A 71901-nucleotide genomic window follows, 5' to 3' on the forward strand; every position below is an offset into this window, starting at 1 on the left:
CAACTGAAATTTTAATAAGCGAGCGACATCGAATACAATTAAACTGTGATTCGGCACGTTAGTCGTGAATGAGATATCGAAAAATTGCTTGATGCATCAAACGCTAAGGTCTCCAAAATTTCACTTCTTTGAATAAATCAGAAAAGTGTTGATCTCTAGAACTAGAAATTCCAAGCAATAAGAAATATGAAATATATACAAAATAGTGCTTCGATCAATACATAAATTATGGCAGTGTTTTTTTTAAAATTTAAACTGGCGCAAAGAAAAGAAAAGATTATCGTTATGTACACACTATTGGAAGGATATTTCTTTCCCATAGAACTAGAAATCCCAAGCAATAGGAAAAAAGAGGAAAATATTTACAAAATAGTGCTACACAATACATACATAAGTTATGGTTATAATTTTTCCCACAAATAAAAAAGTTTTTTTGTGTTTTTTTGATAATTCGAATTTTCGTTAATTTTTACATGAACAAGTAGAATTCTTGCGGAATTCTCAGGAACTCAGAGCAAATCACACAACAGTGTACATACTTTCGCGTCCCGCTCCCTGTAGTATGAATCCCTCCAATATGTCGAATTTTAATCATTCTGAAATAAATTACGCACGGAATTATGAACTCAGCACATTCTACAACTAAGTTAAAAATCAACATTGCAAGAAATGCCGGTTTCTCTCACTTTATGTACCTATCGTCTAACTTAAACACTGTTATAATGACAAGGAGCTGTTTTTTTCTGGATTTTTGTATGTATTACACAACTTGCAGAAATTATACAGTTTTTCTCTGTTTTTCTTTTCACATTTATTCTTTCACGTTGTTTAGCATCGTTTTTTTCGGTGGATTTTTTTCGATGGAATCCTCAGCTACGTAGGACGCCTTTTTCTTTTTTCTCAAAAGAAAAGCTTTTTTCCCCGTGCAATCATGTGCCAATTTTTTTTCTTGCATTTTCCCGGAATATGTAGTTTCCATTACAGAAACTGGTTTTTGATGTTAATTGAGTTAGACACGGTACGCAAAATGACAGAATGAGTCATATGTATTTATACTTTCCTGTGCCCGAGTGAGGTACATTCCGGAGTTCTCGTGGATGAATTTTATGTCTAAAAAGGAGCTGCCATTCGAAATGTAATATTATAAGTGTCAACTCTGTGATTTTTATGCCAAGGAAACTTTTTTCTTATCGCTTCATCTTCTTTGTCCTCATTTTTACCTTTTCGTATACTTTTACTTATCCTCTACTACAAGGAAGGATACTTTCATGTGAAATTTACGGCATCATCGCTTGACTGACTGATATCAGCTCAGTTTCTTCCACGTAATGCAGTAGCAGCAGAGAAGGCTTAGATTATCCTCAAAAAGAAATCCCATACCAATTTTACTGCAAAACAAATATTGTTCCAAAGAAATTGGTCAAGTCAAAACAACAGTAGTCAGCTGCGGGCTATGTACTGGACGAAAACAAATTGCTTGCATTTGATGTCCACGCATATATTTTTACTACTACCCCAGAGAATTATTTAAATTTTGACGATATCAAATGTAACGTCAAATTGATCAGCAAGGAATCAGCTAAGGCCCTTTGGTGTTTCAAAACACAACAAACAAACAAAAATAAAAGAAAAACACCAAAGCTTTTATGATGCATAAGAGTGAACTTCGGAAAAAAAGAATAGCATTATTTAATTATTAATATATATTATTTAATTTATTTAATTCAACCCTCGTCGAACGTATTCTGCTGTGAATAGCGCAGAAAACTTTCGTTAGAATCCATAACAATTCAGATCGAGTAAACTCGCCATCGCAGCAAAGTCACCAGAATGCCCTTTTGGTTCCTTTAATCAATATTCACTGCATATTCATGAATATGGCGAAAATTTGCAAGAATAGTTAAGGATTCATGTTTTTAAATGTTATCTTTTGCCATAATATTTTTCTCACTTGTTTTTTTCTAGCTGTTTATTTGACAAAATTGCCCATTTTTACAGGAGCATTTTCAAACAAAATTTCATGATATTACTGAATCCTTCTCCTACGGCGACACGGTTCTGTCAATATCGATGGGTAAAAATTTTTACGGATGCTGTAAACGCACCTCCACCTCCCACAACGTCAAGAAGCAGTTTTAATTTTTGAATTTCGAATTTTATACGCTAGCACTGGAAAAATACAGGAATTTTGTTGATCAAATAGAAAGGAGAATAAGTCGTTGTTTTTTTTAAAGTGCGATTGTGCCTGATTCAAAGGAGAAGACGGAGAATAAATAATTAAATAAACAAATAAATAAATGCATAGAATCTACGTATTTGACAGCACTATTTTATTTGATAATATTTGATAGTTTTATTTTATTTGATAGTCCTTGTGTATGCCATAATACCTTCTTGAGCGGGCGGAATCTCTGCAAATTCCGTCCTGCACTCCTTTCCACTCCTCGTTCTGCTTGTAGTCGTTTTTTTCTGGAGGTTCGAGGTGGCTGGGCATGTCTGTTCCCTCGCTGTCAACGTACATCTTGACCCCGCCCACCAAACGCCCGCACTGCCATTGATTTCGGCCGTTGTGGGGCTTCATCTTCGAACTACGCTTCGTTCCAGGCTTCCACAACCACTCCTAGCATTCGAATCGTCGTATATTCCTGAATTATGGCACCTCTAAAGGTCTTCATTGCTAGCATTACCGCGAATCCCGAGGTAAGCCACTTTCAGTCATGTTTTTTTTTCTCTTTTGATTTTATACTTTAAAGTGTTTTTTCTTGCTAAACTTTAATTTTGACTTTCCTCTCTCGAAATTTACATCGTAGCGATTTTCTGTTCGTTTTCCTGGACTTCCTGGCGGTTGGCGGTTGTGGCCCGCTGCCGTCCACTCAACTAATCTCCTCACTGAGCTATTACAGCAAATGTTTCCTACAAACAAAGCAAAATCTAACGCAAAAAGCGAAAACGGACAACCTAACTTTGCCCTCTTTCTGTTTGCGAACTCCTATTTGAACATTCGCTCTTTTTTTGGTCAGATCATTATGGTTTTCTTTTTTTTGGATATTTTTAATCCTATAAATACCTCAGTGTACTCTTGGAATATTTTCCTCGTCAATTTTCTTTTTTTTTTGTGTAACGGTAACGTATGGTGATGCTAGTATCGATAGGTGGCACGTTTCCGGATAGCTGTAGCTAAGTTCCGTCAACTTCAAGTTGTTCGCCGTCCAAAAATGTAGGTGCGATGTGATTCGTAGACGAGTTTGTGTTGTTTACTCTCGTGCGCAGGGCACGGAATTATCCGACACCCCGATTAGTTGCGTTCCATTGTTGCCACAGGTTCACCATCGCGCTATAACCGTCGTAACGCTGTTCGAGAACTGGTTTCGTTGTGTGTCGACTCGGTTTTGACTAATAGGAAACGCGGCAATCTAGTAAGAATCCAGTAGATGTGATTGATACCGAATTAGGGGAGGAATCACATCTCTCTTCAGTATAATTTGCAGAATGTCTCGTACTTGACGTTCAAAGAGGGGGAGGGGGCGAGAAAAGGGCACTGAAAACATTTCCTCCTGTCATGTAACGCTGTCAAGCACATCATTCCTAGCTCATCCAGAAAAAGCAGAAGAAGTCTGATTATGAATTCCCCGAAGGCCTCAGAGCGCTAGCAGGCTATTTGCACTTGGAATTCTCTCGATATTTTGTTCAGGAAAAAAAAAACATCATTCGATGACTTTCACACAGATATTCGCACTTTCTAGCGAGACACATGGAACTCGTTCATTCTTTCGAACTGCATAAAACGATGCAGTTAATTGCACCTACAGCAGTCCAGTTTCCAGAATGTTCCTGTAATGACAACATTCACGTGGATTGTACACAAAAGTAATTGTTAGTCTTACCGCAGCAGTCGTGTTCCATTCGTAGTCGCGCTCTGCAGGTCTGCAGCGCTCGATGCGTAACAATCGCATGCAGGCTGATAAACAACCATTGAGAGGAATGAAAACGATGATTTCACGTATCGATCTCAACAAAAAAAAACCGCTTGCGGGAAATTTGACTTTGAGGCATAAAAGTGTGTCCGAAAGAAAAGAAGCAAAGTGAAAAGAAGAGAGCACGAAGCTGTTTCGCTGTGGTGTTCCCCACCTTCTCGAATCTTCCCGAATCCCGAACAAATCTTTGGTACCGCGTTCATGCGAGAATTGTATGAGGCACCTATTACGACGTAATCGTTGATTCGTATTGTATGTTGTTATGTTTGCGCACTTGGTGTTGAGTCAAGCTTGCGCCATGCCAAAGTGTCGTTGACACAGCGTTAGTCGCCGCATAACGTACGCGTGCGAATATGCCACTGCGGGTCGCCGCAATGTCGCGTTCCTCATGGAATTATAATCGGACCTCCGTTCACGAATTTTTGCATAAAATTCGCCAAAAAAGTCGATATTCCCGTTCCTCTACCTGGCTCTATGGTGACAGGTACAGGTGCGGACAGTCAGGTGACTCATTTCTAGTTCAGTTCTTAGGAGGAAAAGATTGTCAATAGTACTGTAAAAGGAGGAGGGGATAATAGATTGCAATTTAAGGATATGCACATTGTGCTCTACACAGAATCCATTAAATATGTGGACATTCTCAAGTCAACGAAAAATATTGTAGACATTCTCTGCACGTGCACTCTTTTTTTTTCTGAGCAAGACCAAGATTGTTATCGGTCTTTATTCTGGCTATTATTTCCCTGTCATCGCCTTCTTCAGAGCTTGAGAATTCTTTATACAAGTATGATGTACATAGAAAAAGAGATCTAGGAATTATCCACCGTTTGCAGTTTCCTCAAAAATGAAGAGGATTTGATATTCAGTGCTGGAAATGTTCGCCTCTCTCATTTGGAATTTTATGACTGGATTACCGTTACATTCCACCATTGCGGCAATGCAGTTAGTCCAAAAGTTTGATGACCATATAACCCATTCTTTGGTCCTGTTTCGAGAAGTAGCTTTTTCTGTAAATATTTGACGTATCGCTAATTTTTACTTTGAATTAAAATGAATAAAATTGAAGAAATAAATAAAACAAAATAATAAAATAATACATAAATAATACAAAATTTGGAGGGGAGGGAGGGTTGAGAGAACGATCGTAATAATCACAAAACCCATTCAAAGTCCAATTCGAGGAGTAACCCAGTTCTATTCGGATAAGATTCGTTGCGGACGTCTTTAGACATACGTTCACGAGGTGACAGCTTGTGCAATTTTAATCCTAGCGCCAAGAACAATTTCGTCACTTTACACTTCTCTCGGCATAGGCACACTCCGAGTGCTCGCTACGCGCTCCAGGCAGCCGTCGGCACTTGAAAGCACATCCTGTTTATTTCGTTTAAATATTCGATCATTCACGAATGAGCTAATTGCTAACGCCTCTCCATTTGAGGTTCATCGATGTTTGAATCCCGATTGCAAAATGACAACAGGTTCTTTCGCCTACTTAATATTTTTGTACCAGTACGTACTAAAAAAGTGCCACTCCATATGAAGACCTTTCAGGGAACAGGGAAAAGCGAGGGAGAATTTTATCTTTCCTGTAACTCTATTCAACCAGCTTCTAAATCTCGTTACATTGATATCACCGACGCAAAAATTCGGACATAAGCAAGAACAGACGCTATTCGAGGAACCGGCTGCAGCGGCCTCCAGACTGTGCGAGATAACGCTTTAGATTTGTGATGTGGAGAGAAAGAGCCAGAGGTGAAGAATCCTGATGGCGCAGCAGCTTTCCAGCTGTTTTCCTGAGGCTGAGGAAAATCACCGCAAAATTACCGCATGAATGGTCGCATAAAAGTATTTCCCTTGAAAATGGATATGCAGAGTCGGGAAAATTCCCAAACTGCGAATTCACAAAACTTCCTAAACCATTTATCCGGTCCAGTCGTTTCTAAGGAAAGAATGATGTTTTGTTTGGAAACATACAGGCCAGAGAGGAATAGAGTTTTTTTTAATCGTTCTGATGTCGCTCTTTCGCTGGAACTCCAGATTTTGCTCCTGTTGAGGGAGTGTTTTGGACTGAACTGAATATTGAGTTTTCAATTGAGTAACCACTTCATAGAGTGAAATTTTATACGAGTAACCCCGCACGACTGCACGAAGTTCTGGAAATGCAACCTTTTTACAGTAGTAAGAAGCACGTTTCCTTGTTTTAAGCTGATCCTAGCTATGTAAATACGCTGGACTGAAACGAAAAAAAAAAACTATCGAGGTGAGCACGTTTCAAATCACCTTTTTAGGCATTCTCATTCCTTTTGTAGGAATGAGAATGCCTAAAAAGGACGGTTGCAGAAGTTCTCGTCCTTCTAATACTTTGAAAATACACAGACCTAAATGCCATTTTTTTTCGCTGGTAACGAAATTTGTATTTTAAAAAATCTATTAATCTGTTGCTTTGAAGTTAGTTAGAGTCAAAGTAGTTTGCAGGAAAGCTAAAAGTTTTTTGCACCAACTCTCCAGTTTTTTCGGATTACCTTGTTTATCCGGAGGTGGAATGGTCACGGAACTTTTGTCCTCAGGCACATTTAGCCATTGTTGATGCTGACCTCAGCACTCATTTTTATACCAACTCATTGAATTAGTGTGGAATCAAAATTACCGCCCGTTTTAGATAGAAATCGAATAGAAAACAGGGCTACATAGTCATTGCATTCAACCACCAATTATCCTAAGAGGATTTTTTAAAACATTTTTTCTTGCAGTTGCCCCTAAATTTTTTTAATTGGGCTTTGTTACGGTAGTACTCTCTCTGTCTCTCTGTCTCTCTCTCTCTCTCTTTCTCTGATATCTACTTTTTATAGTCACCTTAGGTTTTTAACTGTGAAAGGAAAGAACAATTCAATCAAAGTATCTCATCTTACATTCCGGTGTATTTATTCAAAGATTTTGTTCCCACATTTTGACGCGTTTATTATGAGAAAATTCCACATGACTGCTTCCCATCAAGGAATCATGGGCAATTTTGCGATAAATACTGACGTTGATGACGTCGTCATGGGAAAAACAATCTCCTGGAGATTCGTGCCAAACAAAGACAATCCGCGAAATGTCTTTGTGTGTGTGGACGCAAAGAAGTGGTTCGTTCCACTACACATCACGCATTATTCCCGTTCAATACTTGTCGAAGGCTGATTATGGACGCATGGCGCCGTAACGGTCATGATACATGAAGCGTAAGCTAAACGTAGCGGTCGTTTTTGCTAGAAATCAATACTAACAAGGCTGTCCTTTCCTAGATTCCATTGAATCTTTGTTCCTCAAGTTTAGGACGGTTGTGGCAGCTTTGTTTTGCTGTATTAATTCGTTGCGAAATAACTCAAAAAGAGGGCGGGTGTAGCGCAGTCGGTAAGAGGTTCCGCTGTGTCTGCACGATCGATAGATGATTCGAAGCCGCCCTAGTGCCAACCAAACCCTTTATCCCTTCTGTCGGGTACGATGCTTGTCTTTGAGAATAAAAACACTGAGTTGAAGCATTGGATCGCCTCCGCCCGTCATTTTATACTCTTGTATACGGGTTCGTAATCTTCTTCGGAGTTGCCTAAGCCAAACACACAAAAACTTTATAACTCAATAAATAAGGGGAAATATAGACTGCACAGAAATTTCTCCCCTAGAATAATTTACCTCCTTTACACCTCCAACGATTGTCGCATTGCTGATGCAGCATTTTTGTCCTACTGATTTGTAAGTTCTATCGGCTGACTCATTAAAAAATGACCTTAAAAAAATTACTGAGACCTTAAAAAAGAAGAGACACAGTCCACATCGAACGCAGCACGTCTACGCGACGCATGCGCTGCGGAAACGAAAACAGCTACTCCAAGGAGTGAAAATGCGACATCGACCGGCAAGTTCATCAAAGCGCTGAAGCGCTCGGTGCCAGGCGCGAACTCGAACGTGCTGCAGGCGTCGCATCACACCGGTTGAACGAGTTTGGCGGTGACTCTAAGCAGACACAAAATCAGCTGAAAAACTGAGCTGTCGGTTGCATGGGAAGATTATGGATAAACTGTTCCGCCACTGGATTTTGTCAGAGACCATTCGTACTCTCCTGCAAGGAACAGTAAATTTAAATTTAAATTACTTAAGATATAGTGCATTCTTGTGACCATTCCACTTTAAATTTAACTTAGCGCCTCTTTCTTTGTATGAATGGTATGCTGTTTCCTTACCGCTCATCCGTTCCTAATGTTTGAAGCATTTGAATTTAAAAAAAGAACCAAATGATAACGATAACAAAAGGAAAAAAAAACACTCCTACAAGTGCAAATTGCAATCAGAAACGAAGAGCATTACGGAGAAAGCCAGGGGAAAGAACTGTCTGCTTAGGGTTCTGAGCTTCGCTTATTGGGTTATGCTTTTTTATTAGAACCTATGAGCGGTTTGTATGGATTAGCCCTTGAAGGTGCGGCAGCGTTGTCCGGGCCTTGTAGCACAAAAGAAGCCCTTATATGGTTTAGTAGGAAAATTCTTAGTCGCTCTCTCTCTCGCTAACACAAAAATAAAGGAGATGATCTTAGATGTTCGCTGAAACCCCAAACCCATCATTCAGCTCAACTCACTTTGATCGAACTTTATACGCATAACAAGTTTACTTAATGTGAGCTAAACTTCCCCCAGAAACGAACTTTTCTGCGACTCCTGGATGTTTTTTCTGCAGCAGTTGGATGTTAGCCGGTTTTTATTTTCATTCGCATTAAGTATGAAAGCAGAGCCCATCTCTTTTTTCTATTTTTCGCTCAGTTTTGGGAACGAATGAAACTAGCTTTCGCCTAGGTGAAACTGGTATTGAAAGTTTTTTTTTGCAAAGTATTTGCAGTTTTTGCCGAAACACTTTTCGAAAGGGCACTTTTTCCTTGCTAGATAATTCACTAATCTCTTCTGTGAATTATAATTGTGAATTATAATTATTGACGGATTCCTTGTAGATCTAAAAGAACGTCCGCATAGACTTCATTTCTTTTCGGAATCTCGTGAATTTCCGATAATTTCCGCCTCGATTCCGCATAAATCACGCACCTTCGAGATGTCTAAGGGTATAACGGAGAAGTCCAGACAGAGTACGCCTATTTTACCACGTCTGACAGACTTTTATTAGATGAATTAGCGATGCTTCACGGATTTTGGCAGTGAATAATAGAAATTTGAACTCGAATGAATCTAATCTAGTTAGTGCAGCTGCAGTAGATTAATCGCTTTTGAACACGTTGAGCGATGCGGCCGGAATTCGATGTTCGGTTAGATATCAGAGTTTTTTTAGGTCTTTATTGAGCGTTTCTAAATTGATAAAAGCAGCAGATACATGAAATGAAAATTTTTCTTTTATTTGAAGAGGAAGTAAAAACTGTAAATCACAGATGTTCCACGCGAATTTTATTACGACTCAATTGGGGCCAATGCGAGCTTGAAAAAAGAAATTATGAGAGTTTCAGTATCCACGTGAATACCAATTTTGTCTGACTGCACTCGACGAAAAATCGTCAAAGTTATGCCACAATTCATTTGCAATTTTGGTAGATAACTAAGTATGATTAAAAGAAAACCTCGATCCCAATTCTCAAAGAAATTTTCGTGCAATGATATTATAAATCTACCTTAAAGGCTGCGTTCTTGGAAATTTGTTTGTTGTCCTGGATTTTGTCCTTCTCATCCATAGATAGATTTCGAAGTGTAGTTTTTTAGGAATTGCAACTAAAAGACAAAAATTCCCTACAGTTTCATGTACATACAAACATTTAAACTGCCCTCATTCCATCAGGAGATCTTTCATTGAAATAGTATCTTTGCTCTTGCGAGAGGAAATCGGATATTACCCGATTTTTTTCAAGTTATGGGACATTATCCATTATTCTTCAAGTTATGGGGCCTGCCAAGTTAGCAGTGTTGTCAACGTTTACATCTTCGACAATTAGCTGCAGATGTTTTCCGAGCCAGACAGATGAATTTCAAAAAAAAAATCATAGACTAATCCACCCAGCTGGAATGGATTTCGTTTTCGACTTGGACTTCGAAAATATCAAGTGGATATGCTTTTTCAGGAGGATTAGTTCTATTGAATCCTAAAAATACTCTAATAATTATAAGGCTAATATGAAACAATTATATATTTGCAAATAACAAATCTAACAGGGCAAAATATCTGTTTTCTCAAAAATTTTCTAGTGAAAACCCTCTCTAACAGCGGTTCACATTTCGCCAAATTATACAGTTAAAGGACAGCAGGGTTTCAATGTAATTTTTTCTTGTGGTTCGTTGAATCTGCTTTCGTCTCATAGTCATTTGCTGTAATCCTCCAAGCGATATGCTCAGGACACTCGTGATCGAAACGCAAGCGTTTATTTGTTAGGGATTTGCAGTAGTCACTGACGATATTATTATCTTGATTGGGGTTATTTTGCAGTTTAAGGGGACATTTTCCGAACGAGAGCGCCAATTAGGATTTTTCAAGTGCCTTTTGCACTAAAACATTGAATAAATGTTTATTTTATCGTACTAATGAGTGAAGAGAAAAGCCTCGCAAATTGTTCGTTCAGTTTTAGTCGGTCCCATTCAGCGTATAGACTTTGAAGTTAATCTCTGAGTTCACCATTTATCGTAATTCAGCCTTCTTTCCAGAATGTTCCGAAAACAGATAGATCTCCTTTCAGATCCGAAAACGAGTACAGCGAACGCTGATGATCCTGGATGGTTTGAGCATTCCTTTCGATGCAATAGATATCACGAAACCGGGTACGTTGTTGTTTGCACATCTTCAGATAGATTCGCGAGGCTTCGTTTACCATGCATAGCTTCGCTCATCCGTACAACGGCAATCTTTGATCGTTGTTCATCTAGTTTTTGGAAAACGTATGCGTCACACATGAGAGGAAGGTCGATTCTAGGCGATGACTGCGATATTCTGCCCTTACAGAATCGAAGTCATCGAAGCAGATTCAAAAAAAAAAATTGCGGAGCTATCGCGATGACGAGAACACTTCTTTATTTGATCTAAAAAGTCTCGGACCAAGCCGTTTAAGGGTAGCGCCCATCCCTCGTTTCCTATGCACAGTTTTTTCCCATTATATATTTTAAGACAATCAGATAAAAAAATGATAAATTCACTGACGTATCAATCCACTTGGGATGCGCTAAAGCGTTTTACTGGAATTTGTAATCGTTGGGGTTTTGGAACGGGTGTTGGCCTATATAATCACCAATACAATGGTTTCGAACCCGAACAGCGATGAATTTTTGTCCTGTAGTAATAATCGTGTAATTATGAACTTCAAATTCAACAGATTTTATTTCAAGAGTCCTTTTGAATTTTAAATGGGAATATCGCATTCTGAAGTCATGGAATGTGTACAAAGTCGTGATGCATCATGCGTTAAATTATTCTGAACCCGATAGTGAAAGGACATCAGAAGTTCACGAATTCTTCTATTTGACTACGAGATGCATCCAGAGACACTTGTGATTTCTGACACTGCTCTTCTTTTTGCAGAAGAAATTCGCATTGGTTACTCATTGGTTACTCGTTGAGAACGGGAAGGAAATAAAAGTCACTCTTCTGAAATTTGTTTTATTACACAAATCGGTGAAAAAGTGCGCTGAGGTGTCTCTGCAGCAAGCCTACCATTCCCCTCCCGAGTCTGCTTTCTTTTTGCTTTTTTATAGCTGTTCACTATTATTTTCGTATAGTATTGCACATTGTTCACTATTGTTCACTATTATTTTCGTATAGTATGGATAGGACTACGGAGCCCTTAGTGAAACCCTAGTCGATTAGTTATACCGTTTATTTTGCTCCCTGTGCGACTCTAAGGTCTTAGTCCGTAGGGATTTACTTTCTGTCCCACTTTTGTTTAGTTGTGCATGACTAGCTTTTGCACGACTTTCAGCCTTCTCACTCTTAATACCAGAAAGGCCTTTTTTCGCTAGTTTAGTAGTTTCTGTTGATTCCAGCGCATCTCGTCAAAGGCGTCAGATCGCGATGATTGGATTTCTGCCTCCCTTTTTCTGTTATGCATAGCTGGCCTTCTTCTAGAACGGACTGGGACCAAAACAAAGTGTAAAACGAATGGAAAATGTCTAGTCTTTGTAGTCCTATTTGTGTACTCTCCTGCAGAAAAGAAGTGAAAGACCACGAAGCATAAAAAGGATACAGATCCGTGGAGTTTTCTGCATACTGTAGAGGGAGATCAGTGTACAACTTCACTGAAGACGCGTCTCCTCCTCGTATTACAATACATTTTCGCCGACTGTATATTTGGATATAGTCACCGAAGAACGGGTTCAACTGATGTGATGCATCCGCGAAGGCGCCGGGTATATGGTGATCTGGGTAGCTCGGCAGGGGCTAAAGAACAGCAGAATCGTCCCGAAGGGTGTCACAAATACAGGACATCCCCCCCCCCAGCCTTCGACGCAAAAGCGTAAGCTCGGTCGAGCATGTTCGGCGGTCGTATATTTCTAGGGGAAAGGTTTAGGGCAGAGGAAGTTAGTGAAACGGAAGAGATCCACGGTGTAACGTAAGAACACGCAATTGTACTTCTCAGTACTCAGGTTAGATTCTTCATATGATAGAAAAAAACTCAAGAAAGTAGCTCCTTTTTATCAAGTTAAGGAATATGGAAGATTGTGCGGGATCTTATCCTATCCTTTGCGTCAGCTTCCTAGAACTCCTAGAAATTCGCTAAGATTAATTCTTTCGAAAAACAAAAAGAGGAACTAGCAAGAGAAAGAGTTTCTTATCTCGACAGCCACCATAAACAAAGTTTCCTGGAAGGAACAACTAAAAAATAACCGTAATGAAAAGACCAAAGAGAATGTTTTACATGACTCGGTTAGGTCCAGGATCTCACACCTATCAGAAATGCAAAGCTTCACACATGCGACCGACTGAACATACACAACCTACGACATTTGATATAAATTCTACCGTAAAATCTTTTCGAGTACAGTAGTAACCGCGAGTTTTAGATTAACAGCGATCGCGACGCTAAAAACTCTATCCTTTTCCTTATTAGAATTTGTGTAATATTTCGAAACTTAAATAGGACGTTAGGCGGGTTCAAATTTTTACTGGAGACCTCCAAACTTGCACCTTCAAGCATTTTCATGCTTTATTTTGCTCAACCGCATTCATACTCACTCGCCGCGCACCGCGTCGCAACGCGATAACACAGGCGACACAACGCTGGAAAGCAATTGGCAGTTACAGCAGCAGTGGCGACAGCTCTGCTCTTCCCCCTGGCTCAGACCCTGTTTATGACAGCCGTCCGGATAAGAGAGGCGATGCGGTGTCAAAAAAAAGTCAAAATCTGATTACATTTCATATCTTCAACACTCTTCGAGGTTTCATCATCTTGACGAATTTTTACTATTTAGCCTACCCCATGATTTTTGGATTGAAAGCGATTTGTGATGAGACGATTAGTTTTGACTCCGTCAACTGACGACTCATCAGCATTTGCATCTTTATGCGGTTGAGAAATGAGCATGGCATAAACGATCGAAGCCATTTCGCCAACTGCTGGCGCCGAACCTAAAATCAGCACCCAAATGTGCCTATAGGAAATGTACAGCTTTCAGGCAACGAAGAACAACGTATGTTCATGCGGGAACACGCCGTTAAAGACGATGTGAAATGCACACCGCTACCGCCACAGTTCTTCTACAACGAGGAGTACCTTGGAGTAAGTTTTGAATGTGGAATAGCAGCGAAGCACTGATTTCAAGAGTTCTGCGATAGTTCTTTTCCATTTTCTTTTCTTAAATCCTGATTTTACTCCTGACCAATCAGTTCAAATACTCATGCTGATACCAGCTAGAAATACGAAATTTGCTATTTCCACCAGAGAATTAGGAACACTTTATGTTGAACACAACTTTAAATTCAAAACTTCTTCTCGCTTCGATTTCGCCTTGTGAAACGTTAGGTGTTTTGGAAAATCTAGACGAGGTACCCATAAAAGATGCTATTCACAACGAATGTCAAAGAAACACTTTAAAAAATAAAAGAAATGGGTGTACAGGTCCCATGTATGATGTTCCAGTGCAGCTGTAAAGTGTTTCAAGGCATAAAGTTCCTTTCTTTTCCAGAACTTCGTTGATTTCGAGGAAGCTGTTGAAGATGACCGTATAGCTGAATTCCTTCGACTCATACCTGAGGTACATTTTGCATTTTTTGTGTTTACTATGCACTGTTTTTTTCAATACTATTTTGCGTGATTATCCCCTTGAAGCAATAATCCTCTCTGATTGAGAATAATTCTACTTACACTAATATCCAGAGTGCATCTGCATGATCTAAGAAATCGATTTCAGTGAAAGTGAAGAGAAAACTTGTCAGGTGCTTGTCAAGTTCTATAACTACTAAGAAAAGTGCGCAAAAATGGGACACAGGGTCGGGGTACTGTAGATTCAATCATCAGTATCAACAACTAGCAGAGTAACTTTTTAAATGCGTATTCAAACAAGACTTCCTAGTACTAAGTGCGGCAAAATCAACTCTCACATTCCATTCTGCCTATGTTTTTTAGCCGATGTTTTTTAGATCTGTTTTTTTTTTTTCTTAGCCGATGCTTTTTTAGATCGCTCATAAGAAAACGCACAATTTCAGATATCCAGCATAAACTTATAGCAAATACATATATTATTTGACATCAGCAACTCATTTACATTCCAATGGTATTTTCAAAATTTAATTTTGCCCACTTCCAAGAATTCTGACGGTTTGCGACGGATTAATTCGTCGGCGACGGATTTTGGGACCCAAGTTAGTAGCAGTGTTGTATGGATTAAATGAAGACTTGGTTAACTCTACAAAAATCTGACAGGAAGAGTTAAGAATAGAAAATGAATCCAAGAACATCTGTCGGACTCGAGATGAGAGGAAAGAAAAAAGATTAGAACCTTACACCTGCTGTTCTACTTTCGTGAATAATTCTTGGGTTCATTCAAAATTTGAAAAAACGTCCCATATACTTATTGAGAACATCTGTTTTATGCACACAATTACAAATTTATTAGACATCACGAAAAGACAGTTCAATACAGTGCAAATCGAAGCAGCACGTCGAAGACAAGGAGAATCGCGTGGATAACGGTGATTTGTCGTTGTTAGCTCATTTAGTAGTTATAGTTGTGTCTTGTCTTTGCATGTAAACAAAGTTTGTGCTAACCATTCATCTGTGGTGTAAGGTTAAGGAAGGTATCGTGCATGTTGCTTGTGTTTTAGCTACTCCTAAAGGCAGCGTATAATGAAACTGACAATTTTAGGATCTCTCCACTAGAACCGAAAGAGGGCAGGGGTGTAATTCACAAATGCAGCCTCAATTCTGCCTGGGCGAAGAAAAAAGTGAGAAACAGCCTTGCTTGCACCGGTACTCCCTACGACGCAACTTTTTATGAAATGGGAAGCGAAAAATCCCGTTCTCGCTCCATATCTGCCATCAAACTAATGTAACTCGAACCTCCCGAACCTCCATATTCTCAGACGCTATGAGGCTTGTCACCGTCCCACTATCCATAATAAATTGCTAGTCTTTTTCTGGATTATTAGAGGGACTTGAAGATGTTAACAATTATATCCAGGAACTACATCTCTATCCCTCTTCTAATCATGGTAAATTCGCAACATTGTCAGTTTTATAGTACGCTGCCTTCAACAGCACTATCATGCTAATATTTTCCTTCATGTTTGTCAAAAATAAGAAAAAGAGGTTCGTCAAGGCATATTCCCTTTTCAACAATGGTTTCTTCTTTCTTCTACTAGTTGGAGAGGAAAAGACGTCGTTTATAGAAAACAAGCTAAAGACAGGATGCTCGCTGCTAATGTTTCAACTTCTAGAAGATAGATGTCGAAAATTTATACTCAGCTTTCGGAAAAATATTTAATGTTGTTTTCTGCTCAGTGGAATATGTCTATAAGAGGTACAGGAATTTCTTTTTTACGCATGCCATTTTCGACTTTTGTGATCAAAAACCATCTTTATTCCATACATTCGAGAGTCTGCTTAAAGGTCTGCCCATTAGGAGGGGATATTGCTTTAATCCCACTAGAAAATGACGTTACTTTTTGGCAGAACCAATACTTCAACTTGGAAGTCGCTTGAGGTTTACAGAGGCGAGTATAGCGCACTTGAAAAGGAATTCTGCTGCGTATGCACGGTCCGCCTGTGGATGGAGACCGTCCTGGTGTCAACCAACCCTTTCAACTATACGTGGTCGATAAATTGGTACCAGACTTATCCGGGAGGATAGAAACACTGACTTGATTCATTGGCTAGCCCTCGCAAGTCATTGTGCGCATCACAGGCTAGACACGCGTCCGCAACCTCAAACGATTCCGAGTTGAAGTCGGACGCGTAGACGAATCCCCACGGGGATTTATCAACGTCATACACTTTATCCTTATTTTTTTTAATCCCATTACTTCATAGGAAGAAGAAGAAATACAGAAAGAAACTGCATAACTACAGGAATCAGAGAGCAAAAAAGACTCACACACATCAGATTATTCGAATATTCCATTTTCGGTTAATATCATGTTCAAAAAAGTGAAAATACCAAAATAAATAAAACGTGATTCTTCACCAACAGTAGCATATGATAAAGTTAATGATCCCTTGGGCAATCAATTTCCGATAAGTTCACTTCAGCAGAGTTCGAAAGTTTCGCTCATGAACCAACTGTTGATTTCTGCAGCGGAAGAACTTCACGGAGGCAGAGTGAGATTTTGTCATAAATAGTTAGCGTTCATCCCTTGGTTCTACTCTATTGGTTCTACTCCAAAGTTAAGTCACAGTATGCCTTGAGGAGCCTCTTTGCAAAGAATTGTGCGTGGAAGTAGGCTATATATATATATATATATATCACTACTGTATCACTACTGGTACACTGCACCACTAGCGGCGATTTTTGAGCTTTTTTTAATTCTGATTTTTTCAGGGATCAGGGCAGGCGGCGAGCAATAGGGATGAGGAAGATGTAAGTTCACTTCACGTTTGAGCAGATTTTTTTCTTACCAACTACGGGCGACCAAAGACATGAGAGATGTCCTAATAGTGTTTTGCCACAATAGTACTCGAAACTTTTCTACTGCCGTTCAAACTACTCCTGAAAGCGTTTACGAAAATTATTGTTGTTGAACCCTTCCCATTACGGTTACAGTTTGAAGGCGAAGGCTGGAATTTTCTGACAGTCGCAACTCTGTAGAGGATTACTTGACGGAACAGAAAATGAAAAATTTCCAATGTTGAGTCTAGTCGTCAAAAGGGTTCGCAAAGTACGAGCCTGCTCGTGGCACAGTGAAATATATATGTGTGTATATTTGTTTATTTACACCACCTGTTTAAATATTTGTTACATACTGCAAATCATAGCAATACATTTTATTTTTATTTTTTTATTTACTTTTTTATCCCCAGCTTTAAATTCCATTAAAATCTGACTAATCCTCCTTTTTTTTTTTTATAAAATTTGCTGTTTTTGCCTCCCTCCCCCTTAGAGCAGCATTACAAATCCAAGATGTACGCGAAACGTTCGGAACGACCAAGCACCACATGTGCTATTACACTGGATGGAGGGTCACTCTGTTGCCAATAGGATTATAATGAACGCAGGGAAGAGCAAGAAAAGAGAGACGAACTGTTTAGTGACTCAATGAATATTCCAGGACAAATCGGACAAGGAGAACGAAAATGGGGTAGCGGGTACACACGACGACGACGACGAAGGCGGGGGAGAAGAAGACGAAGAGGAAGATGAGGGTGAGGATGAGGGAGAGGAAGAAGACGAAGGAGAAGACGAAGATGAAGAGGGCGATGAAGAGGAGGATGAAGCTGAAGATGGAGAAGACGCTGCAGAAAATAAAGATTCGCTGTCGAACAATACACAAGAAAAGGACGAGAAGAAAGCTGGTAAAGCTGAGGTAGGGACAATCAATCCATCCTTAGTAGTGCTCTTTTAAGGAGATTGAGCGTTACAAAATGATCTGTTTTTAATTCGTTCAAATCCAAGTTCTAAGCCTGATCAGAGTTCGCATCACGTAGTCGTTTCTTTCTCCAAAAACCACTCATACTTCATAAACAATTTTTGCGAAACTTTTTCTTGATAGCATATGGAAAGGTAAAATTTTAAGCCCGGTATCCAAGGCATGTAATGCATCTCTGATACCAACTCGAAATGAATTCCCTAATTTAGGTCGAAGAGACAGCAACAATACGACTAGGTGATGCAGCGAAGAAACAAGAAACGAAAGGTGAAGAAGATGAAGAAGGTGAAGAGGATGAAGAGGAAGGCGAAGACGAAGAGGAAGGTGAAGATGAGGAAGAGGGTGAAGATGAGGATGAGGAATACGAGGAAGAGGAGGAAGCTGAGTGAACTGGAATTCCAGGACTTCTAGGATCAGCTGTAGGAACGAGTAGAGTTGCACAAGCGTTCGTCGGGTACTCTGGGGTTGTCAAAATATTGCATTTCGTAATTACATTTGTTTTTCTATTGTTGTGCTATTTTCCATAGATATGTGCGCTTTCAAAACCACTTCTTCTTGTACCGATTTGTCACTTTGTCCACTTGATTGCCATGTTTAAAGGAATGCTGTAAATACTTTAATAATGAAACAAACAGTGAATTAATTCAGATATTATTGGCACTGACACGCAGAAGAAATCCATTTATTCGCGAAGATAACAAAATAGCTGAGTGAAAAAGCAACAATACAAAAAAAAACTAATGATGAATCTGTTCTGATATAGACTACCGAAGAGTGAAGAAATGGTACTAGATCATTAAATACACTATATATCACTTTAGGAAAGACGACATACAATGTTAATGAGAAACATGTTGGGGTAGGAAACAAGTTGTGAGCGTTTTTTTTTCCAAATTTTGAAACGAACACGTAAATAAAAGAGAACAGCGAAATCCATTACGATTTTTCAAAGAAATTCTTCTCCTTTGCGAGAAAAAAGGTTTCAGTTTTTTGATTTTATAAACTTTTGTATAAGAATTAGACATGGGCAATGCAGAGCATTTTCAACACGATCTGCTTCATTGCCTTTAATGGAAATATTAAAGTCGCCCAAGCTGCTAGTGAGATTTGTGTTGTGCATATACAGCATCAAATGAAGCATGAAAAACTTCAACAAGAGGCTTAGAAAAAACTGGAGAAAAAACCTATTCGTCATCGAAAAATGAAGGGAATTAGTTCGAAACGAGGAGGAGAACAATGACGAAGTAACTAATTTGTTGGGGCTTTTTTTTTGAAAAAAAGAAAAGTTCTCTTCCTTTTCAAGTTTTTGAATTTTCTTTCTTTCTCATGACAGTTGGTGGCCGAGCTAAGGTCCGTGTTTGAGCCCAAAATTTCCGATTTTGAGCCGAGAAGTGCAACAATAGGTGGTACTTTCAAGCATTGCTCATTCTCCACAGAGCAGAAACCTCAGCAGTCTTGCCATCCCGATTAATTGCAAAATGCAGGGGTGCCAAAAATGCTCTCCTTTACCCTCTTGACATTCCATTTTAATGTTTAGTTCAAAAGTAAAATACAAAAACAATAAAACGAAAAGATCTTACGGAGAAGAAATTCTCATTCAAATGGCACTGAAGATTTTACCAATGCTTCTAATTTCTATATTCATTTTTTGTTTAAAAAAGTCTCATTTGTATTCGTGTTCCTCAACCCAATGTTTTCATGGCATGCATCAAATGCTCTTTCAGAGCAACACGTACTGCTTTTCAAGCCAGTTTTAGTTAAACCAAGGAATAGGCCAAGAAATCCTCCAACGGAATGCTCCACTCATAACCATATTTATATGTTCGAATGAGACAACGAATCTAATCGGTTCCAAAGTACTTCATGGCAAAGCTGTACGGCACTCCCGTCGTGACATCCGAAGTGATCACTATCACACGAGGAAACTTGCTGCAGATGCTTTTCACACCTTAGAAAAAAAATAACAAGAATGAATCTTCGTGATAAATTTGGAAAAAACAATAGTAAACAGTGAAAGATATCGTCAAGTGCAATTGTGAAAGCGTTAAGATCCACCAGGTACTGAAACCGCAACAACGTAAACGGCATGCTTCATATCTATTTAGGGTTTACTTAAAGGCATCACACCACGAATCTGAGGTGGTGCAGATTTCAGGTGGAGTTTCCTTATAATGGATAGTTGATTATGTAGAGGAGGGTGATTTCGTCCATTTCTTCCTAATTGCCATTTAAAAAAACGGTCCGGAAGATTCGGCGCCGCACAAGGCTGGCGCGCTCCAGTCGAACTCCTTGTGGAAAATAGTGCGCCAGAACGCCCGAAGCCGTATCTTCCGGGCCGTTTTTACGGCAATTAGGAAGAAATGGACGGAATCACCCTCTCTCCATAATCTACTATCCCGTATACGAATACTCCACCTAAAATCTGCACCACCTCAGATTCGTGGAGTGATGCCTTTAAGCAGACAGTATAGGCACATAGAAAGTCACGAAGAACCACTAAAGGAAAGATTTATTTCGATTTAAGAAGAGGTATTCGGATCTTTGTGAGTTCATGCGTCGTTCATAATGCTTATTAACGACGCACGTTCGGAGTAAGACGTGTTGTAACATGTTTGTACAACGCGCAAACTCTACAGTAACACAAAACTCCCAAGACCTCTCTTTTTTTTCTCTTGCATAATAATATGTGGTCTTGACAAAGTCCTTTCCTATTAATTTTACAGTTTTTTGGTCCCCTGCTGTCTCTGAGATCTTAGTTCGTAGGGGTTCAATTTTTATACCATTTTTCCTGGGTAATTGTGTTGATTTGCGTTTGCGGCGACCGAAGTCGTAAAAATTCCTGCAAATCTAAGCCTGTGAGCAGATGTCATAGATTCAAAAGGAACTACTAAACTAGCGAAAACCGAGTTTTTTCTTTGGTATTACGGCTGTGAACATAGGTGCGATAGGGAGGAGAAGGCGAAGGGGGTCTAGTTCATAGGGTGCAGCTCAACTGATGAAGATCCTTTCGCCAACCGCCCAAAAATGAAGGGGACCGGAGCACGGGCTCTGACTTCGCATCTGTGGCTGTGAAAACTGAAGGTGGAAAGTGGAAACAGTCACGCACAATTACACAAAAAAGACAGAAATTCCTACGAACTAAAATTTTAGAGACACTCTAGGAGCACGGCAAACAATAAAACTAATGGAAAATAGTTCACTATTTGTGTTCAAGAACAATTCAACGACCCATCTGAGGTCAGTGAGAGAACTGAAGTTTTTGCTTCAGGGAATGCTTAAAGGGCCTCAAAAAGTGGTAGTCTGATGGGGTGAGATCTGAGTAATGTAGTGGATTTGGGGGTCGTTTCCAAAACCATGATCTCAAGTTCGCAAAAAGTGGCCGAATCGACATAATATAATGTGTATTATATATAATACACATATATAATAGCGGCAAAAGGATGAATGAGTACGTGTCATGCCAAAGAAAGCGTTCTTTGCAGCAATGTCGAGCGCTCAGCAGTAATCCTGGCAGTCACTATTTTTTTAAGTAAAAAAAGGCGACTAATAATAAAATAAACACAAATTAAGGCCGTACTTTGTGGGGTTATGAACAAAGTCGTCAAGTAGATGTTCTCCTCTTCAACTTTGGAGTCCATGAGAGCACTTATTGCTTTCAGCACTGTCGTCCCTGTGCTGAAAAGATGAACAGAATTAAGACATCCAAGTGAGTGGTACAGTTTCCCCGAATGATGGTCGAGAGAAGTCACTACGTATACGAATTAGTGTGCTCCCAGACAAGTTTGGTACTCATTCATCGACCCCGGAGGGACAAAAGCTTGGTTAGTACTAGTGCGAAACATCGATCGATAATGCAGACACAACGGACCCTCTTACTGACTGCACTACATCCGCCCCATCCTCTACAGGTAAATTTTATAAAACACTTGTACTTATAAACTCTTTTTAAAAACCTTAAGCCAAACAAAAGACAAAGTCATGTTGAGGACAGAAAACCTGAAGCAAAAAGCACTAAATAGACACTTTCGTTCAAAAACTTAGTAATAATGTACTGGCTCGTGAGGTACTGCATTTACCACTCAAACAAACGTGTTTCAGAAAGTGGCGAATTCTCCCTACTTTTGCCAACTACAGTTTTCAAAAAGGAGTTGAGAAATTTCATGGAGAAAATTCACCGGAGAAGTTCATGATGAGATGACGCACCTTACGACTGGATAGAGTAACAGAACGCGCCGATGAGACATATCTGGTATCAAACGAGCATACAATACACGCTGCTCGTCACCTGGAAAAGAATTTTGCATAAGATTTACGATAAGATGTATGAGCACTCAAAAAAATTTATAATAGCTTCTATGGTACTGAAATACCCTCGTTAAACCGTACCAATCAACATTTTGCATATGCGGATCGATCGACAACACTGCCTCAGTGCAAACTCCATCGCTTCGCCGCTGCGGCACAAACTAACACCGCAATTTCCTCGCATAAATTGAATACCTGAAGAAAACCTCAGAAGGGATTCTCTTCCAATTCCATACAAAAAACAGTAGTGTAAGTTTTGCTATCGAACATTATCTAACAGCTGTATAATGCTCAAAATTTGAAAGAGAAAAAAAAAACAACAAAATTTACCTTTGTATTGACAATGAGTGGGAGTGGTGACTGTAACCTCAGTGTACGGTAATTTATTGAGAGCTTCTTCAATGACTAGACGCATTAGGCGATCAGCGTAGAACACAAAGTCCGAATGTTCAGTATTCCTGCATAGAAGTATCTAATAAATACAGTAGGAATGTGCGGTTGAAAACATTACAAAACACCAAAGCCGTCCTACTTGGGATAGGCTGAACTGGAAGAAGCCCAGAACAAATATTCCCAATATCAAGATAGCTAGTCATTAGCATTGATACACTTCAGAAGCATACAATTCAAAAAGTGTCGGAAGTGTGCGCTGGTCTAACACATGAAAATGTACAGCAATAGGCAAACCACCTTTTCTTCTACCGATCTCTATAGCTAACTAACATAGCTGAGAAGAGGGCGCATATGAATTAACCTTGGGTAAAATTTAGTTGGTGGGAGCCCTCTGCGGCGCTGTTTTTTTTTTCTTTTTTGAAGTAAATAATTGAATCAACCGGAACCCCACGATCTAAGTGTTACTCTTAGAGGATCTATGATTTGAAAGCTAAAGTTACTAAGAGAAAAAAGTAAGGGCGTCGAGAAATAAGAGCGCCACCGAGTGCCCACCTCCCCTCAACTACATCTTCTCCGTAATCTTTTTTCACTACAGTTGAGAAGATTGAAGACAACACCAAAAATGTGAAAATTCAAAAACGAGGATTGTGTTAAAACGGCAGTACTCTATAACGATTTTTACTTACTAGATTATCATCAGGTTTTACCCTTAAAGCATAGCATGGCATTTCAAAGTGTTTCACATGTAGAAGAAGAAGAGGTCAATAGCGTAACTACTCTCGTTGATAGATAAAGGTTAAGGGGAACTTCAAAAAGAAAACTTACGACTAGCGCTTCAAAAACGCACTTATCCTTAAGAATCGTCTGCAGCTCAAGTATTTGATCGCTTTCGCTAAGCAACGTTAGGGTCCCAATCTCTTTGAAATGCTCAATTTCTTCATCTTTTTCCTTCTCCACGATTCCATTCATTCTGCAATACAAAATATGTTTAAGAAGCTTACCTCATTCAGAAGACCAACGAAGGGGATTGGAAGGAAATCAAAGCGTGAGTAACATGTCCAAACAGAAAAATACGACAAAGAATATATAAATGGATATAACAAACAAAAACCGATTGGAAGAAAGTTTCAAAATTCAGCGAGGTTTGCGCAGTTGCAGAGTAATTGCCTCATTTTACGCCTTTTCTCGGAAGAGCTGGTTTGATTAGAAACGAAGGAAAGCCATTAGAAGTGAATTGTCGGGAAACCGCTTTTAAAAAAGTTAAAAGAGGGAATTGGGATCGCACACAGTCGAGTCAAATGTGCAGTTTTGCGTGGCTCATAGTGCAATTCGCATCCTTTTGGAATCGCGATGTGATTCTCGCTTCTTCCAATCGCGCAGTCTTCGGATCTTCGAGGATTCAAATACTTAAGTTCCATTCGCTTTTATGAAGAACAGGAAATAATCAACAGAAAATTTTATCTTATTTCATCGGTACCACATGTGCGTAGTTGTCGCCGAATGCGTTTCACCAGCTCCGTGCAATCCGGAGGTAGGCACTGGCGCCCCGCCTCCTACGCATCTGCAGATCAACAGCGATTCAAGGTAATGGGCAGGCCTCTTCTGCATGCGCAATTGTTCGTCTCTTCCGTTCGCTAAGCGTCACAACAGTTGAACGCGCTCGGCGGCGACTTCGTGATGCTGAGGTATGGCCGGGTCAAAAGGACATGTAGCGCGGTGCAATTGTGTATTCGTCTGCGCTCCAAGCGAGGCGGTCGAGACAGGAGAATTGATAGCGTGTTGATCCACTAAGATAAAGAGGGAGTGAATATTATCAAGATACTATTCTGAAGCAATATGTTTCACTCACTAGAGGGATGACAACCAGTTTGTGCAGGGAAGGCGGTTCGGAGTCGGCTCCAATAAATAGAGTCCTTTTGACCGTTCGGGTAGGATACGACGTTCTCCCAAAAAGGAAAAAAATGAACGTAGCTGTAACGTTTGAATTATATGCATGTTACAGTAATAAGGAGTCATATGACTCTGGAGAAACGCCTGCTGCGGTGGTGCCAGGAAGGACTGGGCTGCAGGAAATATCTGGGCTACAGAAACGGAAAAGGATTAGGATGGCGATCTAGTTATAACGCGCGTACGGTTGCGGAATTGGCCATTGAAGATGTGATGATGCATGCCTGGAGGATTAAGTACGACGATATCGGACCGACCGGGGCGAGACGACGTAACTCAATTAATGCCGCACAGGGAACTGGAGAAGAAGTGTTTTCAGAAACATGCGACAGTAGAGGATTTGGTGGTGTTGATGCGTTCTGCAACACGAATACGGCAGAGAACATTGACCCTTTCAGAGAATCATCCCCTCGCAAATGCTGTCAAAATGCATCTATTCCGGAGAACTTTCATCGTTCTCGAAGCCACTTCTATGCATTCACAGTCGGCGTAAGTAGAGTTGAGGTGATACATCACGACGTAGGTGAAGGCGTCTCCAGAGAGCGTCACAAGCTCCCCAGAGCTGTTTTCTTCTAGTTTTTCATCGTCTATTTTTCCGTTTAATATTGTATGAATGGTACCCTTTTTAACAATGTCCTTTTCTGTAAGTACCACCGTTTATTTTGGTCCAAGGGTACCTCTAAGATCCTAGTTGATAGAGATTTCGTTTCCACTCTATTTCCTAGTAGTGGTGTATAATAAGCTCTTTTTTACAGAATGTAGAGAAATACCCAAACCACTCTCAAGAGAACTCTAACGAAATCGCGTGGGTAGAAATCTGGTTCTTACAGCTGGCTCAGAAAGATCTGAAGCTCGGTGCAGTTGCATAGGCGGCTCTGCTCGAAGCGGAGCAGTGGAGCTGCGATTGTGATTGGGACGGTCATTAGCCTTACTTGGATTGATCCTAGTGATGGAAGTGATGATTGGCCCTAGCGATGGTACCGTATCAAATCCAACCGTTGCGTTCCACCGCGCCGCTTCGATCGCAGCCACCTATGCAACCGCACTGGGTTTCAGGTTGTTTTGCCCCGACTATACGCAAAATACAAACTGCTTACATACAGACAAAATTAGATTTTTGAGGAGATGCCTCGGCATCAGAAGAAAGTATTAAATTAGCGAAGCAAAGGGTTTTCTCAGCATTATGACTGCTAGAGATTCTAATTGTGCACAGTTACAAAGGGAATGGGAATGAAAGTTCCTGAAGATCCTAATTAAATTTTCAATTAATTAAAACTTAAAAGGCGACCTGGCGGAAATGGGTAGCTAGTAGAAAACATCACGTAATCCCCAACAGAAACTGTTACGAAAGTAAAACTATGAAAAAAGAAGAAGAAAAATGTCCGAAGAGTTTGGAGGTTGACCTGTGGAATGGGGCTATTGCTCGCTTTCACCGAAAACGTGATGCGTTACTCCGATATAAGATGTCTCATGGCGATTCCATCAAAAGAAAAGAAACAAAAAGAAAGCAGGGACTACTTGGAGCTAAAGACAAGGAAACCAAGCAACTAAAGGAGAGTGATGAAAGTGCGACTGTGTACGTCAGCTAAAATAAGAGCATCTGTGAAATCTAGGCGAGAAATCTTTTTCTACGAAGGAATGCAAATAAATTGATTTCGTTTCGTTGCTGTCGTTCTGCATTTCTCGCGCTTCTTCAGTCCTCCGCGTATACTCTATGTCTTCACAATTTACTGTCCAAATTATTCCTGCAAACATTAAAAAAACACAGACTATTATTACATTGTTGTAGAATGTTCGTACTAGAACCATGACAACTGCTCTTGAATCGAAAAATTTTTTTGTTTTTTTTTTTTTTTGAAGGTTGTTTTCCCCCCCCCCCCTTTTTGGGAGGATAATAAAAAAATTTTCCCCCCGGGGGGGGGGGTTTTATTTTTAATTATTTAATAAAAAAAAATTTGTGGTTAAAAAAAAATTTAATAATTAATGGTTTTATAAAAAAAAAAAAAACCCCCCCTTTTTTTTTTTTGGGGGGTTTTGGGCCTCATGTCTGTGCCTTCCTAGTGGTGTTATCAAACTTTTTCGTCGTTTTCCGGCCATGTGTTCATTAATCCTCACTCCAAGATTCCTACCGGTCTCCCCAACGTAAGTTGCATTGCATATCAAGCACTCAATCTCATATATTACCCCCATTTTTGCGCAGTCGCCTGTTTTTCCGTAAGGACAAATAACACATCTTTCACAGATGCAGTATCTATCATATAGTCTGTTTCTGACAAGCTGGCTTTTGATGTTTGCATTTGGGATATTTACCAAGATCACGTCATTTTGTAATTGTGCTTGGATAATGCTGCGCTGAACAGCGGCACTGACACTGTCAGAGATAAAAGGAAGACAAAGAGAAATTTTGTTTTCGCGCGGAATATTGCTATTTACAGTGCGGGTTCTTCGGTAATGCGGACGTACTGTATGGCCATTGGCACATGCGATTTTCAAGGCTAGTCTTCGTGATTCGTGTCGTTCTTGGTTGCCAGTGCATACTTCACTAGCGGTTTTGAACATATTACGAATCACTGCGCGTTTTACTGCAGTCGGATGTGCAGATTTGGCGTGCAATATGATGTTCTTGCAACTTTCTTTGCGATACCACTTTACTCTAATAATGCCGTTTGAAGTACTTATTTGTGTGTTGAGGTACGGAAGCCATCCTTCTTTTGGGGTTTCTCGTGTGAGTCTTATATATTGCGATTGTTGGTTGAGTATTCGGAAACACTCGTCCACTTCGGACTGTGTTGATGTTATGATGCAACAGTCGTCAATATATCTGCAATACATTATTGGTCTACGCGAAAGTACTGGTTCTTCGATTCTGCTCATGAAGCAGATCGCCAGTACTGGTGCTAATCGTTGACCCATTGCTAGCCCTCTCAGTTGCGCGAAATAATTTCCTGACCACCTGAAGATATTACAATTCAGACATTCCTTGATAAGCGTTATTATGCGAGATTTACTTAGTCCATATGTTTCCAAGTTGGTACCATATAAATCTATCATCTCAGAGAGAGCTTGCAGCGCCTCATTGTTTTTTACATTCGTGTAGAGTGAGGTTACATCAAAAGACTCTATTACGCAGTTGTCCTCAACTCTCGCATTGCGTAATCGCTCAAGGAAATGGTGCGTGTTCGACAAATGAGATGGTATTTTAGGCAAAATTTGACTCACGATTTTATTAAGGAACCACGAAATGCGATCCGTTGGTCCTCCCACACAACTTATTATTGGTCGGATTTTGAATGTGGCCGCTGATGTTGAGTTGACCTCATCGGGTTTCAGCTTATGCGTTTTGATGAGGCTGTAGAACACAGGGCAGGTCGGTTTGTCAAGCTTTAGGCGGCTAACAAATCGTTCGTCAAGGCCAGCAGATTTTCCCATAGTCATCCAAACATGATTGAAACGTTTGCACTGCACAAGGAATTCTTTCTCTGTTACGCGGCGATAGATCGTTTCATCTTGCAAGTGAAGATTTGTTATTTCCCGATCAAGAGCCTGTGACATGACTACGAATTCCCCACCCTTATCGCTTACTGAAAGGCATATGTCCCCTCTTGTAGTCATTTCGCGGATTTCCTTCAAACCCTGCCATTGCTCGCGCGTAAGATTGTTAAGGGGGAGTCGTCTACCTATCTACCCGTACCTCAACACACAAATAAGTACTTCAAACGGCATTATTAGAGTAAAGTGGTATCGCAAAGAAAGTTGCAAGAACATCATATTGCACGCCAAATCTGCACATCCGACTGCAGTAAAACGCGCAGTGATTCGTAATATGTTCAAAACCGCTAGTGAAGTATGCACTGGCAACCAAGAACGACACGAATCACGAAGACTAGCCTTGAAAATCGCATGTGCCAATGGCCATACAGTACGTCCGCATTACCGAAGAACCCGCACTGTAAATAGCAATATTCCGCGCGAAAACAAAATTTCTCTTTGTCTTCCTTTTATCTCTGACAGTGTCAGTGCCGCTGTTCAGCGCAGCATTATCCAAGCACAATTACAAAATGACGTGATCTTGGTAAATATCCCAAATGCAAACATCAAAAGCCAGCTTGTCAGAAACAGACTATATGATAGATACTGCATCTGTGAAAGATGTGTTATTTGTCCTTACGGAAAAACAGGCGACTGCGCAAAAATGGGGGTAATATATGAGATTGAGTGCTTGATATGCAATGCAACTTACGTTGGGGAGACCGGTAGGAATCTTGGAGTGAGGATTAATGAACACATGGCCGGAAAACGACGAAAAAGTTTGATAACACCACTAGGAAGGCACAGACATGAGGCCCACAACGGGAACGATTACGATGTGAAATGCGTTATACTGGCTCACGAAACAGAAATATCGGCAAGGAAGACGTTGGAGGCGTTTTTTATTCTTAAAAGAAACCCTTCAATGAATAATAGGAATGAATGCTTGTCCATAACGAAGACTATTATTACATTGTTGTAGAATGTTCGTACTAGAACCATGACAACTGCTCTTGAATCGAAAAAAATGGATTCTGCTTTCCATTACATATTCCAGCAGTGACAAAACAGTTTATCTGCCTTTTATCTATTAAAAGTTGTCAATCTCTTATAGGTTTGGGAGCTACACACTTCTAAAACTATATTTGACTGCCACAGAGTGTTCTCGCTCTGAATTTCGCATATGTGTATGTGTTTGTTAAATGAGCAAGCAGTCAGAACTGAACCAAACGGCGGTGGTCATCTTGACACCTATTGTTGTTCGAATTTATAGAGTGGGCGCAGGAATTTCTCATTGTGTTGCAGTTCTGTGTGATGGTCGCGCAGTGGCCTTTCCTGTTGTGAGGAATAAGAAGAAAAAACTTCCCTTTAAAGAGTTTTGTGGAGAAGCCAGACTATCGGGTCAGCTGTCCGACCCACTTTGTTTTACTTTTCTCGGAAAATGCGGAAAGGTCTTTAACCTTCAATCGCTAACGTAGAATAGAGCTTCGAATCCCGTCATTCACTTTTGTGAAGCGGAATACTCCTAGCATCACTCTTTCGATTGTGCGTTCAATGACGCTTACAACATTTTCTTCCTGCTTGCAAAGTGTTCGGGTTTATGAAGTGTAGGTCAATGCAGGAAGTCTATTGTGTTAAAGAAGTGAGCGCAGAGCCAGGTGATCCTGGTCTTCTTCACTTCATCCTCGATGCTCTAATACAATCCCCAAGCCGGTCATTTCCTGCTGCCCATTTCGTGAGTTAAGTCGTTCTTTATTTTCATCTACCAACCTAGATGCGTATAGATGGTGCATTCAGATATGTTCGCTTCACTTAGCATGAACGAGGCATCTGAGACTAATCCGTTTCTCATGAACATCGACTTTAGAAGATAGAACTAGAGACCGACTTTAGCAATTGCTTCGAAGAACTTGCCGTTTTCATTCCGCTCGGCTAGTTCTAGATGACCTTTATGCACTGGATAAGGACGCTTTGATTGTCTAAGGCTTCCATTACCGCTTCAGTCTCAACAGTCTCGCTTCAGTCTCTCTCTCTGATTCGAAGGGTTTTTTTTTAAGATGACGAAGATGGGACACACCGGCATCTTGCACTCTCGCGATACTCCGATGAATCTTACGACGTTGAATGTGGTCGATTGTGCTGATCCCTGTTCGAAATCTTGCTTACCGCACAGAATTTTCATCTAACACTTCCATCTTGGTAAGGATCACTGTTGCAAAGAGCTCATAGATGGCAGATAGTAAGCAGATTGAGCGGTAGTTGCCGATGTCATGCGGATCTCCTTTTTTGTACAAGAAGACGAACTTGCTGGTCGAACCTTACATTCCGACAGGTAACGTGTAAAGAGCCTCGCCAGAGTGTTGGCAAAGACTCTTCAAGTGTTCAGATATTATCTCGTCGCGACTAAATGCCGGAATAGTATATATATATATATATATATATATATATATAATACATATAGAATATATATAGAATGTACTAGTCGGGAGTTGACTAAAAAACTTAATTTTTAACATATTATCATTGTCTTTACGGGATGGGAGACTACGGAGAGGGGGGTGATTCCGTCCATTTTTCTTAATTGCCGTAAAAAACGGCCCGGAAGGTACGGCTTCATTCGTTTGGCGCACCATTTTGTACAAGAGGTTCGATTGGAGCGCGCCAGTCTTGTGCGGCGCCGCATCTTCCGGGCCGTTTTTTACGGCACTTAGGAAGAAGTGGACGGAATCACCCCCTCTCCATAGTCTCCCATCCCGTATACGAATACTCCACCTGAAATCTACCCCACCTCAGATTCGTGGGGTGATGCCTTTAAGGAGGGCTTTTTCGGGTTTCCCCAACTACGCGCTTGACCCTGATGATAACCGCTTAGTTCACACTCATCTAAACATTAGAAACACATTCAATTCTATTGATGGAACTGTTATTGGTCAAATGGAATTAACAAAAAAAAATTACTATTCGAGTTAATAAGTACAGAAATGTATTGATTCTCATAACAGCGCCTAGCAAATTTGCAGTATGCACTACCTTACTAAACATTGGGTGAATAAAGGGTAGGTTCTGGTGAAAGTACATATACATTAACGTGGTCTTAGCTAAGCACGTCTAGGATCGTGGCTCTACTTACACAGACAGGGTTTTCACAGACTAAACAAGTCCTAACTTCTTTACAAACTAGATAGCAAATAATGTAAACAAACAATTGAGCAGACAAAAACAATTGAGCAGAAAACAAATAAAATACGTAAAATGTATAGTTTAGTTAGGCGCAAATAAATTCCTTTCTTCGCGAATAGAAAGAGGAAACCAAGTACCGGGAAATCAAATCTACAAACATATCGATGTCGCTGTAGTGCTACAGCTTTTTCGAAAGTTATGAGAAGGATCGTGCAGGAAGCATACAAAATGTTTGTCTCCAGAGATTTGACGCCATTCCTAAAGCAAAAGCACACTTGAAAATTCTCTTTTCTTGCCATAACTAGTTACACTACCAAATGATAATTGGTTCGAAACAGTGCTAACTAGTCTTACTTGTTTAAATAGATAGTTCTGTTGTTCAGAGTTTGAGTTTTTCTCCAGTTGTGCTTGAGGTATGCACCTTCCGTTGTGAGATGTTGGCGTAGAAAAACAATCTGAATTAGGACGAACAATGTGATATCCTGAATATCTTGAAGCACAAGGTACTGTAAGTATTAGGATGCTGCTCCGCTCCAAATCTTGACGGGTATACTACGCGGCGTAACAAGAAGTTGACTCATAGCGCTACATGCCGTAAGATATAACTAAACGTACCATTTTCGTGTGTAGAACAAGAAAGTGAAACGGGTTTACGACAATAGCTTATACTCTTTTTTTAATACGTACAGTCGGGTCAAAACGAAATGAAGAACGGTGCAGTTGCGCAAGAGGTTGCGCTTGAAGCGGTATTGTGGAGCTTAGCGGATGGGGTCGAGTGGGGACCCCTGCTACCACTGTTCATTACTGCAGTTCATGGCGATCCCACCTCTATTTCGACCACTAATTCCATCGCGCCGCCTCGAGCGCAACCGCTTACGCAGCTGTACAGTGTGATTGATGTCGTTTTGACTCTAATTCAACTATTCCGTCTTATTTATTCGGTGAAACCTTACATGTAATAGAGTAGTCGATTGCACTCGCGGTGGGACCATCGACAACTGCTATTTGGCTGCGAAGGCATCACATCATTTCAAGCGCAATCGCGTACGTCATTACGCCATAAATGAAGCCCTTTTTAACCCAAGAGTGCATGCACATTTAAAGCATGGATTCGCGTTGTTTAACGTCTTCTATAACGTCTTCTATAACGTTTCGTTGTAGAAGACGTTAACTCGGTTCTTATTGAAATATACCCACACTGAGAAAAACCGTTTGAGAGTCGTTCTGAGCAAATAAATTCCGTTAACATCTATGCTCCTAACGTCAGCGTTTACGTGTGAAATGTACCGCATCCTCCAGTACGTAGGTAGGCTCAGCCAGTACGATCCAGGTCACTCCTTCGGTGCACGGTGGTGTGGTGAGCGATCCTGAAAAGATCTTAAATAGCGTGCAATAAATACAATTACGTGTTACATTACTAGTTACTAATAAAAAATAAAATTAGCAAGGTTATTTCTTCTAAAATATCTTTAGTTTTTCAAATTAGAAAAATCTGAGTACCCTCATAGCGGAAAAATGTCATTGTGTCGTTTGGAAGGAGCTCGGCTGGACTGTATACAAACTGGGCTGTGTCACCTACAAGGAGAAAACTACTCAATTATCTAAATTTTCAGTGTGATGCATGGCACAACTATTATTATACATATACTTGTTGGATGGTCAACCTTTGGGTAATGGTAAAATGAGCGAAGTCATACTTCAATAAAAATGAAGAACAACAACGAAAAACAAACATGGAACAGCTTTGAATCTACGCTTCTATTATTGCAGAGATAACACAGGTTTCTAGTGGATTCTTGTCTTTTGTGATAAGAAATAACCGATTCCATCTTTCAGGCTGAAATCTTTCTAAAATGTAGTTGCTTGATTCCGTCCATTTCTTCCTAATTGCCGTAAAAAACGGTCCGGAAGATACGGCTTTGAGCGTTCCGGCGCATTCGCTATTTGGCATCGTAAATTAACGAGTTCGGTGGGAGCGATCGCCACTTCTCCCATTCCCGTACACGCGCCTCATCTTCGGGGGTGCCGCTTTTAAATCAATTAGCGAGGCCCAAATGGACGGAAACATTCTTAAAACTCTCCAAAGGATCTACGACCCTGTTAATTGCGGATACTCCACCTGAAATCAGTACCACCTCAGATTCGTGGGGTGATGCCCTTAAATCAATCCAGGCCCTAATGCCTGAACATTAGTCTTAGAGGATCTACGACATGTTAACTAAAGTTAATATGAGAAAAAGTAAGCCAGAGCTTCGAGAAATAAGGACGCCACTGAGTGCCGCCCCCCTCCCCCCCTCTCCCAATCAACTACATTTTCCCCCGAAATCTGTCGGTAATGCAAATTGATTCTCTCTTGCACGTTGTGAATTCACCTCAGCACATTCGTTGATGACAAAATGAGTGCGGAGAGGCTGTCCTGCGTCTTGTGAAAGTCTTAATTAAGTCTCGCCGTACCGTCTTGAAAATGGCATAGTTCAGTCGAAACGACCCGAACTCTGGAGCAACTGTATCAGTAGATGCGATCGAGGAGGGCGAATTGGTGACTTCACTCGGGCAGGAGAGCTAGCGATGGTCCCACCTCAGTTGACCCCTTCGAGTGCAACCTCTAACGCGACTTAACCAAGATTAAGGTCGTTTTGAATCTCATTGTACTTCTCACGCATTTCGCCACAAAAAGACGTGTGTTCTGAAGGATTAACCAATCGAAAAATTTGAGAGTGGTTGGTCACTGGCATGAAAGGAGCTAAACGCAGACCGGAAAAGAATTCATGCTTGCTCCGAGACGTAGACGTGATTGCGGAAACGGATCCACTGTTTCTAATATGTCGTGAGGGCTCATGGCATCGAAAACATCCACTCGACCGAACGCACCCAATCAAGAATTTGGAAGCTGCCAAGGAGGGAGGTTCAAGATCCTTTTGGTTTTGAAAATAACAGAACAATGGAGCAGAGTCTCTAGATTCCGGAGGAGCACTAATACGGCTGTGAAAGGAATAGCGCGGTTGCAGAAGTCATCTCGTATGTTGGAACGGAAGGAGACTAGCGTGATAATAATGCATGCAGCGCACGTATGTTTAGAAGTAGCCTTCAGAAAACTACTATTGATGATCTGATAGTGATAGTCAAAGAAGATCAAGTACGACGTGATCGGACTAACAGAGAAGATAACGTCATCCACTGAACGCTGTCTATAACATTAAAGAGCAATTGATCTTTTTGTAGAAGACAGGAACATTCGACAGTGGGACGCGAAAGACCCTAGAGGAACGAGATGAACAAATGGTGTTCTCGTCGACTGTGGTAATGACAATAAATTGCGAATTTTTGCGTACAACTGGCGGGAAAAAACTGAAAATTAGCTCTTGCAATCTTTCTTGCTTATTCTCCAACAGACATAAAGACGAAGTTTTCTGTGTGGACTTGAAGAGATTTTACAGAGAATCTTTTGCAAAGCAGGGGCGATTTCATCCCCAAAATTAGCCCGGGAAGAACGCCTGAAGAACTTCTAGACCGAAAAGCACAAGAAAAGCAGTGGGAAAGACTTTCCTAGTTTATCATGGCGGTAGTATAGAGATAGATCTGTATCCCAGTGATGTCGCATGTTACATCACGATCTCTATGATCAATTGAACTCGTTGCAAAAAGATCATCTGAGTTAGTTGTGAGATAGCCGAGGCTATGTTGCTCTTTCGAGACACTTTACACTTCATTGTCCGCTATATAAGCCGGTGTCTTTATCATAAACTCAGTTTTCCAGGTTTTCTTTGTTTTCATTTATTTCTCTTATGGTTTTTATGTCTGTCATTTTTTGTTGCTTCCTATCGGTTTAATTACCCAAGTTTGAGGTACGGGCAATAAATCGTCTACAGGTAGAACTGTCAATGAAACTAACGATTTCAAAGGCCTACTCTGAGAAGTTCTATGTGGGATCGGACCGCCGTTTCCTTCGAGGAATTTTCTTTTTGCAAGGAAAGTAGAAAACGCCGCAAAAATCAAGGATCGAAGGAGCTAAAAAAGACCAGAACTAACACTTAGAAGGACCTATTCGCTCCGCTGTCCGACTTTGATGGATGGAGAAGTTCACAGCTAGTACATATGCTTTCTTAGGGTAATTGTTTCATCTTCGCTTTCGGCACAGCTGTTGGCTAGTAAGTGATTACAGGTGTAGCGCAGCCCTTAATCCTTCCGAGGTCGATGAATTGGTACCAGACTTGTCTGTGGGGGAAGAAACACTGACCTGACACATAGGATAGCCCCCGAAAGTCATTGCATAGGCTAGGCACGCGTCCATAAACCTCAGGTCATTCTGAATTGAAGGACAAGTAGGCGCATCCCCATAGGGATTTACCAACGTCAAATACTTTATATTTCATCCTTATCTACATTCAGCTTCCGGCACAAAAAATTAGAAAGATTTATTGTATGAAGCTGGTCAATCCGCTTAGGATGCGCTAACACGTTCACTTTAATCCAGAGTCATTTGAAGTTGTGAACGCATGTTTAGATTGTAGTGCACAATGATCTGTGGGGCAGTGTCATTGTTTTTATCTTCTTTTCAGGCGTTTCAACGATAACCGTTGGACCAGATTAAGAGACTAGGTTCTACGCGATATTATATACTCTACGGGAAGACCGCAAATAAAATGGTGTACTTCTTTACAAAGTCCTTTAAGAAGAAATGGCGTTGGTAACCGATGCGAAAAAAAAAACCTTCTGCGCAACTAATGCAAGGGATCTACACATTTATTTATTTGTAAAATAAAAAGACTTAGCTTAGAAGAGAGGAAAATTATAATCAAAACTAGCTCACCTGAAGAGTTTGTTGTTAAAAATGCGTCTTTGAGATTTGCTAGAACGTCTCTATCTGTGGCCACTTGTATCATTACGGAAACCCAAAAATAAAAAAAAGAAAATTAGCAAAATATAACAATAACAATAATTCACAACGTTATAGAGCCATATTTGAAATATATTAGAGGGTAGATGTTGGGGATTAAGATTACCAAGCAATGAAACAATCAGAAACATCCCTAGTCGGCGGTGCCGTTGTTGCTCTAATGACCGCGGCAACTCGTGCACCTTCTCTAGCAAACGCTTCCACCTCCCACCTCAATTGAAACTACAACGTGCCCAATTCAGGGAAAGTTGAGTAGATGGAATCATTTTTAAGATACCGATTCCTATATTTGACTGAAAAGCGTTGACAATTTGCGATGCGTACTGTGCATTGGGTCAAAACGATTTGAACTGCCATGCAACTACGTAAGTGGTTGCATTCGCGATGGAATATCCACTTTGATTCTACATCTACAGAGTTCAGACCCTCAAATTCTCTTCCACTCAGAATACATCCGTATCTTATTACAGAGGAAAAAGCTTATCGCTGTGAGACTAAATGACAAATGGCCAGAGGTGACAGTAAATCAACGAAAAGATTAGTGTGCCCTATTATCCAATCATAATATATCAAAATAATTCACACTAAATTGCAGCTTGCATAAACCCAAGTAACTCCTGAAGAGCTTTGCAAACGAAAGATTAGAATTCTCAAATGTCTACTCGACTGCGTTCTAATGAGTAACATTCTTCAATCTTGCGTTCGAGTGTCCTCATGCAGCTATCTTGGACGTAGAGTTCGACCCTGACCACCACTCAGTTCTTTCCATTTTTAAAATATGATTGCAAAGAAGTAGACGATCTGCTCCTCAACCAAAGATCAATATGGAGGGTCCTACGACAAATATTGCAGAACGAAGTTGTTCCAGCATGTAACCACTCATAAAGGAGCACAGATTAGGGGAAGCTTTACGAAGCTATGTATACACTTTGGAAGATTCTCCCAAAAATTATACACGTAACTCTTTAAGGAAAACGTACTTTGTTCTAAAGTCAGTAAAATTTGGCTTTAAATCTGCGGAGAGAAATTTTTCGATTCCGTCGCATGATTTGTAATGTTTATGTTATCATATTTTCCTCTCCTTGTCGGATCACATGGCAAGGAGGCGTCCCACTCGTGGCAAGAGTTGCTTTTTATGTGCGCTGATAAAGCGGCGATTTCTGTGTTTTTTTTCTGATAAAACTTCATCCCCTGAACCACTCGTCGTTTCACTGGGTTTGAAACGCTATTATCGTGAGCCACCTTAACTACCCCACAAATAAGACGAAGGTTGCACAGCTTTACAAGTCGTCTGCAGCAAGATAGCATAAACAAGAGGAAGAACTGTTTACTAGCTATCAAAACTGCTATTGGAGTCATTGCTGAGTAAACTAACACTAGCAGCTAAATGAGATCACCTCTACGCTGTATTGAAGTGCTGGCACCATCAACGCTTGGACGTATCAGTTGCTAGACTTGAGCACGTTCAATACTTTACATGCGTGATTATAAAGGACCCAGTCGGAGATTCTGACCTGCGTCCAAAAGATGAAAAATGGAAGTATGTGGAGATGATGGAATTGGAGCAGAAATTGTTAAAATCTCTTACTCCTCGCTACCGAGAAATCTCGTTGTTGCGCGTTATGTACAGCGTTCAGTGTACATTACTCTTGACCGCTGTATCAAACTTGCACAGAAACAACGCACGACAAGCGATCCGGTTCTCATCCTGGCCGATTTACTATTGACAAAGGTGTTTATCGCTAAGAGAGTCAGAGTGTGGAGCCAAACTCCGCCCTAAGTGTGGATTTTCTCGAAATCTAGAACGAGAATGTCAGTGAACATGCAACCATCGTACTCGTGGATACGTTTTGATATCTGGACTGCAGGTTGAAGAACAACGGCTGTCACGGGAGAAGTATACAGTAAAGAGGCAATTTCGCATTCAACCCCTTGGACATGTGTTTGCAATCCATTCCCACAGAGTCCTTCGGCAATGAGGTATTGACTAGGGTGGATTGGCTTTTGGCAGCACTTTCTAGGGTAATGCTCAATATCGACTGTACACGAAGGAGCTACTCAGACATCTGCCCTGCTGTTTTCACTTTACACTACGCCACAAAGATCTCTAGGAGGAAATGGATGTTGTGTAAACGGCACATGACACGGAAAGCATCTACATCTCGTAGCACTGCGTAAATGCGGGCAGAGAAAACAGTCCCGCTTTTTCACATGTCACATTGCGCGTAGGTCCCCAGACCAGCGTAGTTTGAAGAGTCTCTCGGATGAAGGTTGGAACAAGCCATCTACCACGCCAGACTCCGCTAACGTCAACGGCAGCAGGTCTACTTCTGTACTGTATTCAACGATTCTTCATCTTTTTGCTCTTGGTTTTGGATGTAATATCTCATGGGATTCGTTATGATGACTCGTTCTGAATGAGGAGTTTGAGAGTATATGTTATAGATGTTCTGACTTTCCAGGCTCTGACGAAGGCGACGACGTCGAAGCGTTAACCAAAAAAAAAAAAAAAAAAAATTTTAAGTTTTTTTTTCAAAAAAAAAATAAAAAAAACCCCCCGGGAAAAGGGAAAATTTTTTTTAAAAAAAAAAAAAAAAAAAAAAAAAAAAATTTTTTAAAAAAAAAAAAAAAAAAAGGCGCGGGGGGGGGGACATGGAACAATGACGAATAGAATGATACTGCGCAAGTTCTTGCAGAATAGGTCAGATCCATTAAGGAATAATATCAGTCCGCTGATCGAGTTAAGTCATATTGAAAGGAGTAAAAAAGAACGCACAACAACGACAGCGTCAGGAACTCCCACAGTTCTTGTTTGGTTGTAACCTTCCAGAATATGAACAAAATGCACCTGGAGTAGTAACCATCTCAATCCGATATTGTATACCGTTCGTCATGTTTCATCGCGTGTCGTTAACTGCGACGACAAACACCTTGTACTGTAGGTGGAAAACAGACACGTGGTAACACATGGCGGACACCAACGAGAAGATCACAATCGGCAAGTACTTATTTAGTTTCAACGATTATAAGTTTAGCTTACAATTCCATCCTAAAAATTTTAAATAAACCTCCATAGGATAATGAAGAAGATCCAACGTATGTTCACTGCCAGTAAGATCAGAAGTACCCCAGTGGAAATGAAACTGTTGCAAATAATAAATTCCGTGCAGGCCACCTCCTGAAAACGAATAATCTGATAGTTGGAGTTTCTGGAATAAGTGAGGGAAGACGAGGTGATAGGACAATATAGTACTTTAAAACAGATAAAATCTAAAATAACCTAAAATAGAAAAACCTCAAAAATAAGAGAATAATAAAAAAAATTCCAAGAAAAAGTCTTTCATAGTATGATTTTTCCGAGAAAAAAACAGATGACTGGAACTATAAATGTTCTCTTCTTTTCATTCTCAGTTGAATCACAACCAGAACCGCATGAATGCGGATTAAGAAAATTTGTTAATATCAAACTGCAAGCACAAAATCAAAAAAAATCAGTCTCAGATAGGGTACCACTCATTGTTCTTCATGCTAAGAACAACTTCCGCAATTTAACTGTTTCCTTTAGGAATTAATCCCTACAGAAAAAAGTTCATACTCATTCACAAATGTTAGAAGAACACATCAGAAAGTTTCTCGTCATTGTGCGTATCCGGGAAATACTAGGGTATCTTCAATCTCTTGCAAATTTTTGTAATATATGTGTATTTAATAGTAATTAATAATAATAATTTGTAATATTATCTGTGTATAAATAATTACATAAATAATAAATATGTAATAATATAAATGTATAGTAATTTGTCTAATATAAGTGATGAGAAAGGTCTTTTACGGCATTTGTTTGGTGTCTAAGAGGTCGAAAGGCCGCCTTTGAGGCGTTTGAGAAAACTCGACTTGCTTTTTACTTCCAACGGAAAATGAAATATTATCAACACGGCACATGATACTGGTTAAATCATTAGGGAACTACTTACCGCTAATATACGGTCTCTCAGTCCATGATTGAAAACCTTGGACAACTTCTGAAAAGAATCTATGATCATGATCATGATATATAACCAGTCTGAATGTCCGGCTAAAGCCGGACTTCAGAGTTTTGGTGGTTTTAGCTTCGCTCCCCTTCACCGGTCGATGAAAATCAATAGTAGTGGTGTTTTCTGTAAAATTAGATTTGTGTTTTTTTTAAGAACGCTTTCCTTCTCTTCTTCATATTATAAATTAAGGCGAAAGATTACGGAGTTTTCCTTCTAAACGCGTCAATTCTACATTTGGAGAATATTCGACCATCAGCTACAAACACTCCTTCGATGCCAGAATAATATAGATACAATTTGAAAGCATTACTCGAAGTATGGGTGTTCCTCCTGATTTCTCCCAATAGTTATCACAGAATGATGTTTTAACATAAAATGCCGCGAAATACATCATCCTACTGATAAAGATAACGTTCCACGTCAGATCACATAAACATATTGCTACTATTTAAGCACCTATTTGCATGCGTGTTTCCACTTTCTGAGAACGGCATGTTACAAACTTGAGGCGAACGAAGAAGGAAATATGCACGCGGAGAAGTGATAAAGGTGAAGAGCAAAGCGCCAAGTGGTTACGGCTATGAAACGGCTGCAACCATTTACCTTTTGCGTCATGCACACTAAGTTATTGCGCACCATTTCGACGCCGCAGGAGCCGTCGCACTCCATTTTATAGCTTTTTTGCGCCGGTGAACCCGTTGCACACCCTTCTATAGGTATCTGGCGCCGGTGAACCCGTCGCACCCCATATTATGGCTATCTGGCGCCGGTAGACCCGCCGCACCCGTCCTACAGGTATCTGGCGCCGGCGCACCAATCCGACGCCGTGGGACCCGTCGCAGCCCATTTTCTAGCTATCTGAAGCCGGATGGACCCGTCGCACCCCCTTTTTCGAATTTCGTGACTCACAGACAAACACACACACGGACTAAGCTCGTTATTATACATCATGATGATATCATGATCATGATATATATCTGTCTGGGTGTGTGTGTCAGTCACGAAATTCAAAAAGGGGGGTGCGACGGGTCCACCGGGTTCGAGTTGGTGCCTCGACGCTAGAAAGCTATAAAATGGGGTGCGACGGGTCCACCGGCCCCCGATACGTATAGGAGGGGGTGCGACGGGTCCACTGGCGTCAGACACTTATTGATGGGGGTGCGACGGGTCCACTGACGTCAGGTTGGTCCACCGGTGCCAGGAAGTTATAATATGGAGTGCGACGGGTCCACCGGCGCCAGATACCTGTAGAAGGGGGTGCGACGGGTCCACCGGTGCCAGGAAGTTATAATATGGAGTGCGACGGGTCCACCGGCGCCAGATACCTATAGAAGGGGGTGCGACGGGTCCACCGGTGAAAGAAAGTTATAATATGGAGTGCGACGGGTCCACCGGCGCCAGGAAACCATAATATGGGGTGCGACGAGTCCACCGGCGTCGGTGGACCCGGTCTTTGGTGCGCAATAACATAATGTGCATGACGCAAAAAATAAATGGTTTTTGTGCCGTTTCATAGCCGTGACCACTGAGCGCTTCGCTCTTCGCCTTTATAACTCCTCCGCGTCCCTATTTACTTCTTCAAGTTGCCTCAAGTTTGTAGGATGCCGTTCTCAGAAAGTGGAAACACGCATGCAAACAGATGCTTAAATAGTAGCAAGATGTTTATGTGATCTAACGTGGAACGTTATCTTTATCAGTAGGATAATGTCTTTCACGTCATTTTATGTTAAAACATCATTCCGTGATAACTATTGGGGGAAATCAGGAGGAATACCTATACTTCGAGTAATGCTTTCAAATTGTATCTATATTATTCTGGCATCGAAGAAGTGTTTGTAGCTGATGGTCGAATATTCTCCAAATGTAGAATTGACGCATTTAGAAGGAAAACTCCGTAATCTTTAATCCGTAATTTATAATATAAAAAAGAGAAGGAAAGCGTTGTTAAAAAAAACACAAATCTGATTTTAAAGAAAACACCACTACTATCAAGTTTCATTGATCAGTGAAGGGGAGCGAAACTAAAACCACCGAAAGTCTGAAGCCCGGGTTTGGCCGGACATTCAGAATGGTGAATAATAAAGACAGGTAAATCTGCATGTTTGCCGTGAAAAAACAAAAAAAAAGAATCACAAAAAAAAAAACAAAAAAAACCATGAAAATTTGCTTTTCCTTGAAATTACAAGAATTTACAAAAATTTTGGACTGCCGCACCTGTATGGCCATTGTTAGTTACTTCGATGTGATCCTCGATGTCGTAGTGATGGAATTCGAGCGGTCTCTCGTGTGTAACTACGACTTTTGCTGTAAGAAATCTCAAGTGATATAAAATCCACATCCGAGAATCCTTCTATGGAATAATGGAAAAATATGCAGAAATTCTTGTCTACGATGCATACAATAGAAGTTTATTTTTGCATTTTCTCGATTCTCCGACTCTACTAACTTTTTTCTACAATAAAAACTTTTTCATGAAGTTGTGATAAATGAGTACACCCTAATATTATAAACGCGCTGTCATTTCCTTGATCTCTGGTTTATATGACAAATGTGTTTCATAACGAAATGGAACATCTTCTCATGACGTTGCACCACTTCACTGTACATGCCGGCTTGTGTGGTCATTATTTCTGGACAAAAAAACCATTGCTCCTTGTTGAAAAAAAAAGAAATATATATGATTACATAACTATCAAAATATGAATCTATGGTATATAATTAAAATGATATACTAAAAAAGTCGCTTTTTTATTCTGAGTGAAATACAACGCTAACTGTGCAGCATACGCAGAAATTCGGAAGTTCGTTGGTAAAATACTGGGAAGAATAGTGTTTTGCATCAGCAAAGTTACGGTAACAGCAAAATGACATTAAAAAAATACAGAACTCCGCCAAAATTTCCATTCATTTTTTTTTCAAAAAAGAAACAAGAGAAAAGGCTCTCATAATTTAAAGAAATAAAGGAAAAAAAAACAACAGTTAGTATCCATGATGTCATGTCATAGGACAATGAAAAATTAATTTGAAAAATTACTTACATAGGTCAAGGTTCACTGGTGACTGGCGCTTTCCATACTCGCATAAATCATTCCAGTTGGTGTTTTCATAGTTCCAATGCTCTGAATCATTACAGAAGAAATTTATACAAAATTCCCCAAAAAAAAAGACAAAAGCCTTGAGCAAAAGTTTATTGACCTGCCGTAACCAACCAGAATTCACAAAAAACGATTAGCAGTCGAATCCATAAAGAAAGCTTTTCCGGCACCATGGTTCACTGAAATTGCTGGAAAGTTCAGTGAAAAACTTCTATACTAGTGTTTTGTTGCATAGCTACTACTCGAAATACAGAAATTCGAAGCATTGTAGCAGAATAACGAGTGTAAAGACTATCTTTGAACGAATATTTCATTTGGTTTACGTTACTTTTTTCTCAGAACACTCCAAATAAGAAGAAGCGCGGGTTCACTTACCTAGTACTCGAATAAGTTTAGCCCATAGTTATATTCTTGATGGATATCAATTTTTTTCAGCTGCAGAGAACAGTTTCGATCCTTTTTTAATTACACCCGCACATCATCCTCTCGAACAGAACTTCCTGGTCAGTTTAGGAGAAGCGAATACGAGGATTTGAGTAACTTTTAAGTAAGATCTTAGTATACAACATTAGTAAGGAGGTGATTTATAAGAAACACCTACAATTTCTTCCCGAACCGCGACTTCTCCACAAGCATTACTCGTGAGAGCTCATTAGGTATAATTTTCTCTGCTGAGTGCATTCGAAATATGACACACAGTTAACGACAATCACAGAGGTTGTCTCATTTCTCGACCAGCAGAGATAGCAGATAGCAACATTTTCTGCTTCGCAATTGCCGAAAAAAAGAAATCAGCTTGTTTCAAACGCTGCTCCAATTTGAGACTTAGCAGAGTATTTCACCGTTAACAAACAGAGGAAATGTAGTGCCCAGAAAATGAGTTGAACCTCAATGAGCCCTGGATTTACAATTAACTAGAATTCAATCAGCTGTCACCGTCGCCAACGTACAAAGCGAAGATTAATGAAACCACTATCACTATGCGTTTTCCGAGAACAGCGCTGCAAAATCCACGACTATCATTAAGCAAAGCGATACACGTCCATCTTCAAGGATACACGTGCACAAAAATCTTCTCTGAATCTTCAGGATTTCTCTGGTGCTAGTTTCTTGATGCAAAAACTTCAACAGACTTCTTGTTTGTTAGAACAAATAATGAAAGACTTTTGCTTGTATTGTTATATTGAATTACTCCTATATTCTTCATTTCAGCTTTATCATTTAGTGCATCTGAAATATATCCAGTTAAGTAGACAAACAAACCATGATTTGGAAACAGGCTGTCTTCGCGGATTGTGTGGAAAAATGACAGGTACATGAGTGAAAAAAGCATGTGTCAGACTGATGCTGCACTTGTATGTTTCCTGTGCTGCTCATCTTGTTCGTCATACGTGATCAGTTAGAATTTGAAAGAGGAAAAGGAATTGAATTTGAAATTTCTGAAAATTTCTCCGGCAGGATCAAAACGTTCTGTTCACTAGCAACTTTTCATAATATGGAATATGGATGGAAGTTTTTGTAGTCTCTTTTCTATTAGGTTGGTGCAAAAGAAATGCAGGTTCTTTTGTTTTATTAGTTCCAACACTATTTTTTTGATAAGCTAAGGTTTTTTTACGAGGTATTATACATTGTTGGAAAGCTTATTGTATGAATTTTCTAAATAGGTATATGGAGTTTAATTCAAGCCGCTTATTGTAAAAATAATTTGATCGAGTTCAAAGTGAGCCGAACTGCCGCTTAAACCGCTCGAAATATCAACGAAGTATGGGGCCAGGGAAGTATCAACGAATGCACAGTACAACGTTGGTTCCAAAAGTTTCGTGCCGACAACACCAGCCTCGAAGACGAACCACATGGCAGTCGTCCACCAATACTTGATAACGACTTATTGAAGGCGACAGTCGAAGCTGATCCACGCAAAACCACACGAGATATTGCCAAGGAGCTCAACTGTAGTGTTCACTGTTCACACTACAGTTGTTCGCCATTTGAAACAAATTGGTATGACCAAGAAGCTTTACAAGTGGGTTCCACACGAATTGACCGAAATTCAGAAAAATCGCCGTTTTGAGATATCGTCGGCCCATCTCTTGCGCAATCGCACGATCCATTTCTCGAACGGATTGTGACTTGCGATGAGAAATGGATACTTTATGTTAACAGGCGACGATCTGCCCAGTGGCTGGACCAAAAAGAAGCTCCACGACATCACCCAAAGCAGAAAACTCACCAAAAGAAGATTATGATTACGGCTTGGTGGTCTGCAGCGGGTAAGATCCACTATACCTGTCTGACCGGGTGAAACAATTACAGCAGAAAAGTACTGCCAGCAAATCGACGGCATGGACCAAAAACCGCGAAGTTTATGCCCGGCATTGATCCATTGGAAAGGGGCAATCCTACTTCATGAAAACGCTAGACCTCACGTCTCATTGATCACACGGCAAAAGCTGCATGAGTTGAAATATGAAACTCTGGATCATCTACCATACTCGCCAGACCTTTCGCCTACTGACTTTCACTTTCTCAAGCACCTTGATAACTTCTTGCGGGAGGAACACTTCAGAAACTAAGACGATGCAGAATTTGCCTTCGATGAGTTCATCGCTTCCAGAACCCCAGACTTTTATGACATTGGCATTAAGCAGCTCGTTTCTCGTTGGCAAAAGTGCGCTAATTGTAAATGAGATTACTTTGATTAAATAAATTTTGTTAGATCTGAGTTATATTAATTTGGATTTTAGGTAGAAAAACCTGCATTTCTTTTGCACCAACCTAATAAAAATAATTGAATAATAAATGCTAATGAATGCCGCTTCTCTTCTATTCCCACTGTTTAAAGCAACATGACACGAAATTGGCGATGCTTGGGTCTCTGAGGAGAATATCAGAGTTTAGGTTCTAGATTACGAGAATGACTGTGGCTACGAGCAATTCTCGCCTACAGTTCTGAAGAACGAAAAACTGCGCACAATAGTGTACCACTTCTTGAGCATAACCAAGATCGTTATCTATCTTTATTCTGGCTGACGTTTCGGCATAGTCGCCTTGAGAGTTTGGAAAATCAAAGGCACGTGTAATCTGCCCCCTCAATACGAACTACCGGTTGTTAGAGTCGTGCCGCTAAAAAGTAAGTAATAATGATGCCACATGCATTTGACTCAGCAGGTCAAAACAAGCAGAGGTCTTGATATGGCGCCATCTCGCTGGTCACAGCGGTGCATTGTTCTTTACGATTCATGGTCGGACTTTTGGCTGCTATGTAAAACGCTCCCAATGTTTTTCGCACCAGAACGTCTGCTTCGTGTGCCAACATCGCGACCGCTATCTTGAAAGGAGTGCGATGAACAGCTAAAAGAGTTGATGTTTTGATTTTACGATCCCATCTAGGTGCTCGTTGATCCGGATACATAATGCTCTTCCTGCTTCGCCAATGTAGTCAGCCCCACATAACTGACAGATGATGAGATGCCACGTAGTCTCCTTGTCTTTCGTTCAGACAAAAGGCGCAGTTAGATATCTCACAAACCCTGTTATAGACCCGATTGCAGACTAGCTCTTTCTTCAGGTTCGCAGGTGATATGTCTACTACTTTGAACGAGTCTTGCAGACCCGCATGTCGTAGGCTTCCTCGCACTGCATTGCTCATGTCATCGGTAAAAAAAGGAAGGCAGAAAAGGATCTTTGCTTGTTCTACTATGTAGCACCTGCTCTCTGTTACAAGGTTCCACTTTAAATGACAAACATTCGTAGGATACCCATTTGACTGAGGAACGTGCTTAACCATGTTCATGGAAGCGACGTGCCCTTAAATCTTAGATGAAACCATTGTGGCTGTCTTAAACATATTTCCAGTGATTTTTTGGTTTTCCAGGGGTGCGCCAAATGGTAATGAATTAGAATATTCTCAAAACTCGGTTTTCGATACCAATTTGTTTTCCAATTCTTCCTGAACAAATGAACCTCGACATTTAGAAAAGGCAGCCAGTTGTCTTTAGGTTTTCCCTCGCGAACTTTACATACTGAAATTGCTTATTTAACAGGTCAAAGCAAGTGTCCATTTTGGGTTGCGTTGGAGATATAATGTAACAATCATCCATATAGCGGCAGTACCAAAGAGGTTTGCGTGCAAAAGGGGTTTTTCCACCTTACATATGAAGGCACGGCTTGGTCAAGTCTTTGTTCCGTGGCTAAGCCCCTAATCTGCCTAAAGTATTTGCAAGACCAGCGAAATACGGGACATCTCAGACAATCGCTTAACAGCGTTATTATCTGCTGTAAACCCGTACATATTAAGAGATCTCAGGTGTTCGAGGAGTAGCTCTTTTTTGCTTGAAGAACAGCTTTGTTGGAGACGGCGTAGAGCGAAAAGACATCGAATGATTCGATGATATCAAGATTATCTGATATCTCCATTAAATTGCGCTTTACAATAGATGGGTGAGAATGATGTTGAGAAACTAGAATATTCTATCAGTGAGATCTCCAATCTTGGTTATGATAGGTTTAACCTTGGTGTCTCCTGGGTTGTTTAAACTAAATTTGGCAGCGGAAAACTTGTGGATTTTGATTAGGAAGTAAAGAACTCGACAGCTGTGTCGGTCACATTTTAGGCGGGTGATAGTTGTTCTTGGTAACCCTACTGATTTGGCAGTCTCCGTCCATATCGTATCCAGGTGGCGGTATTGTCTGCGGAACTCATGTGCAGATGAAAGATGGTGTAGGCTGCCGTCTATAAAGAAAGGTCAAGCGGGTATTTAGGAAGGAACCCTCCTGATAACGACCCTTGTCTATAGAAGACCCTTCAGAAATCGACCCATCTATTTCTCATTTCTCTAGTGTAGCCGCTCATATAGCAAAGAAAAATTAACTATAATGAATAGAATTAAAGAAACAAATTCGACGCTCAACATATAAATCAAGCAATATAATATGCCAAATATTAATAAATAGTATTAATAATGGATATTAATGTAAACTGCCGCTAGCAAAATAAAAATATATCATCTAATATATGCGCCACTAGTAGCTCACCATAAGGAACCATTGCTGAACCATTATTTCTGCAAAATGGAAAAAAATACAGCTGGAAACAGCGGAGGACACGTTTAAAAACCATTTTCACACTATTTCCGACTACTTACAAGCAATTTTACTCATCCACAACCGAAACGAACGGTTGAAAGTTCGATGCCCGCCGAAACCTTGATTTTTTCAAAACCAAAAAAAAAATACTGGAACCAACATATCACCTGCAGTTTTTCTGAAATTGTATTCAGCACTGTTCGTCGCAAGTGGGTGCTATTTAGAGATTATTTAGCGATTAGAACCAGGCCCTGCTTGCGAATTAAGGCTGGACTGGTCGGATTTTAGTAGCTTGAAATGAATATGAATAATAGGCTACAAAAGAGACGGAGGAAGACAAAAGTGGCTGCTTTCTGTGAAGGAAGATTTGCGCTATAAAACTGTTAGAACATCTTTTTCAGAGACCACCTTGTTTTTTTTTGAAAGCTAGTGAGAAAACGTTGAGAAGTTTAGCATTTTTCTCAACTTTTTTTCCCAACTAGCTTTTGAGAAAACTAAATTTGTCTGGAAGAAAGTAAAAATAAAAATTGTGATAGCAAAAACCTTCTTCCACAACATACTCAAACCGTATTCTTTATGGACAAAGGGCTGCGTTATTGGACTTTGTTTGAAGTTATGCGGATTTCGACGCGTTGTCCGAAATTTCGTGCTTTCTCCCGTTGCGAGACTACGGTAGCGCGAAAAAAAATTCGATACAACATTTTGATAAAGCATCAAGGAAAGCTCTCAGCTGCAAATTTGGTCTCTGTAAGTGTTAGTGTTCTCTCAAAGGCTAGTTCAAAAAAACTCGAATATTTGAGGCAAAAGAATAAGAATAAGAAAAAGAATAGAATTTTTCTCAAGTAGGTTTCAAGAAAACTAGGAAATCTAGATGCACCAAACTCTGTAGAAATATAGAAGAAATATCTCTCTACAAACCGCTGCCAGCTTCATTGCATGAAATTCACTTTGAGCGTCGATATTCAGAAACTCGAGGAGCCTTTGTATAATATTAATTTTATCCCTAATTGTGCCTGTAGATGTTTTTTTTTGCTCAATGACAGCATCGAAATAGCTTTTCCGAGTGATAATAGTAAATTCGTCAGTGTCGAATGAAAAATGTGCTCTTTTAACTACAAACAAACTAACTTTTAACTCTTTTCTTACGTTAACTAAATGCAAAATTCTCACTTGGGCCATGGACTGGACCCTGACAGTCCCCATAAAAACGGCGGCACATCACGCTGAGTCATCAAACGACTAGGATTATTGGCCTCATGTCGCTTCAGCCGACTAATACCGAATACTCACTCTTCGATTCCTTCTCTCATACTCAATAATTTCCATTTTCTTGGGTGAATTTTTCTCCTTGTTTTCCCTTAATACTCATGACATCTCGCATTCATGCTAATCTGGATGCTCTTCATTTATTTTTTCATTCTGTTTCCCCAAAGTAGTCTCGGACCAAAAGGTGTGAAATTATACCAGCCAAATCTTTAGAAAGACTACTTCATGCCATCTATTTTTCCAACATTTTGCATCCCTTAATATAAGTTTATTTGAAGTCTACAATCCCCTCGTCGTTTTCTCTTCACTCTATTCATTTTTTCTCCTCTGCTGACGAGCCTCACGACCCCCCTCCTTTTCCGACATCATTTTTACGACCCCTGTTGAGAAATTCTCAGCGCACGCTTGACCCTGCTATAAAGTGAAGTTTTGTTATAACCATGTCAAGTTCATCCGAAATCACTACAAATTCTTCTTCTTTATCACTGACAGATCTTACAGTGATAGTCGCAAATGTCGCGCAGCTGGCACCAACGATTTTGGCGTGGTTAAATTTAAAGGGTTCGACATGGAAGAAATGCAGTGGGAGGTAGATTCATTTTGAATGGTTGTACAGTAGCGTAAGGAAAGGAATAAAAGGGAAAACTGCAGCTATAGCTTTTTTACCTGCTTTCTTGCTGCTCTTCTTTTGCCCCTAATCGTAGACACTTATGAACCGATTGTAATCTGCCAACGATTTTGCGACACAGCACGAGAGGTATTGAAAATTGCGTTAGTTTCTACGTGGTATAGTAGAGTGAAACCGACACTAAGAACGGTGCAGTTAGGCAAACGGCTGCGCTCGAAGTGGCATTGCGGAAAAACCGGTCGGAATCGAGTTGGGACCATTGCGAATAATCGGTTGAGAATAGGAGGGTTCTAAGAAGAATCCTTCCTATTCTCAATCGCACCACTTTGAGCGCAGTTGTTTGCGCAACTGCACCTTGCTTCATATTCTTGTGAATCTTGCTGCACGGTAGAACGCGCCACCCTTGTACACGTGCCTCGTCGAGTGAGGTTAGAAATCAATCAAGTCTCCTCAACAGTCTATTCGACTACCACCGATGAACCAACGTAAAAGATCATTTGATCCAGGCGGGAATATAGGTGAGTGGGTGCTGAGGGAACATGTTCATGTGCATGTACAATGTTGGACCATTCCAACTTACCTCGTAATAATTAAGGCCGTTTGCCTTTTTTAGGACCATTAGGAGGAACTGGAGTGGCTACATTAGTACTCGTAATCTACACCGTGAACCCTTTACAGTTACTCACTTAGTTTGTTTTTTTTTGAGGAGCCGTCCTCACTGGACGTGTGAACCTCAGCATCTTTTCCAATCATTTCGTTCTTTCAATATTGTCATCCAAGATGTCTTCACGTTTCGTGTGTGACGTTGACGATGGATTTGAGCCGAATGCAGCTGGGCCCTACGCTGATTATTCTATGCAGCGAACACAGCACATTTCTTTGGAGGCCTCCCTGAAGGGCGTTTAGCATCTCCTGCGATCCATTCTAGTGTTCTTTTAGTCCACCTATCTTTGATTCTTCTCATAACGTGACCGGCCAGTCTTTGCTTTGCTTTCGATATATTCCGCTGGTTCGCGAAGAAGGAACATTGCTCTTAAGTCAGAACTTCGAAGACCGGCTAGACACTAGTTGAACTTCAAAAGACGTCTGTCAAGGGCTCTCTGGGCAGTAAGAAGCTTCCTAGACTTAAGTGACAGCGGCGTCTACCCACTCTCTGTCTCCGCTGCGTAATAGACCGCTAGAAAAACTGCCGAGTCAAACAGGTGGGCACGGAGATTTTGGTCTGTCAGTTGAACCATAGCTTCCATGACAGGTGCCAATGCTTCCTACGCTGCTCTCATCCTTCTATTCAGTTCCTCCAGATCGTTTCCATCTTCATAGAACTTCTAAGGTAGGTATGACGAAGTTTCCACGATCTGGGACCCTTCAAGTAGTACTCCTCTGTCCTCGCAGTAGGCGTTTCTCCTGAACTGTGTCTTCTTTCTGTCCATTCATAATCCTTCTCATTCCTGCTTTGCTTATTTCCTTAAGTGTCTCCTAAGGCTTAAACATATACAGATACAAACGGTATCGTACCGCCTTGTTGTATCCTTTTTTCAATGGACATGAAGACCGTGTCGAATTGGTATGGTGAGGAGACGATGGAAAATCTGTGTCGCAGCGTTGATCGTGACAACTCTCTAATGTCCTCACATACGATGCGTCCACACTTTGATCGACCGGCGCTGACAGTATTACATGTATTCATATATGTCTGTCGAACCCCTTCTCTTAGTTAAGGTTAGGAAAAGGGTCAGACCCTATTTCTCATAACCTTTATGACTCTCGACACGATCTGGATGTGGTACATGCAGCTGAACCCCTCATTGCAGTTTGTTCTTGAGGTTGAGCTTCATCCAATGTCCTATATATGCGCATGAGGATGAACCTCCTGAACACTTTGTATGACACACCCAGCAAGCATATATGACGGTAGCTTGAAGATCCTCGCGGTCAACGTTTTTTGAAATTAAGGGTTCGGGAGGTCTCCAACTGATCTGGGATCCTTTCTTTCTGAAAGTTGAAAAACATGCGAGACATTCAGATTAAGCTTCAAATTCCTTGTTCCGTTCCAGAAATTCCTACGTGCTTTTCATAATTCGTTCCAAGTTTGTCGTGTTCGAGTTACGTTGAGCATAGGTTAGCAGTTCTCTGAGCAGTCGTAGTCCAGGCTTGGGTCCTCCTCAACACTTCGGAACAAGGAGTACGTAATCAGTGAATACGGCTTTCTCAGTTTCGCGCTGATGTCACTCCTCTGCAGGGCGAAGAATGACCAGATGAAGCAATTGTGAAAATCGACAAGATGGATGACAAATAAGTGCAAAACAAACCAACCAACGTGGATACTGTATTTCCGTTGTAAGAACAAAGTCTGAGACAGTGTTGATGGGAACTGCACTTATCTACTTGTATACTCATCCTGGGAACAGAATCAAAGACCTTCACAACCTGAGATTTGGTCGCGTCTCCCCGGTCGCTATACCGTCCGACGTCTGAGAAGGCAGGACTGAGAGTGCAAGGTACAGAGACAGTGTGAATCTGAGAGTGTCGAGAAGACTTTTCCGAAACTAACCCACCCTGCCATGAAGATTGACTTTTACCATAGGTCGTCGCCCAACGTAAATCTATCACGGAGCCACCTTGCGACATTCTACTAAGACGGTGGTAAATCTTAGAAGTGGTTTACTCATAGCTAGGCTTCCGATTCCGAGAAGTCGGAATGTCGAAGGTGTCTAGCTACTTCTCAGTTTGGTAGATCCTACCAGAGACCAGACTCTACATGCAGAGATTCCAACATCATTAATTTTGCGACATGCTGCCTTCAAGGAGGAACAAACGCCAGAAAAGGAACATGGGAGCATGATTTGGGTTGTGAAAGACGACCAATGCGTTCACCGCGAATCTGTCTAGTCGTACTTTGTTTGTCTGGTGTGCACTCTCTGCTCCAAGTCGTGTGCGATGGCGACGTATAAGTTTTTATAAGCCTGTTCTTTTTCGTCGTTATCATCACACTTATAAGAATAGTGGTCTGCTGTCAGAAATACAAACATCAGTTACAATTCAAACATCTGTGATTCTGTGTGCTTGTTCCATTTCTGAGCTGAGCAGACATGATGAGGATTAGAAGCATACATTAGAGAATGTATAATAATTGAGAGCGAAACGCTGCGCATGTGGACAGTATAGTCACTTCAAACGTGTTATGTGTTTCTTTACAAATTCGTTTGCGATTAGAATGATGAAAGCATCACTATTTCCAATGTTCCTCCTCTTTAGCGCTGATGAACCGATCTGACGCGTAAAGATATCTCGAGATTACTATATTTCTTGCCGGTGTTGGTGCGGAATCTGAAGCGGCTGCATTCCCATCTTCACCCGAACAAAGTTCTTACCTATTCCATCGTCTTTAGCACATATATCGGTTCACACTCCACATCAGCACGAGCCCACAGATATCACAGAAAATAACGGTAGCACATGATCGAAATGTAGCGAGACACTATCACCGCTCCAGGGCCGGGAAGCACTAACACTTCAGCCTCGTTTGAAAGGGGTAAAATTGCGCTGAAGAAATCCTAATTGCCATGACTTTTCTATCAAAAATTGCATTTTTTTTTCTATCAAGGTAAAAAGACGCGACTAGTAGCTTACGCTAGCTGAAGTTGAATGTTGAAAAGTGTTGTTGTTTCTACGAAAACACAAGGATCTTTCAGGTCTTGTGTTACCAGCTAAGCGTCTTTGGAATTTCTTTTGTTTTGATACATTATGTGAATAGTATATATATATATATATATATATCTTGTTAATAGAGAAAGAAAATTGCTTCCCTTGCAAGAAAATTGCTTAGTTACAGCGGAAGCAACTGTCTCTTTGAAATCAAAATCGTTTCAACTTCTCACCGCACAGTATTATAAAATCTCTAATTTGTTGACAACTTAACGTTACAATAACAATAATATACGTTAGCCGGATTTGCATAATATCAATAACAATGCCCAGATGTTGACGTTCTATGTTCCCAGAGATGCTCAATTTGTTATATGGAGTAGTAAGAGCATGTCCAGCATTTCTGGCAGCGGTTGAATGAATAAGCTATGTTTGTCTTTCGATCGGTTCCCTGTTAGATGTTGCTTAAAACCACTGTCAACATGAAGGAAGATAAGCATAAGTGTGGGGATTCTTCCCTTCACTTAGAGTCGGCCTCTTATTCGCATCCGTGGATTCATGTACAAGTCCGCATAACAGAATATTTCGGTTTCGGAATATTGTATGCCATTAGATGTCCCTAAAACGTCTAGGTGTATGTATGCTATATGTTAGCAAATTCGAAACATTCAAATAATTTCGTTGGAATTGCTTCAGGCAAAAAACGGTCCTGTAATAAAGTGGCAGAGTCAAAGTCAGAATTCAAACCAAGCTGATCTTCTTAGAGAATGCTACAGGCCCCATCTTAAGGAAGGAGTAACAAGGAATGCGGACGAGATGCCTGCTGAAGTCAAGGAAATATGGGAAAAAGTGTCGGCACCCCTTCTCATCAAATAGATACAGTCCACGTCTCGCAGGTGTCAGGCTTATAGAAGCCGTGAAGGATATCCAACAGAATCCTAAACCCGTACTCATGCATACAGCTGGATTTTTAATGTCTGCCCTTGTTTGGGGATTTTCTTCAACAAACTGCTGATATTTACTGATAATGTTAGTTAGAAAGAAATCAAAGAGTTTTGAAGTCGCAGTGTCAAAGAAAGGGTCTTTGTAGTAATATACTACCAGATTCCATCAATACCTGTTCATCTTGTCAAGAACGAAAGTAAGAAAAATGTATGTGTATCTCCTTTCTTTGGGATTACTGTAAAATTGCGAAAATCTGCCTTTCCCTGCGCTTCTCTACATTCAGAGTAGAAGTGCTCGAAGACAGCAAGAAAAATAGGCTAAAGTACGTCAACGTGCGTCATCATAACGGATGATGACGTGCCAACAAAGTAACATAGGCTTGATACAGAAGGATAAAATGCTCTCGAGTATCCCAACTTCCGAAATACGGAGCAATAATGCACACCTCTCCGATATAGTTGAACGTACAATCTTACTGGAACTAGAAAATAGTGTGGGCACTTCAAATCAGAAATTTTTAAGGTTCCGCGTCTACGATCTAACTGAGCAGAAAGACGATCTATTCACAAGAAAGTGCTGAAAAAAATCTTGAATATGTGGATCATTTGAGAACTTGACAACTTTTAAAGGAAACAGATATAATCGACCTATTCAGAGAATAGTCACCTGGAATTTTCAGATGAAGATCTCCAAATTATTGGAGTGTACTTTTCACCTTCCTCAAGAACAAACACTGAGAAGGTCTCTGGGAAAGAATGTGGCACAACAAGAAAGCAAAACGAGATTTCCACATGTGTGTCGGTCATTATTTTCGTACAACTAAACGGTCTGTAGATTTGTTAGGAAAAAAACAGGTGGATTTTTGCACGAAGGGAGAAAGGAAGATCAAAAGGTTAAGAAAAAGCCAGAGTTTTCTAAAGAGGTCCCAAAGAGAGGACAAACAAAAACTTTCCCTTTTTTGCAGAAGTTCCATCTTTAAAGTAAATTTTGGACAAAGAAGTGTTTCAAAAGCAGTAGTTAGTGCTTAAAGAGGTGAAGAAAACTGTAATGAATACATCTCGTGCACCGAAGCAATGGATAATGCACTGATTCATCGCAGAATCACCGCAGCTTCCATTGTTTCATAACTTCATCATCATTCATCATTAACATAGGAAAAAAAGGTAAAAAGGCGTTAAGAGTTAATTTTAGGAGGCACCATCCACAACGATGGCGGATGTGGCGATTAATTGGTACTAGACTTGTCTGGGAGGATAAAAACAGTGATTTGATCATCACCTGGCCCCCGCAAGTCATTCTATAGGCCAATACGCGTTCCAAAACCTCAACGATTACGAATTCCAGTAAAACGCGTTGGCGCATCCCAAGTGGATTGATACGCCAGTGACTTCTATTCTTTTATCCAAAACGATAGCACAACTTTTTGAGACTTCTGCTCCTTATTTGAATTATATTAGTTGGATTGCGAACATTAGTCAGCGACCTAGCTGCTACCGCGTATCATGTAGAAAGTTCCACTGTTGTGAGACCAGAGTTCTCGTAAGGTGAGGTGGTCTAAAATCAACCAAATCCACCAATTACTAATTTCCTACTGAACATGCGAAGTTAGGTGTCCGCATCTAGATTCTTTCTGGACTCCAACTGAGCCCTAAAATTTTGAAGGATTTCTTTTGTTAACGAAAATTCCTCGTAAAGATAAAAAGAATCTTAAGAACCTTCTCGTCAAGAAGGCCTTTCAAAATGAATGAATAGAAATTAATTTAATTAAAATAAAAATTCTCAGCTTTTAAGGTGAACTTTCGAAAGTGCTTACACAAGAAAAATCCTACGAGTGTTTGGGACGCTATCCACTTGAACTGACTACGTTTTCTTTGAAATGTTTATCTTTTCCCAACTAACACTTAGAAGAACAGAAAGGTTCTGAGCGTTGAAATTCTGATAGCGAAAATCCAAACTTACATTAGACTAGAGACGGAATTGTGATAGGAAAACTCTGAAAATATTAGCTAAATTCCCAATTTTCGTGTTTAGTTGCAGCGTATCACTGTTTGGGATCTCTTACGGACAATATAAAGTTCAAGGTGAAAATTATGTGTACGAGTGTGTTCATGCTCACTGAACGGACGCGACGCTTGTGCCAGGTACCGTAGAAGTTCCTCACATCGTTTTTTCTAGGATAATTAGGGGAAACTGAGCGTCGCCATTCTCAAAAAGTTTCATTCTCAAGGGCCCGATGCTTGTACTAATCATGAGAGATTCCAACATTGCGAATTTTGTGCTACGTTGCCTTTAAATGGGGTGAAATTTCTGGCTTAGATTCACTTGGGGTGCGTCAACGTATTCGACGCCTATTCGGCGTCGTTTTTGTTTAATGGACGTATGTTGACTTACAAAATTACTTGCGGGGGTCAACCAATGTGTCAAGCCAGAGCTTTTAACTTTCCAGACAAGTCTGACACCAGTTTGTCGACGCGGAGGAAAAAGGAGGAAAAAGAGGCTGGGTTAGGCTGGCGCGGTTCTGAACCAACGAATGTGCAGTCGCGGCGGAATTCCTCACCAACCGCGATACATCTGCCGGAGGCCAGAACATGGAAATTCTATCTTTTCCTGTCTAAATATTAGAAAAAAAGACAAGAAATGAATGGAAAAGTGGTAATCATTTTCTCTGAACATGCGACATTACATCTCTGCAGTCACTTTACCAAGCGATTATCATGGATTTTTTCCCAGGAATCTCTCATGAACAGAAATAAATAGAGAAGAAGGAATAAACAGTTAGCAGTGGGCAAGAAACTAAAGTCGACGAACGTGCAATAACCGTATCCAGAAAAAAAGGAATCTCTTAAAAAGTTGAGCAAACATTTGTCGAAGAAGTTTGAAAAAACTAGTCTAACGTCAATACTGTAACTACTCTGTTTATCCGTATACTTTGGTACTTCAACAATATTACCGGAGTCATTCATGTGGAAGAAGTTCTTCTATTAAGCATGTGGAACTACCAAACCACTAAGCGTCGTTAGTTTCGAAACTGAACCGGACGTTAATCAGCAAATTTTAATTTCTGCCAATAATACGACCGAGAACAAATGAATAAATAAAACAAATACTAGATAAAACAAACAATAAAACAAATAAAAAGAAAATAAAACAAATATAATAAATAGGTATACAAATAAATTGTTGTCAATCGTATACATCGTATACGAGTAATCTACTGATGAATGCGAATATTAAACAAGGGCATAAGAGGTCGAGAATTGTATGTTTTTCACATACATAGGTTAAATTGTCATTATTCCAGTAAGACAGAGAAATGCAAGAAATGCGCTTCATGCATGCTAATGAAAAAGTGTGCCGTACAATTAATCTTATAAAATCTACAGTTCAATAATGACAGATCTAGATATAGAGATTGTTACTTGAATGATATTTTATTTCGCCTAACAACTTCTCGGAAACGCTAGGAAACAATTTCAGTTCACTTTGCTGCTTTCAAATACAAAGACGTTCAAAAGGGAGCTTATTTTTACTTTAGCTTACTTTTTACAGATCTCATCTATCATATGTACTATGGGCCTGTCAGTCCCATAAAACGCTCAAATTGATTCATGTATGTATACGTACTTTTATCCGTACAGATTAACGCGTCACTGGTAAAAAATACCACTAAAAATCATAACTGTTAACAGTGGTGAAAAGAAAGAACCGGCTCTTCTACAAGATTTCCCCACTTTTATAACCATGCTCTGCGTAAGAAAGTGGGCAGATATCAACTGCGCTAACAATGTAATTATTTGATCGAGCAGAGAACATCAAAAGTGACGCAGAAATATCATACCTTTTGCTGAATCTAGAATAAGTTCCAAAGGGTAAATTTTTAGATACTGCCGGCAGAATAAGAGTCCTATAGTAATAGAGAGTTCTGTTAAAAAACGTCCAAATAAAGCTATCATTTAAGGCCAGCGTGTCAAGAAATTGACGTAATACGAAAAACTCAAAAAAAATATTTATTCTGGACTTGCGTCAAGAACTCATCATGATATATAATAACGAGCTTAGTCCGTGTGTGTGTTTGTCTGTGTGTCACGAAATTCGAAAAAGAGGGTGCGACGGGTCCACCCGGCGTCGGATTGGTGCGCTGAAGTCAGATAGCTATAAAATGAGCTGCAGCGGGTCTCGCGGTGTCGGATTGTCGCGCCGGCGCCAGATACCTATGGAAAGGGGTGCGACGGGTCTACCGGCGCCAGATACCTATAGAAGGGGTGCGACGGGTCCACCGGCGCCAGATACCCATGAAATGGGGTGCGGCGCGTCCAACGGCGTAAGATTGGTGCGCCGGCGCCAGATACCTATAGAAGGGGGTTCGACGGGTCCAACGGCGTCGGATTGGTGCGCCGGCACCAGATTGCTATAATATGGGGTGCAACGGATCCACCGGCGTCGGTGGACCCAGTCATTGGTGCGCAATAACTTAGTGTGCATGACGTAAAAGATAAGTGGTTGCAGCCGTTTCATAGCTGTGACCACTGGGAGCTTTACTCTTCACCTTTATGACTTCTCCGCGTGCATATTTCCTCCTTCGTTCGCCTCAAGTTTGTAGCATGCCGTTCTCAGAAAGTGGAAACACGCATGCAAATAGGTGCTTAAATAGTAGCAATATGTTTATGTGATCTGACGTGGAACGTTATCTTTATCAGTAGGATGATGTCTTTCACGGCATTTTATGTTAAAACATCATTCTGTGATAACTATTTGGGGAAATCAGGAGGAATACCCATATTTCGAGTATTGCTTTCAAATTGTATCTATATTATTCTGGCATCGAAGGAGTGTTTGTAGCTGATGGTCGAATATTTTCCAGATGTAGAATTGACGCGTTTAGAAGGAAAACTCCGTAATCTTTCGCTTTAATTTATAATATAAAGAAGAGAAGGAAAGCGTTGTTAAAAAAAAACACAAATCTAATTTTACAGAAACTACCACTACTATTAACTTTCATTGATCAGTGAAGGGGAGCGAAGATAAACCACCGAAAGTCTGAAGTCCGGCTTTAGTCGGACATTCAGACTGGTATATCAATAACGGAAATGAATGCTTGTCAATTACCAATGATTATATGCCGTTCGTAACACTGTGAGTTATAAGATTGTTCCACATGCATGAAACAACATGCAGTTCCTTAACACTACCCAGGCACCAGTGCTTGAAGATGCTGCACAGTGCGTACATCTCATTCTTTTTGCTGACAACGTGTAAGAACGCGTTAGAGAGGAGTTTGAAGGGATATGCATGGCATAAAAGACTGAACCATTTTCAGACCTTTGGTAAAGGCGATTTTGACAAAACGTCATGCCAATAGCAAAGCTTCACCAAGACATCGTTGGCATAACAAGATAATATAAATATTTCTATAAAAGTAACCACGAAGGACTATGACCTTCTTCAACGTTTTTACCCTCCCTGCTATAGTTACGCAGCCATTCCCGTCGATAGCTGTGTGAAACAGCGGGTACGACAAACTATAAAGGCCAGCTGAACCGCGCTCGAACAAATAAACCTTAAGGCGTTCACAATCTAAAAAGTTTTTCAAAGCTGCACATTTCCGTAGAGAATATACTAGGATTTCACAGCTTATCAAACTAAGTTGGTCTATGAAGGATGTTGGAACAATAACAAACCTCCTACTAGTTCCACTACCATAAATAACATTGTGACCATACTGTTCAGGCTTACTTATTTTTATTTACATGATTATTCACAGCATCGGTCAGTGCATACTTTCGCATGCGTCGTTTTGTAACTAGGGTGAAGGATAAACCTAAATGGCCCTACGTATGTACACATGCAATGCGAGCGAATTCAGTATGGCCAAGTTGAAATTTCAAACGGAAAGATACGGATTTGCGCTCTTGCCAAAGCATTGCTGGGGGAAGCACTACGACTTAAATACATCTTCTTCGCAAACGTGAAGTGTTTAGAAACGCGTATGGAAATGTGACCAGGGATCAGCTTTTGAAAGGGACCGTTATATGACAAAAAAATCAGTGTGAGAACTGAGAAAGGCTCGACTACTCTTTTACGGAAAATCCCAAACTTTCTAAGAAAAAGTAGTTGATACTTTCTGGAATTATCGGGCTAGTTTTCTGGTGTCACCGGAATGTCAACAACTCAGAAGCGGAGAAAAACAAATTTTCTGTGTACTGATCGGTGTGATAATAGAAACAGAGTGAAACTTATCAGTATCGCATGCACAAGTATCAGAGTGAGGTCATAAGAACGGAGGAATGTGGAGGAATGGTGAGGGAATGGGGCAGTAGACAGAATTGAGCAAAACATGATGATCAAGACAAAACTAAAATTCCAGGTATATGATGGTAGCATAAGGGTGGAGTTATAGCGTATTTCCACACCTTCTGATTGAGTTAGAATGAAACTTTCTGAAGTTTTTACTTCCAGTTCCACTTTCTACCAGCAATGTTAGTGAACTTTAGGAATTATTCTCACGTAGAGGAGTAATAAGTGAATTCACGTTCATATCTTTGAAACAAACTTATAAAATGCTTGTATAAAGCGCTGTTAAAAACTTTGAAATTGTGTGGTAGTTGCTAAGAAAGTTAGTTTATTTTAGTTTTAGACTCTCATCTCTCTCTCAAATCTTACACTAGTTTTACCCCATAAAACAATTCTCCTCCACAATTGTTCACCTTCTCGTGGTGGCGTGAAATATGCCGCAAGACTAGCTCACTGTCACATACAAGTTGGCGACGACCTGTAGCGGAAGGTAAGCTCGCCATGACAGGATTTAGTATGGGAAGAGTGTACTTGCCACTCACGCATACACACTGCCTCAGTATCTTTCACACTGGGGCTCGCCGTCTCTGACGCCGGAAGGAATGTCAAGCGGTGAGAGGCGATCAATTCTCAGTTTACTCAGAACGACTTCGGTTTTGGACCAATGTGAAACGTGCCGCCATGAAAACTGTCTCAAGCTTTGTTCTTACAACGCGAGAGCAGTATTTATAGACGCCGACCTACATGTCCTTCCTATCACTGGGAGTAGCAAATTCCTTGTGATTGTTTCGCAAGAGATCAAGAGCAGAACGAGCCACATGGAACAGATGATTGACGATATACCCTTCATTAGCAGCAAAAAAACTTCCTTCACGAAACATAGGTGGTGCTGGCTTTGCTGTGCACCCATTTGTCGCCCATCACGTCAATTCTTACGCGATCTTTTCATCCTTTCCGGCTGCTCTCTTCGCCAAAAATTCATCAGCATCATTAACTACTACTCACCAACATTAGCAGCTGATAAAGCCGAAATGTTCGCGTGTTACAAGGAGCTAAAGGAAGGTGATCCACAACGAGGTGTCCTTCTACAGATTAGTTGTCGAGACATCAGAGATTTTGCAGTCTGTCACTTCCCTCTTTCATGGGAATCCTCTTTTCATTAAGATAAATCACTGATGGTGGACGTTGTAATCGCCCAGTAACACGATCAGCACGGTGATCGACCATGTACTTACCTACCGGAGGGAGTCTCCACCTGACGTCCCTTTAGTGCCAGCCCTATGTAGTGGTCCTGAACACTGTCTTCTTCGGCCGAAAACACGAATTACCTGCAAGATAGAGAAGAACAGCGGCTATCCGGAACGAATAATGGAAAACGTCGTATATTGTATACTCGGTGACTCCTTTTCCAAAGGTGACCGCCCCATCGGCGAGGACCCAAATGTAGACTACGAACTACTGCTTTGAGGACTGCGAGCCTGTACTGAACGGGTCGAAATCGGGTTCGACAAAACTGCATCGAATTTTGAAAACCACCAGGGAATTGTTGGACAGAAGGACTTTTAAACTTGATCCAAATGCGTCACACATTAATCGGTTATTAGCAAAGTCCATCTGCAGAAAAGCTTTACAGGAGGATCTTCTGAAATACAGGCAGAAGAAAACTCCCAGAGTAGCATAAAGGAGAAGTCTAAAGAAGTATAGCAGGGACCCCAGCAAATATGGTATTCCTATAACAGCCTGCCTGAGCGAAGTTGAATTTGCACCTCTTCTCGTAGTGGAATTGTAATCATCACGAAGAGATGCTACTCGAATCTTTTCTGTTCGTCAATTCCTCTGTCAACCCAGATCATTTCCACTGATGAAGCCCTACTACATACTACCCCTTCGGAAATACGAGTCGCGATTAAGATGAAACCTTGCACATGCCTGGACCTGATTTTATATCAGCTGACTTTCTTTGGGCCGCTGTTCTAGCGGTGCACATGACGTCCTATCTTCAGATAGGAGTCTTAGACCGGTGGAAAACGTCGCAAATCGTTCTTATCCATAAGAAAATTGGCTGAGAGGACATTCCAAACTACTATCACTTATCTTTGTTAAACCACTTGCACAATGTGTTCATTAAGACCATCCTCATGCGCATATCTAGGATGAAGGGTAACCTCAAGAGCAAACTGGATTACGTTAAGGTTTAGGCTGTATGGACCACATTCGGACTGTGTCGAGATTCATAGAAGTTGCGGGAATACCACTTTTCCCTTATCCTAACCTTCGCCGACTATGGAAAAGCATTCGACAGCGTAGAAACAAGTGGAATACTGCCAGCGCAGATCGATAGAAGGGCGTGTCTTATATGTGAGGACATTAGCCGATTGTTCGATCGATCATCAAGATACATCTTTTCCAGCGCCCCCACACCATTCATATTGGAAAAGGAGAACGACAAAGCGATACTGTATCGCCAAAGCTCTTCACGGTTGCATTATAATGGATAATGAAATCACTTTCCTGAAAAAAAGGGGTTTACGTGTTGATGGGAGATTTCTCTCGAACCTTCATTTCGCGGACATCTTTTTTTTTTGAGAGGTACCAATGAAACAGAAACGATACTTAAGGAAATAAGCGAAGCAGGAATGAGATTAGGGTTACGAATAAACAGAAAGAAGACAATTGTTGAAATTCTGCTGCAGAGACGGAGGAGTACAACTTGAAAGCTCCAATTGTTCAATTGTCCTCAGTCATTCGTCTACCTTGAATATTATCAAAAGTGGAGAACAACTTGAAGGAAGAACCGAAGGGTAAAAGCAGCGGGAGCAGCATTCGCAACCGCCATAGAACGTACGGAACATCTGACGGACCAAGATCTCCGTGCCCAACTGTTTGACTCGACAGTCCTTCGAGCGCTCTGTTAGGAAACGGAGACGTGAGCAGACACCGCTGCCACGCCTTGGAAACTATTCAGTACCCACAGAACATTTGAGAGATATTTCTTTTGGAGTTCAACCAGTGCACAAAACACTTAGCCTTGTACGGATTGACCAGCTGAAGGCCCAGCTCTTTTACGGAGAACCGAAGAACCGAAACGAGTTAAAAAGATGCTGGGATCTGCGCGTTCAGTGAGAACGGCCATCTAAGTGTCTAAGCAAGTAGAACAATTCTTTTTAAGATCTGATCCCTATGTATGCAATTTTATGGCAAGATCGCGAGTTCGTTCTTCGTGTTCCACAACTTAAGCACCTATTGTGGTGACGAAAGATTTAACTGCGTTCTTCGATTGAAATATACTTAGTGCAACAACCGTAATCAACTTACTCGCGATTTTGAGTTCATAAGCTTATTTATTTATTTATTTATTCGCAATACACAGATAGTGCACCAAAAAGAAAAAAACACATTTGTCTATGTCAGGATAGTTAAGAAAAGGCAAACTTATTGTCAGAGGGGCCTGACGCTGTCCTTTTCGTGGCGAAAACGCATCAACATGTCGTTCTCCTACTCCAGAAAGTGAAGAGACCTCTCATGACATCTACTCCCCCAATCCAGAACGCTCAACATCCGTTTGTTTATCTACATATCGGGATACGAACAACTTAGCCCCAGAAGGAGCACGTTGCAATATAGAGCGAATCTGACGAGACCTTGAACGAAGAGGGTTTACTAACTTTCGTGATCCTCAAACGACTAACCACCACAATCTAGACAAGACCAAGCCAGCTAGAAGATGCCAAAGTCAATAAGATGAGGTTATTTAGAGATAGTATAGAGAAGAGGCGACATGACGGAACATTAAAAAAAGAGATCAAATCATAAGATATTAGTATCTTTGTTAGTGAATGAGCTTCAGTGAGCGAGTTAGGCTTCATGGGTCAAAAAGATACGAGGGCTGTTCATGCAGTTAGCTGAAAAAAGGATAGATTTATGAGGAGGGCAATAAAAAGAGGGATATAGTAAACAACTAAAAACTACTAATGGCGGGAATCTATGAGCGGTCCGTATACTGAGCAAATGGCACCAGACATCTGAAAGTTGCTAGAATAAGAGAAGCATGCTGTTAGACATCAGTATTCAAACATCGTATGTCAATTTTCTTCAAACTCATCTTGAATATTCTACTGTGTCCGGCTTTAAGAACACCACGAGGTAAGAGCTCCAACCATCTTGCAGTTCCATAGAAGAAATTGTTGAACATAAGCGGAAAGTTTGTATGCTTAATTTTTGCGTAATGTAAGTTGAAACCGTCGCTGAAAATTAAATTCGCCAAGAATGATTGCATGATGATTTACAACAGCAAGATCGCTGAGTACTTCTACAAGTTTTTTATCATCAACAGCAGAGCTATTTGGTGGTCGGTAAACAAGTATGAAACGAAGCTGCGACATACTATAAATATCACCGGAGAGTAAGTCAGCTTTCAGATCATAGTTAGGAGTAACGATCTGGGCACTAATAAAGACCTTAGCAATTATTGATAGCAACAATCTAATGCCTCAGTTTGTTGAGAAACTACCGCATCTCGAAAAGAAATGTTTTCTAGTTAGAGAATCTAAGTACATTTTTCCGCTGGAGAATTCAGGTCATTCCAAAAACTGGTGAGCGTTTTTGAGAGCGCAGAGACGTTGGACCAGCCATGAGAGAAGTTACAAGAAGCGGAAAGGCAAAAAATTAAAGGAATTTAGTTCCGCTCACAAAAAGAAGTTATTTTGCCCAAATCGGAGAGAGCCGAAGAAATTACGAATGAAAACGCATTATTTCTCAGTAACATAAGATCAACTTTCAATATGCGCAAGTAAAGAAGGCGCAATGATCTCCAATATGAGGATATTGAAAGTCGTAACGTCGTGGTTCAGCAGTGATGGCGGTACATTTTTCACCAGGTCCGATCCGCTATGAATGGAATCATCCAAGATGCAGAGTCTTTATCGATCGATCTCAAGCTTAGATAGCATATCCATTTAAAAGAGACAGGAAATGAAACTAAATAAAAAAGAATACGAAGATTCTCACATTTGGATGGAAACGTGCTTATATAAGCGCTGTGGTAGCTGTCTTCTGATGACATTTTTCCCATCAACCTAGAACGAAGGTGAATCTGCAACATTCCAGTGTACACAAAGTACATTCCCAACTAACTGAAAACCTTGAAAACTTTGTTTTAGTAGGGAATGTTGATAAAGTAAAAGTCGAATAAAGTCACTGACGTATCAATCCACTTGGGATGCGTCAACGCGTTTTACTGGAATTCGTAATCGTTGAGATTTTGGAATGCGTGTTGGCCTATACAGTGACTTGCGGGGGCCAGTCGGGGGTCAAGTCAGTGTTTTTATCCTTCCAGGCAAGTCTGGTACCAATTTATCGACCCCGAAGGGATGAAAGGCTTGGTTTACACCAGAGCGGTCTCCAACCTTCGACCATGTGGCTACAACGAACTTCTAACCGACTGCGCTACACCCGCCCCGGGAATGTTGATTTATAAATTAAATCCAGGAAATTTGGTTTTGATAGATTTAAAGATTTTGTATATTGAACAAATGCCATATTGCCTAAATGCACTGGTCTCAGTCGCTTGGCTAACTATAGGTTGGAAGAACTAGATTGGAATGAATGTGTTCTATCATATTTCAAATCAAAACGCTAAAACATGTAGACTAATGCTCTGACAGAAATTCAAGAGCCATTTAATAACTGGAGGGAACCCCTCTAACTGTAGCTGCTGAACGACCCACTATCGCATGTCCAGAATTTTCAAATTTGACGTTCAAACGTTTCCCTTGATCATTGTTTGTAAATACAAATTTATAGCAATCGATATTGATAATTGTTGGAGATTGGTGACCCTTCCTCAACATCCAAGTGCATATTTCAAACAGAACGCAGAAGACAAAGTGGTACCGCAAACCCAGTAATATGAATATGCTAGTTCACTTTTTTTCTGCTTATAATACACCTTGAAGGATCTGTCACCATTGTGGAGCTCTCCCCTAGTAACCTTAAGCAAATACTCATTCGGAATCGCCTATATGATCGTATTTGCCCTACACCGGAGTGCAAAATGTGTCCGGATAACAACGAGGGTGATTGTATGAGTTTATGCGTTGTTTGTATGATTTTCTGCAGTGCGGTGACGAATACATAAGAGAAACAGCTAGACCACTACGTACTCGAATCAAAGAACACGTGGACGGAAAAAGGAAATCATGTGACTCCATTGCATTAGAAGGGGCCATAGGGTGCAGTGTCATAACGGAGAAGATTTTGAAGTTAAGATCACGATTTTGGCGCGCAAGGCTCTGAAGACTTTTTGGATCCGCTCCAAAGGTCCAAAGATGGATAGCAAAGAAGAATGCCTCTGCACTGCCTTATGCAGGAGCTCGCGCCTTATTTAAGGCTGATATTTGATTGCGGTGTGATTGCGCCACAGATCTCCCTCACTAGAGGGATCACAGCCGGTTAGTCGCGAGGCTACGTGGCGCGTCCTCGGGTGGCGGATAGGGGGCTAATCGCGGACCAAAAGCGACCTTGCGCTTGCCCAGAGACGCAGGTGGATTCAGGGGATGGACTCCCTGTTTCTGCTGAGCCAGGACTGACTCATGACATCCTTGTATCCCGCACGTCGGTCCGGCCAAAAGCCTGCAATCAAATGACTGGGAGGTGCAAGGGAGGCGGTTTGGAGTCGCCTCCAACAAATAGGCTCCACATGTCCACACCGGGAGAACGAAAGTTCTCCCAGAAACTCATGGGACTAGAGGCTTGCAACCTGCCCATGGGTTTTAAAATTTTAAGCAAAACACAGTAATAGAAAAGAGTCTCCTGATTCCGGAGGAAAGCCTGGTACGGTAGCGCCAGGTAGGACGGGGTTGCAGGAGTCATGTAGGCTACCAAAACGGAAAAGGACTAGGATGTCGATCTGTACTTATAACGCACGTACGCTTGCATCGGAAGCGGCCATCGAAGATCTGATGATGCAAGCCAAGAAGATCAAGTACGACGTCATCGGACTGACCGAGACGAGACGACGTCACCCTCTCAACGCCGTATATGAAACTGGAGAAGAACTGTTCTTAGGAACATGCGACAGTAGAGGTGTTGGTGGAGTTGGCGTCCTCGTCAACACGAGTATGGCAAAGAACATCGACTCTTTTGAACAACTTACGACCCGAATCGGACGTCTGCGGATGAGAAGATGTGGCCCAATACCAGCTTTGACTATCTTCGTCGTTTACGCTCCAACATCAAGCTACGAAGAAGAAGAAGTCGAAGCTTTCTATATGGACCTGGAGAAGTTCTACCAAGAAGATCATGCCTTCTACAAGGTCATAGTTGGCGATTTCAACGCTAAGGTTGGCCCAAGAAGAACGCCGGAGGAACTTCACATCGGGACCCACGGCCTACAATGGAATGACCAGGGAGAGAGGCTCGCCGAGTTCATCATGACGACTAAGACCATCCATGGGAACTCGCAATTTCAGAAGCCCTCTTCTTTACGCTGGACGTGGGAGTCACCCGGTGGAGGGTACCGTAATGAAATAGACCACATCATCGTCAATAAAAGGTTCTGCCTGACGGACGTCGGTGTTGTACCAAAGTTCTATACGGGATCGGACCATCGCCTCCTCCGAGGAAGATTTTCCTTCACAAGGAGAGCAGAGAAAGCCGCCAAGTTCAGAGAGAGAAATCCCAGGACTACCATCAGCTGGGATCTCTTCGCTACGCTGGCCGGCTTTTGGGAAGATTCTGCAATGGACAACATCGACGAGGAATATGACCGGCTTGTCGAACACCTTCACGACTGCGCGAAGAAGGCTGAGAGTTTTAAAACCACCAGGAGGCGCCTGTCTCTTGAAACTCTTAAGCTGATACGCCAGCGTGGAGCAGCACGAGCCGCAGGGAACCAAGAACTCACGTCCGAGCTCGCAAGGCTTTGCCGAGAGGCGATAAAGGAAGACCTTAAAGAGAGAAGAGCAGAAGTGCTGGCTGAAGCTGCAGAGGCGGGGAAAAGCATCCGCTATGCCCGTCGAGACTTCGCCAGTCGCAAGACGAGGATGACTGCTCTCCGGAACCCAAAGGGAACAGCCATTGCATCGAGAAGGGGGATAGAGAAAATCATCTACGACTTCTACTCTGATCTCTTCGACAGCTATGTCCACTTGCCTCCTCACCATCTGAGGGAAGATGGACAAGTCATTCCAGAGGTTCTCCCGTCCGAAATACGACATGCTATCATGTCGGTAAGAAATCGTACGGCACCCGGTCCCGACAGAATAAGACCAGAACACCTGAAGAGCCTTCCGCCAGTACTCATCAACACCCTGGCGAGGCTCTTTACACGTTATCTGTCGGAATGCAAGGTTCCTAAACAGTGGAAGACCAGCAAGACCGTGCTGTTGTATAAAAAGGGAGATCCACATGACATCGGCAACTATCGCCCAATCTGCCTACTGTCCGTCATCTACAAGCTCTTTACAAGAGTAATCCTTAATAGGATTGAAAAAGTCTTGGATGAAGGACAGCCATGCGAGCAAGCAGGGTTTCGAAAAGGATTCAGCACGATTGACCACATTCACACTGTTTCGAAACTCATCGAGGTATCACGAGAGTACAAGATGCCGCTCTGTCTCACCTTCATCGACTTAAAGAAGGCTTTCGACTCGGTTGAGACGGAAGCGGTCGTGGAAGCCTTGGACAACCAAGGCATCCCTACTCAGTATATTAAGGTACTTCGAGAGTTGTACAGTAACTTCACGACCGGAATTTCGCCATTCTACAAGAACATCATCATTGACGTGAAGAGGGGGGTCCGACAGGGTGATACAATTTCACCCAAAATATTCACAGCCACCCTCGAGAACCCAATGCGAAAGTTGGAATGGGACGACATGGGAGTGAAGGTTGATGGTCGGCAGCTACACCATTTGCGCTTTGCTGATGACATCGTACTGGTAACACCTAGCATCAGCCAAGCGGAACGAATGCTGACCGAATTCGACGAAACATGTGGATGCATCGGTCTTCAGCTGAATCTACAAAAGACGATGTTCATGCGGAACGGATGGGTCTCGGATGCCCCATTCACGCTCAACGGAACGAGCATATCCGAATGCACCAGCTACGTTTATCTGGGTCGGGAACTGAACATGATGAACGACCTGACCCCCGAGCTGGGCAGGAGGAGACGAGCGGCTTGGGGAGCGTACAAGAGCATCGAGGATGTAGTGAAGAAGACCAGGAACACCCGGCTCCGTGCTCACCTCTTCAACACCACCGTACTTCCTGCTTTGACCTATGCTTCGGAAACCTGGGCATTTCGCAAGCAGGAAGAAAACGCGGTGAGCGTCATTGAACGCGCAATTGAGAGAGTGATGCTAGGAGTATCCCGTTTCACGCAAGTGAGGGACGGGATTCGAAGTTCCCTCCTACGTCAGCGATCGAAGATTAGAGACGCCGCCGCGTTTGTCAAGGAAAGTAAAATAAGGTGGGCCGGACACGTGATGCGCTTTGATGACAACCGTTGGACCAGAGCCGTGAGCGACTGGGTTCCCCGCGATATTAAGCGCACTACAGGAAGACCGCCGACCCGATGGTCAGATTTCTTCACGAAGTCCTTGAAAGAAAAATATGATGCTCTTCGTGTCCCACGCGAAAGGAGGAACCACTGGGCTACTCTGGCACGCGATCGGGGCAAATGGAAGAATTACTGGCGCCCGCTCGACCAGTTCGAAGATCAACGGGAGTCAAGGTGATCAAGGTGATTTGATTGCGCTAGTCACTTCACAACAGGTATCTAGCAGTGGCAAGATATCCATCTGACCATAAGATACGTTGTTCTCTTCTACTGATAGCTATGAGGCTCAACAGTAAACGTAGACTTTCTTTGTTGGGCGGAGGAGGCGTTTGATCGGATTGATCACGTTCGATTTCACCCCTTCATGCTCTGAAGGAGGCGATATTGCCGAAACGTTAGCCACGAATAAAGGATTGTAACAACCTCGTGTCCGGCTCAGTTAAAGAAAACAATTGTTGGATAGTTATGTTTGAAACGTAGAAGTTTGTCCTTTCTCGAATTTTGGCGAAACGACTGAATTTTGTCGATTGTCGGTATGAAGCCAAGGTTATGTTATTATCAATGCTTGTGTTCACATTTGTTTTTCGAATCCCTTTATTGATTCATTTTTCTTTTTCGTTTTCGTTTGCTTAACTCTTTAACTGTTGCCATTGTTGTTCCCAATATGCTTTTCGAAGAACACTGTCGATGCCTACAACGGATGAAAACGATAACGCACACATCGTTTGATGTGAAGGTCATGCCTGAAATCTTCGACAAGTAAAGCATTTCTTATAATCCAGTCGATAGGCACGTCGTTTTCACTTCTTCTGTCTTGTTTCTTCGGCTGCAGCCCCATTAATCATTAAGACAAGAAGAAAACGATACTTCGTTTTAATCACGTCTTATGAACCTGTTTGTTGGATTATTATTTTTTTCGCGAACGCCGGGCGAAATGATCCTATTCGCCAAACGATCTTTTTTTTCTCTGCTCACCGAATGAAACTGACCAATCTGTCAAACTGTCGTTTTCTTCTTTCTTCTTCTTTTTTTTCTTTTTTGAACGCTGAGTGAAACGTGGTATATAACTGACAAGTCAGTTCGCACTGTCCTACCTTCTT

The 71901-nt window shown here is 41.1% G+C and overlaps 7 protein-coding genes across 11 annotated transcripts in view; 3 read left to right on the plus strand and 4 right to left on the minus strand.

Moving 5' to 3' along the window:
* Window positions 1-2652: 2652 nt before the first annotated feature.
* RB195_006844 (uncharacterized protein) lies at window positions 2653-18389 on the plus strand (the record flags this gene model as incomplete). 2 transcript variants are annotated; one of them, XM_064180159.1, is made up of 8 exons in its annotated part: window positions 2653-2700; window positions 10670-10751; window positions 13596-13699; window positions 14106-14174; window positions 15049-15111; window positions 16956-16994; window positions 17683-17937; window positions 18210-18389. In XM_064180159.1, the coding sequence occupies 8 exons, from the start codon at window positions 2653-2655 to the stop codon at window positions 18387-18389; spliced, it is 840 nt and encodes a 279-aa protein (XP_064037052.1). The 2 variants fall into 2 exon arrangements, with proteins under 2 accessions (XP_064037052.1, XP_064037053.1); XM_064180158.1 differs by lacking the exon at window positions 15049-15111.
* A 1452-nt stretch (window positions 18390-19841) lies between these two features.
* On the minus strand, window positions 19842-23667 carry RB195_006845 (uncharacterized protein; the record flags this gene model as incomplete). Its single annotated transcript, XM_013443510.2, has 6 exons — window positions 19842-19948; window positions 21578-21675; window positions 22204-22285; window positions 22387-22500; window positions 22636-22763; window positions 23546-23667. The coding sequence occupies 6 exons, from the start codon at window positions 23665-23667 to the stop codon at window positions 19842-19844; spliced, it is 651 nt and encodes a 216-aa protein (XP_013298964.2).
* Window positions 23668-24339: 672 nt separating this feature from the next.
* RB195_006846 (uncharacterized protein) lies at window positions 24340-28257 on the minus strand (the record flags this gene model as incomplete). The annotated part of the gene is made up of 2 exons (XM_064180160.1): window positions 24340-24485; window positions 26775-28257. The coding sequence occupies 2 exons, from the start codon at window positions 28255-28257 to the stop codon at window positions 24340-24342; spliced, it is 1629 nt and encodes a 542-aa protein (XP_064037054.1).
* RB195_006847 (uncharacterized protein) lies at window positions 24715-25221 on the plus strand (the record flags this gene model as incomplete). Its single annotated transcript, XM_064180161.1, has 1 exon — window positions 24715-25221. One exon carries the CDS (start codon window positions 24715-24717, stop codon window positions 25219-25221), a length of 507 nt encoding a protein of 168 aa, XP_064037055.1.
* On the minus strand, window positions 27485-36236 carry RB195_006848 (uncharacterized protein; the record flags this gene model as incomplete). 2 transcript variants are annotated; one of them, XM_064180163.1, is made up of 7 exons in its annotated part: window positions 27485-27598; window positions 27865-28188; window positions 31491-31611; window positions 31708-31808; window positions 32641-32720; window positions 32854-32928; window positions 36164-36236. In XM_064180163.1, the coding sequence occupies 7 exons, from the start codon at window positions 36234-36236 to the stop codon at window positions 27485-27487; spliced, it is 888 nt and encodes a 295-aa protein (XP_064037056.1). The 2 variants fall into 2 exon arrangements, with proteins under 2 accessions (XP_064037056.1, XP_064037057.1); XM_064180162.1 differs by lacking the exons at window positions 27485-27598; window positions 27865-28188 and having other exon boundaries at window positions 31344-31611.
* Window positions 36237-38026: 1790 nt separating this feature from the next.
* On the minus strand, window positions 38027-43552 carry RB195_006849 (uncharacterized protein; the record flags this gene model as incomplete). Of its 2 annotated transcripts, XM_064180164.1 has the most annotated exons (7): window positions 38027-38107; window positions 39027-39098; window positions 39319-39428; window positions 40225-40272; window positions 42499-42588; window positions 43323-43403; window positions 43480-43552. In XM_064180164.1, 7 exons carry the CDS (start codon window positions 43550-43552, stop codon window positions 38027-38029), a joined length of 555 nt encoding a protein of 184 aa, XP_064037058.1. The 2 variants fall into 2 exon arrangements, with proteins under 2 accessions (XP_064037058.1, XP_064037059.1); XM_064180165.1 differs by lacking the exons at window positions 38027-38107; window positions 39027-39098 and adding an exon at window positions 38406-38585.
* Window positions 43553-68138: 24586 nt separating this feature from the next.
* The window catches only part of RB195_006850 (uncharacterized protein), a gene marked incomplete at both ends in the record, with an annotated part of 4887 nt that continues 1124 nt past the window's right edge, over window positions 68139-71901 (plus strand). Inside the window, one exon of one of the 2 annotated variants that reach the window (XM_064180166.1) lies at window positions 68139-70975. In XM_064180166.1, the coding sequence (XP_064037060.1) occupies window positions 68139-70975 (2837 nt within the window). Of the gene's footprint in view, window positions 70980-71901 lie in introns of those variants that run through there. The other variant, XM_064180167.1, reaches the window with a different exon arrangement.

The sequence above is a fragment of the Necator americanus genome, chromosome I, assembly GCF_031761385.1.
Source record: "Necator americanus strain Aroian chromosome I, whole genome shotgun sequence".
Lineage (NCBI taxonomy): Eukaryota > Metazoa > Nematoda > Chromadorea > Rhabditida > Ancylostomatidae > Necator > Necator americanus.